The sequence below is a fragment of the Brachionichthys hirsutus genome, chromosome 16, assembly GCF_040956055.1.
Source record: "Brachionichthys hirsutus isolate HB-005 chromosome 16, CSIRO-AGI_Bhir_v1, whole genome shotgun sequence".
Taxonomy (NCBI): Eukaryota; Metazoa; Chordata; class Actinopteri; order Lophiiformes; family Brachionichthyidae; genus Brachionichthys; species Brachionichthys hirsutus.
In genome coordinates, this window is record NC_090912.1 from 6,474,258 (window position 1) to 6,527,520 (window position 53,263).

General features: G+C 43.4%; 6 protein-coding genes across 6 annotated transcripts in view; 4 read left to right on the plus strand and 2 right to left on the minus strand.

The window, feature by feature from the left end:
- Positions 1–8,566, plus strand: part of LOC137905424 (heparan sulfate glucosamine 3-O-sulfotransferase 6-like) — a 9,159-nt gene extending 593 nt beyond the window's left edge. Inside the window, exon 2 of the mRNA XM_068749664.1 lies at positions 7,948–8,566. Coding sequence (XP_068605765.1) covers positions 7,948–8,566 — 619 coding nt within the window. The remainder of the gene's footprint in view (positions 1–7,947) is intronic.
- Positions 8,567–15,300: 6,734 nt separating this feature from the next.
- fahd1 (fumarylacetoacetate hydrolase domain containing 1) lies at positions 15,301–16,056 on the minus strand. Its single transcript, XM_068750348.1, has one exon. It carries the CDS (start codon positions 16,054–16,056, stop codon positions 15,394–15,396), a length of 663 nt encoding a protein of 220 aa, XP_068606449.1. The 3' UTR covers positions 15,301–15,393.
- Positions 16,057–16,433: 377 nt separating this feature from the next.
- hagh (hydroxyacylglutathione hydrolase) lies at positions 16,434–19,785 on the plus strand. Its single transcript, XM_068749643.1, has 9 exons — positions 16,434–16,494; positions 16,744–16,928; positions 17,159–17,223; positions 17,283–17,400; positions 17,485–17,593; positions 17,691–17,794; positions 17,992–18,093; positions 18,180–18,259; positions 18,651–19,785. The coding sequence occupies exons 2-9, from the start codon at positions 16,824–16,826 to the stop codon at positions 18,748–18,750; spliced, it is 783 nt and encodes a 260-aa protein (XP_068605744.1). The 5' UTR covers positions 16,434–16,494; positions 16,744–16,823; the 3' UTR covers positions 18,751–19,785.
- A 146-nt stretch (positions 19,786–19,931) lies between these two features.
- Positions 19,932–23,410, minus strand: narfl (nuclear prelamin A recognition factor-like). Its single transcript, XM_068749642.1, has 11 exons — positions 23,341–23,410; positions 22,723–22,818; positions 22,496–22,639; positions 22,252–22,381; positions 22,025–22,159; positions 21,608–21,726; positions 21,371–21,500; positions 21,218–21,290; positions 20,977–21,114; positions 20,540–20,697; positions 19,932–20,309 (listed from the first exon to the last, which is right to left on the minus strand). The coding sequence occupies exons 1-11, from the start codon at positions 23,404–23,406 to the stop codon at positions 20,068–20,070; spliced, it is 1,431 nt and encodes a 476-aa protein (XP_068605743.1). The 5' UTR covers positions 23,407–23,410; the 3' UTR covers positions 19,932–20,067.
- A 175-nt stretch (positions 23,411–23,585) lies between these two features.
- On the plus strand, positions 23,586–29,119 carry e4f1 (E4F transcription factor 1). Its single transcript, XM_068750121.1, has 14 exons — positions 23,586–23,682; positions 23,937–24,049; positions 24,130–24,211; positions 24,448–24,629; positions 24,749–24,869; positions 24,985–25,137; positions 25,265–25,452; positions 25,569–25,811; positions 26,124–26,235; positions 26,371–26,588; positions 26,676–26,874; positions 26,977–27,140; positions 27,768–27,830; positions 27,930–29,119. Exons 1-14 carry the CDS (start codon positions 23,586–23,588, stop codon positions 28,296–28,298), a joined length of 2,304 nt encoding a protein of 767 aa, XP_068606222.1. The 3' UTR covers positions 28,299–29,119.
- An 865-nt stretch (positions 29,120–29,984) lies between these two features.
- grid2ipa (glutamate receptor, ionotropic, delta 2 (Grid2) interacting protein, a) lies at positions 29,985–51,057 on the plus strand. Its single transcript, XM_068749816.1, has 27 exons — positions 29,985–30,066; positions 31,340–31,593; positions 31,668–32,000; positions 32,090–32,244; positions 40,299–40,574; positions 41,338–41,427; positions 41,601–41,666; positions 41,748–42,047; positions 42,244–42,389; positions 42,569–42,700; positions 43,305–43,411; positions 43,517–43,667; positions 44,583–44,899; positions 45,231–45,416; positions 45,474–46,138; positions 46,200–46,302; positions 46,372–46,776; positions 46,839–47,456; positions 47,582–47,669; positions 47,967–48,044; positions 48,262–48,458; positions 48,550–48,705; positions 49,424–49,510; positions 49,663–49,792; positions 49,886–50,004; positions 50,121–50,285; positions 50,977–51,057. Exons 1-27 carry the CDS (start codon positions 29,985–29,987, stop codon positions 51,055–51,057), a joined length of 5,487 nt encoding a protein of 1,828 aa, XP_068605917.1.
- Positions 51,058–53,263: the final 2,206 nt, after the last annotated feature.

The following is a 53,263-nucleotide window of genomic DNA, read 5'->3' on the forward strand; positions in this document are numbered from 1 at the left end:
GAGGAGCACGTCATCATCCTGACAGCCATCCAAACCTGACATGAACATCCCAGCATCATTCTGAGGGACACTCAGCCGCACATCACAATGATGCGGCTTCATGGCGGCACATATGAGATGTTCAGCCGCTGCTGACTTTAGTGACAGCAGATGATCGGAGGGCGAACCAGGCTGATCAGAGCTGATCACTAAGGAAGAAGCATTTTAGGAGGCGGTGCAGATGAATCCTGATCATCTCCAGATGTTGTACAAGTTCCGGGTGAAGGTCACCTGCAGAGTCGGAGGACTTGTTAGCGTTGACGTTGCCATGAGGTGATTGTTGGTTTTGACAGGACGAAGACGACTGAGACAAAATGCCTTCATGTAATCTGATCTTTTCTTGCCTTTTCATAAACCTTTTCAGCTGTGCTTTAACTTGAGAACACAACACATGGAAACACTTTCAGCGCTTTAACGTGCTGCTAAGCTTCCCCTCTGTTTTTCTCATGAACACACACACACGCACACGCACACACACGCATCACATACTTTACAGCAGATTCATACTACGCTCCCCTATCTTCTCTCCATACTATTCATTTACTCTGCAGGATGTTGACCTGGTAATTCTGCGTGCTTTAACTGGCCTGACTGAGGCTGTGAAGTCGCTTCGCTTTAATGGTGGAGTTCTGCAGCGCTACAAGAGCAGAGATGCTGAAGCTGCCTGCAAATATTAGATCAGCATAGACAAAGCATAAAGTGCTTTATATATACTCAAAATATATTTGTTAACGTGGACATTGTAGCAGTAAACAGAGCTGAAACTGGAGGAACTGTGTGCGTGTGTGGAGGATGGCAGCAAGAAGTCAGCCATGTGGAACAAGCAGGTCCTTCTCACCTGACTGTCAACTCACTGTCACATATGGAAGCAAACACACACACAAACACACACACACACGCACACACACACACACTCTCAAAGCTGCTCTCTTTGACAAACATGAAAACAACCACAAGATTTTATGTCGTTGATGGTTTCTGCTTCAGCTGCAGGTCTCAGGTCATCGAGAGCCACTCTGTGATGTGTGTGCATATAAATATTTCAGTGGGTCATTAATTTAATCTGACTATAGCCACAATTAAGGAATATTGCCTTTTTGTTTTATCGACTCTTCCTCTATGAGATTTACGACTGATGCATTCTTGCATTTCAGCCATAAACAATAAAAATTATATATTTATGTGCCTCTAAATCAGATATCTTTGTCGCAGTGACAACAATGATAAGCAATAAAAAGTGTAGACCTATTTGGTATTAGCATATCTAAGACGTGGGACACTCCACCTGCACGCTGGAATCTCTGCATGGATGAAGCGGCACCGTCTGAGCGATCCTGTCTACCCGGTCGCTCTCTCTGTCTCCCGTCTACCCAGCCTCTCTTCCATGTCCAAACCCTTCTCTCGTTTGCATGCGTGCTTATGAGCCCATTACGGGAATGGAAAAGCCGCAAGTATAGAGAATTCAAAACAAGGCAGCGATTTAATGAATTTCTCTGTTGTTTTACGGCTTAAAAGGGACTTCTTGTACTGATGGGTTTCATATGGGACTTGTGAGGCACTGCAGAAAAAACGGAAAAACCTCAACTTTCCATGACACACTGGGTCTGATTGTCACAACGTGGCCTGGAATGAGTAACTCCAGAGTCTGTTATTTATTGTTATATCTTAAGTTCCTTAATTGGATTAAAATGAGAGCATTTATTGTTCTCTCTCGTAATAGAACACGCGATTGTTGTGCTGAAGGCAACGAACACTGAGTAGAAATACATCATGTAAATTCTTTTGCATTTCTTTTAGAGGAAAAACACTGCGGTTCACAAGTTCCATCGATGACTCTAAAAGCTCGTCAGTGGACGGACCAACAGTCTTGACACCAAAGGCCATGGCTGATTGGATTGCTATTAAAATATAGGACAGATCCTTTAAGAGCGGCAGCGCCAGGCCAAGGACAGATCACCCTGTGCCTTTATAGGTTTACAGTTGATGGGGATATGAAGTGACGACAACAGGGGAATAAATAAATACGTCTCTGGCCTTCATTAAGGGGACATTCTTATGAGCATCTGTCAAGTAACATCAAGGTTGGATTTTTGTTTGATCAGAAAAGTGATATTTTTCCTGTATTCAACTTGAAGAAAATTACAAACATATTGAGTGAATGGATAGAAAATGGTTGAATTATTTTTATTATGTGTTATTTATGAATGGACCACAATCCTCCATTATCCTTTTTATTGTGTCAAATAATGACATAAAAAAGAAGCCATTTTTCTATATGAGCTGCTAGAATTTTCTCCAACATTAGATCTGGTAGACTGTGTACAACATTTATTTCAGGAGCCAGATTAAAATACTTAAATGCCAATCAGGATTTTGACATTTGAAATGGCGACTTCATCTAGGGTGATTTTCCTGACAGCTCATTCTGTGTCCAGCCCTGAAGCCATTAGCGGCGGAGGCTGCACGTAACTGATTGGTGTAACAGACCAGGAAGTGGAGTTGCATTGTGTTTTATTTGTACTGGGGTTTCTCTCATCCAGGTGACCTTTAAAGGTTTGTAAAAAAACAAAAAAAAACCCACACTTTTTTAATAATTTGAGGTGCATTATTGTCCCCGTAAAATGAAGAAGCTTTATTTATTTATGTTGGACTGCAGTTAAGAAGTGAGGAAAATAGTGTGTGAAGAAATCGTTGTTTTAATTAGGTGGTAATGAACAAAATTAATCAATAAATACCCAGAGATCATGCTCAGCTCCGCTGCAAATAGGAGCACGAGTACAGCAATACATATTTCAAATGAACACAGGTGCATCCAGTGGATATGAACCCTTTGATATTTAAAAAGGATTCATATATGTAAATGTACATGTAGTAAATCAGCAAGATAGCTATTGTTGTAATGCCTCGCCTAGCATCAGGCTAAATAAATAGCTCCAGTATACATGGATGGAGGAATTCTGTTCTCAGCTAATATGTTTTTTGTGTTAGCTGAGGTAATATTTTTGACAGCATCTCTAGAGGAAGGGAATGTAATTTATAAAATAAATTAAAATATGTGTCCAAGATGTAGTATAAAAGTACTACATCTGCTGCTACAGGTAGATGTTAGATGTCAGTAACACTTTAAACTAATAATGAAACTCCTGTTATTCCAAGATCTTGGGCTGAGCTTTCATGGTTCAGTCAGTTGTATAACGACAGTCAATCTATCATAGGACTAATGCGTTCAGATGAAATCATATCTAAACGCATTTCTTACTTGACACTTGACACTTTACATGTTTAGAGTTTCTGGCTGTAAAAATATAAATGATAAAATGCTGTAATCTCACCACTATCATCCTGCAGACACTCCAACCGTATTATTCATTAGCACAAAGCCAATCTGATAGACTTGTTTTTAAAACTTGTGGGTGAACGTAGCCTTTCTGCTGGTTTCACAGAGAGCTCTAACCATCCACTTCCTCTCGCTGCCTTTGGAGAGAGACGATGGGTGTCGGTTAAAGGCATCGCCAGGCTAACACGTTCATCAGGTGCTCTGTGTGTGTTTTTACATGTGTGCCAAATAGCATTCGAGCTCTAATGCGTACTGTACTACTGGCGTAAGCCCATCCTCAGGCTTTGTTAGGTTTTCCACCCACTGATTTGTGTTTTTCACATCCTTGCCGGTCGTGACACTTTGAGGTCTTGTCCCTTGCTCGGGTTTCCGCCCTGACAAAGAACAGAGCGCAGGGTGGCAGCGGCCCTTAGAATCCCACAGACAATGACGGATCCCCTTGTACCTGCAGCAGCTGAGTCGTATCGCGTTGGCAGCATCGCCGGCCTGTTGACGCACTCTCACGGTGAACTTCTAATCTTTGTCACCGCTGTAGTGACATTTTAGGAGATACGAAGCAATCAGCATGTCAGTACATCTTTATGTTTTACACATGTGCCTCCCTATGCACTGAAGCGAGGCCTTTAGATATTAAAACTTATTTTTTTCATACAAAAAGTAAACTTCGCCTCGGAGGAGGATATCCATTTTTTTAGGCATTTACACAAATGAAAAAGGTCAGACAGACTCTAAAATAGATCTTTCCCCGCCACTCAGTCTTTATGCTAAGCCTTTCATTTAAATACGATGGTGTTGAACCTTTGACCTTCTTGGCAAAAAGGTTAACTGTATTTCTTTAATTTATCCTCACGCATATCTAGACAGCGGTGTCTCTGTTCTTATCCGACTTCTGCCAAGGAAGTCAACATCTTTTTCTGAAATCTGAAATTATCTCCTTTAATTGCTCCGTTCACTCAAACTAGATTTACTGTGTTGTTTTTCTGCTGTTTTCTGGTCAGAGGAAAATAGTAACATGTGTGTCATCCGGGCACGGAGGAATAAATCGAGTTTCCCACACTCATCTCGACATCCTGATTGGCTGTTTGTGGTCCTGAGGCTTTTGCAGTTACAGTCTGAGCATAGCGGGACTACTTGGAAACGCTTTCTCTTAGTTTGCTCCCCTGCTCATTTTTTACTGCCATGGATTTTCCATGGCTTCATTAATTGAGCTATGAAAGCTCTTGTAGGTACAGATGCCTGCCAGAGCCCTGCAAGTCAGTGTTTAACATAGATTGTTAAATTAATGCAATACCTCATTGAATTTGAAACTGGCATGTAGTTTAGAAAATTCTGATTGGATTTTATGGTCTTTTCTTTTTGTCTCCATTCATTTCTGTATAATCCCTGTTGTTAGGGTCCTGCGGGGGATGTAGCTGCGGCTCATCAGCAGGATAACTCATAATGTTGGGGGGGGCAGGAATTCTCTTGGCCACATCCTTGTTGCCAGTGTTAGTATTTAATCTTCTGATCCAGACTGGCTAGAACGTATCAGTTGTGTAATCAGCGCTGTAGCACTTCGGCAAAGAGAATTGATCTATCCTTTAAGCTGCAGGCTTTCCAGTACTCGGTTCAATAGGAAAAAAATATATATTTGTGATTTTCAGTAAACTGAAGTGACTATTAAATAATGTAGAATTTGTACGTAAATAGTGTCAAATGTAACGCAACATAACAGAATGTAACAGCATGGCGTAACACAACATTGAAGCAGCATACAGAGTGACGTAAAAATAACACAAATGTCTACCTAACAATGCACAACACACTAAGATAAAACAATGTAGATGTGCACGTATGAGAAAATGGATCCATCTGCTCATTTTTTCCCTGACACCTCACACAGGGACATATTAATGAGAGAAAGTGGATGTTATTGATCATCAGATAGATTGCGATGAGGGAGCGGGGGGGGGGGGGGGGGTCATTAAGTATTCATGGTTATGGAAAGACAACTTATGATCAATTACTAAAGTGACACTTCAGGGAGGGAAGGACACATTCAAGAGTGTGGATGAGAGATGAGAGGAAAGGGAGGAAGACGAGCACTCAGTTTCTCATCAGTAAACACTGACACCTCTTGGCTCATGAAACACACACACACACACACACACACACACACAGACAGAACAATCTGTCATATAGAGACAGACGTATTGATTAGACGCAGATAAACAGGGGACAGACAGGCAACGACAGGCCATTTGCAGCTCTTGTGGTTGGACAATAATCAATTGATGGCCTTTTATTATGGGGATCTTTTAATGGGGTGGATTTCAATGGCTGATCTTCAAGTAAAGAGGGAAACTCGGAACTGAAGACGATTCCTTCAAAGTTGCATCTCAAAAGCTTGCTGTTTGTTTTACGTGATGTTTACAAGAACTGAAGTGCAGAGACAACGAGGAGTGCGTTTTTATTAGCAGATGCAGCCAGGAAGTAACTAATTATGTGCAGCAATAATTGGTGCGCTTTAAAGGTTCAGAGGTGTGTTCTGTTGTCTTCGGATGGAGCCAAGCTGGTTAACGACGCAGAGCTTTACCGGCTGCGGTCTCATATTTACTTTCATCATTACCTAATCAACTGAACCAGAATCATTGAGCTGTATATTTAATCTTAAAGCAGTTGTTGTTGTTTTTTTGTCTGTAGATTAAGGCACGTTTCTACGGTAGCCAAGATTGTCCTTTTTGCTTTTCATTGGTCAAAGAAGGGGAGGATGGCATAATGGGTTCAGTGCTGCTAAATTCAAGACACTTTAATAATCATTAAATCAGGATGTGAAAAGACCTAAAAATAAAATAAAAAGCAACCAAACAATCAACAAACAACAAGCTCTGTATTGCTTGCAGGTTTAAATGTGAAACAAAGCACAATGACATCATATAATTAAACGTACGAAACGCATCGCGTTAATGAACTGCAGCCATTTGCGGTTTTTAAACATTACTAATCGTCCATGTTATATGAAACAAATTGCCTTGAAACTCAAATCCACCATAATTTGACATCACATAGTCTGTCAAAATGAAATGCAGACTCATGATCAAACGCCATGTCAGCCTGCCAGTTAGCGCTGAAGTAAAACCAGCCTTCCCAGTTCATTGGGAAGAGATTCTGTGGAATCAAATCATTGGAAAAGCCTTCACCGAGCTTATGGGATAAATGGGGAATAATCTAACTGTGATTATTATTATCTCTCTGTAGGCATTGGTTTATAATATGATACATTATTTACTACAACATAGTGGCCCATAATTCTGCACACGCCTTTTTTTTTTATGTGTAAGCAACCATAGCACGTCCCCTCATTGCAGCCATATGGTAAACACACTAGCTGAGCTCAGCAGCTTGCCATTCTGGCTACACTTCCTGCACACGCTGGTCTGTTTGAGTCCTTGTAGGAAGCCATAGGGGAGATGAAGGTGCTGAATGGGGGGGGGGGGGGGGCTTTGCTCCTGCAGTAAGAAGGTGCTGGTGGTGGTGGAGTTGGAGTTGGGGGTGGGGCTCTATTGAAAATTGCTGTTAAGTGGCTCTTGTGGCGTTGTGGTTTTGAGTCATCGGGCCTACAGTAATTGGAACAGTGAGACTCAGATGGGCTGTCTGGGACTCTGGTGCACAATAAAGTGGAAGGAGCTTTAATCACACAGAGTTTGGAGTCCAAAGCTTATTTAATGGGCTATTATACTGTTTCTTCTTTTCACTGTATATAGATACCTGTGGCGTTGGGCATATGGGGCCAAACGGTCCGACCTTGGCCGACAACGCCACTTTAGGACTTGCAACCTAAAGATCTATTTTTTTGTTCCTTTGGTCCCCAGCTCGTTTTAGCGGGTTTCCCCAACCACAGGTCCGCTCACAGTGACAACCAGCACGGCATTCAACAATTCAAAACATTTATTAACACTCCAAAACTTCCGTTAAAAACACGATAAACACGCAAAAGAAAAGGGGAGACAAGGCAGCGACAGTCTACGGCCAACCTGCCTTTGACGGGGAAAACACAAAGACGGGAACGAGGGAAGGGAAGCACCTATATACGCCCCCCCCCCAATCAGTGGCAAATGGGCCACAGGTGCTCCCTCCCACACCTGCCTGCCTAATTACATCCCATCCGGTTACATACCGATACGACAATCACATACTGATAAGTATTGGAAGACCAACACAGACTTGAGGCTGTTTTTTTTAATTTTTACTATGTACATTGTTGTTGTTGTTGTTTTTACCCTGTCATTGCTTACTGTTGTAGCAAACAGCTGCTTTCAGTGAAAAATCTGTGACCAACTTTAAACCTCCGGCTCAGCACATATCAACAACGTTAATAACAGCTATCTGGAGAACAGAGAGGAGCATTCAGCTAAAGATGAAAAAAAAAAAGAGTCAGTGGAAACATGAAAAAACAGAGATAAAAGAGAGTGATTTCCATGGACACAAAGTGGATGCTAAATGTTAATACGTTGTCAAGAGTATGCTGTTATGCTTAAAGTTTTTTTTTTTTTTTACAGCTTCTGATCCGTTTGTTTTTTTTCTTCCTTCAGGAGCCTGATGCCTCGAACGCTGGATGGCCAGATCACCATGGAGAAGACGCCCAGCTACTTCGTCACGAAGGAGGCTCCTAGTCGTGTTTGCACCATGAACTGTCAAACCAAGCTCATCGTGGTGGTCAGGGATCCCGTGACCCGGGCTGTATCCGACTACACCCAGACACTGTCCAAGAACCCGGGCCTTCCGTCCTTTCAGAGCCTGGCTTTGAGAAACTCCTCCGCAGGTCTGATTGATAGCACATGGAGCGCTGTTCATATCGGCCTCTACGCCAAACATCTGGAGAACTGGCTCCAGCACTTCCCCTTGTCTCAGTTTCTGTTTGTTAGCGGCGAGCGCCTGGTGTCCGATCCAGCCGGGGAGATGGGTCGGGTTCAGGACTTCCTGGGTCTGAAAAGGGTCGTTTCGGACAAACACTTCTACTTCAACCAGACTAAAGGCTTTCCCTGTTTGAAGAAGCCAGAGGGCAGCAGCAGACCTCGCTGCCTCGGAAAATCCAAAGGTAGACCCCATCCCTATATCCCGACTGAGATTCTGCAGAGACTGAAAGAGTTCTACAGGCCCTTTAACCGCCATTTTTACCAAATGAGTGGACAAGACTTTGGCTGGGACTGACAGAGGGGTTTCCTGTCAAGCCAGGTTCTATCTTTCAGTCGAGTTTCACGTTCTCAGGAACAGGGGTAGAGGAATACAGCATTCAAGAACTGATTCTGATTCTGGAATCATCACGACTTGCAGCCCAAGAATCGTCATGTTTTGTGGCGTAATAGAAGCCAAAACATGGACACAGTGCTGCCAACAGGCCATCTGTACATAGATGCGTATCGCTAACGGCTTCCTTGCACCAACGCAAAACAAATGTTGTCTTTCAATATGAGTTTTTATTATAGAAGATATTTATGGTTTCTGCTTGAAATAAAGTTACAGATTCCTTTTGTGAAAAAACATATTTATTTCACAATAAGACAAAAATAAAGGGACATGAAATGATGTCCTTTGCTTTCATTGAGAGGACATGAATGAAGACGCCCCATGCTGTGGTATTGATGAGCAGTGCTACTGTCACAGTGTGTGCATTCAGATTTTCATCCATATGCTCTTTATAATGTTACACATCTTAGTTCTTATGCAGGATATTTCTCAATACATTAGTTGATACCTCGTTTGTATATATTGTAAGGTTTAACAACAGACAGCGCGCATACACACATTCCATTTGTAGATCTTTTCCCTTCACATCTGTATCAGCATTTAAACTGCCTGGAACCTTTTCCAACTCTATTTACTCATTTGAAATAAAGTACAGTTTTGAGATGTGATTATAATGAATACTAATAGTATTGAATATTCAAACTGTATGCATATTTCTGCGTATAAAAGCTTAATTATGACGCTTACTCGTAATTATTTGTGGTAAAGTTATTTTTTTACATTTTATGCATTTCATGTAATAATATAAATAAAATGATTGTGCATACTGAAGACGTTTATATGACGACTGCAACGAAATACCTGTATATATTTTGTCTCTCTGAAGTTTGTAATTTTAACAGCTTGTAATGCAGTTCTGTCATGTTTTGGAGTTTCCCACATGCTGAAGGGTTGATGTAAACCTTAATTAGCCAAATAGCAGTAGGAACGGATGAAACAAAAATCTTGGATTTGTCCCTATCCCGCTATGGGAAAGAATCATTTCTAGGAAATAAATTGTAGAACCAGATCAACACAGAAATCTATTGGATCATGGGTCCTTGGGTCAAACCCTGCCTGACAATTAATCATTTAATCATTAAAAATAAATCCATTCATATCATTTTAAGTAATCTCGCCAAAAGACAGATGAGACTAACAAACCAATGCTGTTGAAAACATAACCTCTTTGGCTTCGATGATAATTAGGTGATTTTCTTTTGGAGGGGTTTAAATTGTATTTTCATGTTTTCCCCCAAACATCATAGAGAACACTTAAGTATGTCAAACACTTCATTTTAGCTCTCGACTCCAAAAGCTTTTCTCTTGTAAGTTAAAAGTAAAAAACATTTATCCGGGTTAATCATCATTGAGGATGCTCACTGTATTCCTTGGAGTTTTTTTTTTTACTGTATTACATCAGCAGCCATCAGGCCAGTTCCTGTTTCCAGTGGAAAACACACACACACACACATATATATATATATATATATATTATAAATTGCACATAATGCAATAAATAACTGCCTATATTGGGCAATAATAGTCTGATCGAGACTAAAGTTGACCAGGTCTAATTTTTTTTAAAACCTTTTTATCTGTTCAAACCTTATTTTCTCACTCTCCTCTGTCTCCTCGGTGCTTGTCCCTCTCACCACTTCCACACAGCGAGACCACATATGCAGTCTGAGGGCTGCGTTCACCGTGGCCTTTAATTATGAGAGATGTTTGCTCGCTCGCTAAGGCCCTCCTCTTCCTCTGTGGGCACAGAATTAGCAGCAGAGCTCTTCTCTTTCATGGGACGCTGTAGTGCAGGGGTGGAGAGAGAGAGAGAAAAAAAACATCTGGTGTGGTAGAGCAACCAGAAAAGGAACCCACTGAAGATCTGAATTCGCACTGCAGATGTTTTCCTGAACAAAGGACGTATGTCTGTTGAGTATTTTCTTTCAGTGATTAAACCAAAAACATGTAATCAAACTGATTGACTTTGAGATTTGTTTATGGAAATGTTTGGGAGTGAGGAGCATTTGCTAGTGCGTCCTAATTTCTGTAAGTGTCACATTGTCCGTCTGTTGTGCAGGTCTGGCGTTAGCCTTTAGCGGGCTTTTGCTAAAGTTTAAATGCCTGGCTCATTCCATCATCGCCAACTCTTATTGCAGCCGCGCTGATAGCCACCTTCTCACTTTGCAAGCCCAGCAGCAGCATTAAAGATGACCAATTTCCCATTTTGCCATCTGGGAAAGCTGTTAGCAGCAGGCCCGTTAAGTTTCATTAAATCAGCATGGACGTTCAGCATAATCTCAGGCTGTCACTAAACACTCAGTAATGATGTGAGAAACTCAATTGAGTTTTTCAGGCGAAGGGAGTGAGAAAAAGAGGGAAACGATTGAGAACACATTCCCTGAGAGTGAGACGCAAAGATGGACTTTGGGTGTTTATGAGAGTGATTTAATGCATATTTAATTAGCCGTAACTCGTGTGTTCTGAGGGACCAGCTCCCACAATACTGCCCCTGGTCTGCGTTTGAAGGCGCTGCTCTCTGAGATCACCAGTTCCCAACCTCCACTTGTGGCTGCCGCAGTAATCTGCAGAGCCCAAGAGCATGTCTTCATGTTTTATGGCTCTGTGATCAGTGCTTGAGGCGTACGGCAATCCACAAAATCAATTATCTGGATTGATTATATATGGAGTACAGTTCCAGGCATGTGTCTGAATATTCTTTTTTCCATTTCCATCACGGGATTCTATTTCATGCACAATAAAACAATAATTCTTTAACACTTTATCCCTTTCCCAGCAGCTTATATAATGTGAAATAAAGACAAAAATGTCGCATCAGTTTAGTTTAGCTTAGTCTCCACTTTTTGTTGACTAAAATGGAGGCAAAAGTAACGAAAGAAAGTCTTCAGGTGCTTCGTCAGAAGTAAAAACAAAGCCCGGATACAACAGCTTGAAATCAAAAAGAGACATCAAACAGAACATTTACACCAAATCCACATGTTGAAAAGAGAACACATTTGTCTTTGGGCTTGTTTGAAATGCAAGATATTGTGGATTAAGACTGCTCAAAGCAGATAAAATGCAAAGACAATAAATGACATGTTCATAAAACTGCAAATCTCCCTTTATACCCTTTCGGAGGACAGTCATTTGTTCGGCTTTAAAACGTTGCGCAGCTTCCATGGATTTAAGCCCACAACTTAAATGCTTGCTATCAATTCCTACCATTGTGGATTTGTTTGGATGAGAGAAAATCACCTTATGTGGGGCCGAGTTCCAGGCCACTGTGACTGTTTGAGATTAGGCGTGATGAGAGTTGAATATTTTTCTGCGAAAACTCATATTTGGGAATAAACTACACAGTAATTGGCACATGGCAGACTAATCGGAAACAGGACGGAGCAGGGATGAACCGCTCTGAAAGGCTTCAGCACAGAAAATGAGGCTTAGTCATGTACAGCAGATAAAAAGTAGGATCAGAGTGTAAAAGTGGTTTCCCTCTGTGGAGCCAGAAATGAAGACGGTTCAGTCAGAGGACTCCACACAATTTCCACCAGTCTCCTTCAATTCGGGGGGCGCCGAGGGATTTTGTCTGTTCTCTGCGGTTCAGGCCTCTTGTTAATTTGGGGCTCCAGCTTTAATTGACGAGAAAGTCGGATATAGCTCAACACGAACAAGACTTTCTTTGGATATGCGAGGAGGAACTTTTACAACGGGACTTTATGACAATGTTTTTCTGGACACATTTTAGGGCATTATTCCTGTTGCCACTTCAGCCTACCAAACACCAGCTTAAATCCATAAGTGGGCTTTAACTGGAAAACAAGCCGCATTTATAGAGAGCTTTATTTGATGAGGCACGAACTGAATGGATGGAAACACGTCAGCCTGAGAAATAAGCCTGTATTCTTCATTCTGTATCCTTAACCCTTCAGAAATGACCACACAGCCATGTGGTGGAAACATGCTTGAATGAAGTTATTAAATGTGCTGGCACGCCACCCTCTCTACCTTCCACCTGCGTCTTCAAATGAAATGTTAACGCACTGCTTTCTGAAGGGGAAAAAGCTCGAACCTGGCCTTCATGCAGGGTTTCTGTCCATCTGCCAAAAAGACCACATACTCTTTATTCTACGAAATGAATAGCAGCCTTTCAATTTGTCCAATAAAGAAAACAAACCCATCACCAAAATGGGCACTCATTCAAGTAGGTAACATAAAACACACACAGCAGCATCAGTTTCCATTCCGTGTGTGTGTCTTTTTCATGTGATGTCATGTGCATGCTGTCTGACGGTCATCCCTGATGTGGCCACACTGCAGCTGTCTGGTGTCATACATGCAAAGCCAGGTAGAGCACACACACACACACACTCTGCAAGGCTGGAAAGCCCTTTCACATGGACCTTAGAATAGATTTCATGTCTACGCCTGGTGCTTTAACCCTTCCCAGAAACAACAAAGTCTTTTTGGACACTCAAGAGAACTTTCAGCCGTCTATGGACGGCTTCTGGTTGTGAGCCAACGTGACTGTAAAAAAAAATCTAAAAACTCCACATGCACATTTTTCAAGGACATGTTTGAGCCCGTATTCATGTCCAGGTCGTATTCATGTCCACCTGAACCTGTGAGATTTGACAATTGAATCTCCAGCAAGATAGATGCGTCCGACGAATAACGGCTACTGCAGACGTTTAAACGTGTCTGTGGTGACATGTTACAGTAAAGTGTAAAAACAAGACCCACATAGAAGATCAGATTTTATATGCTCCAAAAGCAAATGTTGCGATTTTCTTGTATTATAGGGCCATAAAGTAGAGACTTATTTTACAACATTGGAACTAAAACTTGATCTTAACACTAATGTGTTTCTGTCAATTCAACAGGTGCACTACATATTTTTTACTGCACTTTTTCTTTTGTTTAATACAAAATTCCCAAAAATCTTTGTTACCCCATGGCTTTTCTTCATGTCCCCGGTGACACCACTGCTAGTGGGAGTCGGACGGAAAGGCTGTGGTCTCTATGTAATCCGCTCTCCCTTGAAAGCATCTAATGTGCCCTCTCAGACTCCTGCTCCATGACAAAACACTGTTTCATGTGGTAAACGCTAAAGCAGAGCTAAGCTAGTGCTTTGAAGTCATTGTTAAGACCCGTGAGGCTGTAATACCTTCCTTCACATGGGTACCGTGAATAGTATGATTCATATCTCATAAGAGACTACACCTGCGGGCACACGCCATACTATGTGTACCGCTGCTATAACATGGAGCAACAGAAAAACAGGCCACGACTACGTTTCCCAGACCCTGAATCTAATTGAATGTGTCATAACTGCCCTAATGATGGACGTGCATAACCCCCCGGAGTCCCCCAGGGACCAGGGCTTGGGTCCTGTGAGTCTTGGACATAACATGCCCTGCAGGTGTGAGGAGACGATGTACACAGACTCGGGTTACAGCAGACTGGCCTGGGACAGGTTGATGGAGGCCCCGATTGATCCTGGAAACGGAGAAGCCTGTGGGAGAATTGTAATCGAACCTGGAACAGATGTTAAACAGTCCAGTCGGAATGTGGTCACGATGAAGGTACGCAGCCTGAAAGTTGAAATGACACTAGATGAAGAGGAAAAATCTATGTTTTATTAAACGGAGTCGGGGAAAGGAGTCTTTCTGGTCTATCCGACTGTTAGCTAACCAGACGGCGTAGGCCACAGAGGCACCAGAGTTCACTGCGCAGTTGCAAAAATGCCTCCATATGGCGGTTTTTGGCAGAAACTGGTCCACGAAACTTTCTGAAGAAAACATGTCTCTGCTAATCCGGCAAGCAGCAGAATGCTTTCCAAAGACCGCAGGCAGCCAGTGCCAAACCCTGAGCCCTCTAAACTGCCTCGCTGACATGAATGCTTGAACTCGTGTGGATAAACTTTTTCACTTTCGAGCTTCCGAAGGACGCACCGCATAATTTCAGACTACACCGTTTCATGTGACAGTAGGAAATACCCACTGGTGTAAAGATGTCGTTTATCATAAGACCCCGGCTAGGAAAAACACATTAAACAGCACCAAAAATGCAAAATGCCGCACATATTGGTTAATTTAGCATTCATCTTTTTTTATTATTTTGATTTTATGCGCTGCAGCATTTCTGAGGGCAATTTTTTTTTTACTCAATCAAATTGATCTGGGTTAGATTACTGGGCAGAATAAATTATGTGTCGTTATAAAATAGCATACCAAGTAGTTTATAAAAGTTAAGAAGGTATTATATTATATAACTGTTCATTCTGCCTAATGAATTTGTTTGATTCTTTGTTCCTGTTAAACATTTGCTTAAAACAAAGGATTAAATGTTGTATAACTACTTCTGCTTTACATTCAGTCCTTTTTTCTTAAATGTTCAATGTTGTTTTATTTCTTTCTTTCTATCGAGCTGTGAATATGACTTTGAAACCAGGGCCTTCATGTATAATAAAAATGTTTTCTCAACAAATTAATGCACATTTTATTCGTGAATTGACACTCTGAAACAATGCAAATATATTTTCCACGTTTTAGTTAGAGTGGTAGCACAGAAAAAAACAAACATTTAAACTGTTTTGAGAACTCACCCCCCCCCCCCCCCCCCCCCAATCAGGAATGATCTGAAGTAACGTGGTCTTTGTGACGCAACACCGCCACCTGCTGGTCCCTAAATCGCTAATTTAAAATGAGTATTCCAACATTCCACGCCACATAGCTGAGTATTTTTGTCTATTGCTCTCGTCTGTCCACTCTGAAGCTCATGGTGACAACATCCTCGATGCCAGCCCGCAGCTCGTCGTGCTCCTGCACGGCGGAGACTCCTTCAGGCGTCCCGGTCAAAATGAGATCTCCCTCCTCCAGGCTGATGAAGCCGCTGATGTAGCTGATGAGATACGGGACGGAGAAAATCATGTGCGAGGTGCAGCCGCTTTGCCGCAGCTGGTCGTTCACCGTTAGCCACAGCTTGACGTTGCCCGGGTCAGGGACGCGCTCTTTGGGAACGAACTCGCTGACGGGGCAGGAGGTGTCGAACGCTTTCGCCAGCGTCCAGGGAAGACCTTTGGACTTGCAGTCGTCCTGGACGTCCCTCGCCGTCATGTCCAGGCACAGCGCGTATCCCGCAACGTGCTCCATGGCGGCGGACTGAGGGATGGCCGTGCCCGCTTTGCCGATGACCACTCCTAACTCCACTTCGTGGTGCAGCTCGCTGGTGTACGCGGGCACCAGGATGGGCGACCCCTCTCTGACGTAGGCAGAAGGCGGCTTCAGGAACAGCACCGGCTGAGTAGGAATCGCGTTTTTCAGCTCTTTGGCGTGATTTGCGTAGTTTCTCCCAACGCAAATTATCTTCTTTCCCCATTCCCAAAAACGGGAAATGTTACGCGACGCCATTGTGCGCGGGAACGAGGACGCGCAGCCGCTCTGAAGTTGTTTGTTTTGGACCGGACACTGAATGAACTTTGAACTCGTGCGAGGTGACTGAATTGTTTACTCGACGGCAAGTCTGAGAGGACAAACATAATAATTTAGTAATTAAGCCAAACTAAACAAAGCGTTGTATTTTGTGGAGTCATATTTAAAAATTAAACCTGTACTGTAGATCCATGTACTAACTACATGTATAACCAATATGTTAACGTGTTTAATTGTTGTTGTTTTGATATATTTCTTGGAGCGATTGGTCGAGTCTGGGAGGTCAAAGTTGAAGCGGAACTGCCTCTTAGCTGAACTCTTTGGGTGATTAGCATGTAGCTTCTGTTGTTATGCTATCCACGTCACTAGCACGGGGTGCCTGGGCTCTGCTCGGAGCAGCAACAGCTGGGAAGTTCGGTACGTCCGCAGCATAAACAATCATCGATCTAGCGCGGGTAGCTCGTGTACGTGACTTATAACGTAAACTGCGTGTTCGGATATGGATACGGTAAATGTAATTATGCGGGTCTAACGTTGTTTACTAAAGCGGCGTCGTGGTTCCTAACGGGAGCGGGACAGTCACATTTTTAAGCATCGGGTGTTTTTGTTTGTCTGAACAAATTAAAGTATCGCAGGGCAAATAAATATGAATGTGTTCTGATGAAGCGCCCGTGGAAGTCCAGGCCCAAGCAGCCGCTCTCCTTCACGCCGCGGCGAGGAAGTCGTCCCTGGTGGAAGCAGCTAACATGCGGGTCGAGCTGCTGCCGGCTCTGTCTGATAACTACATGTACCTGCTGATCGATGTGGACTCCAGGGAAGCTGCTGTTGTTGACCCCGTGGAGCCACTGAAGGTCTGAGCTTCGTGATCATTTCACTAGTGGCATGCGTTACTTGCTGGGGGAAGTAACGCTGTGTGTTTTACTTTTACTCGTATACTTTTAATGCTTATGCTACATTACTACTACATGTGATCAATGACTGCTTTGAAAGCCTTTTTAAACACGCACGATAATCTGGGGTTTCATTTTCTTTGCATTCTGTTGATCGTTTACTTCAGATTACCCTTCTCGTCTTTCGACAGGTGGTGGAAGCTGTGAGAAAACACGGTGTAAAACTCACAACAGTTCTCACTACTCATCACCACTGGTAAGTTGTACCAACTCTGTGTCGGGAGAATCAATGAATTGATCGTTCTCTCGTTTCAGGGATCATGCTGGTGGAAACGAAAAGATGGTCAAGCTAATGCCGGGACTGAAGGTCTATGGAGGCGACGACAGAGTTGATGCTATTACAAGGAAAGTTTCTTCTTCTCACACCTTCAAAGTAAGACCAGCTTGCTTCCTGCTCTGTAATCCGATATAAACCCTACGCGTGTGATGTTTCCTCACTGCTGCCACGCTTCCCCAGATTGGATCACTAGCCGTCAAATGTCTGCTAACACCGTGCCACACAACCGATCATGTCTGCTACTATGTGACCAAAGAAAACAGCACCGAGCCGCCAGCTGTTTTCACCGGTATGTCTGTCTGACTGCACGAAGCAGCCTCGACGAAAACCCGACGCGGCATCAGCATTGACACGGCCTTGAATGGTGTTTGTCTTTTCTCCTGCAGGGGACACGCTGTTTGTCGCCGGTTGTGGCAAATTCTTCGAGGGCACCGCAGAGCAAATGTACAAAGCCTTGCTCAACATTATAGGACGTCTGCCCCCCGAAACTGTAAATATCCGTTCCCCATCTGAAATTTTAACGTATAACTAAAAGTCCAAATGCAAATGCGAAAGCTGTAAATCATACTCAAAGTGCTTTACACAGATCTATGTGACACGTTCCCATTTTGAGTGTTATAGATGAGCTATTAAGTGAGTATACTGAGTAAAACTAAACTGGCTTCCTTTGATGTGTTTGTGTTACAGCGTGTTTACTGTGGTCACGAGTACACCGTAAACAATCTGAAATTTGCACGACATGTGGAACCGGACAACGAGGTCATTCAGAAGAAGCTGGCCTGGGCAAAGGTTGGTTCACAGCCAATCAGACGATCGACCATTGAAATGGTTGTGAATATAAAAACTTCTCATCCCATTTATTTATATTGTTGCAGGAGAAGTGCAGCAATGGCGAGCCCACCATCTCGTCTACTCTGGCAGATGAATTTACCTTTAATCCCTTTATGAGAGTGAAGTATGTACTGCATCGTTTATAGAGCTTGATTTCTTCCATGGTCACAATTTGTTTGTTTAAAGCTTATTACAGTCAGCTCTGCTAATATTTTTTATTATTCCCACAACATAAAGTGACATTTGTCTGAAGTTATTTATTGTCAAGCGCATGTTCGTCTAACCATCCAAACTTTAATTTTATATTTATAATACCGGTAATAATTGTGCCTTTTTATATTTTGAAAATCTAAAAGCTTCCCCAATTTTGCAGAACAGCATTGTGTAGTTGAGCCGTTTTAGATTTTAAAAATTAAATTGTGTTTTTGTTTCCATCGTGCTTTCTTTAGGACATGTCAATATTTTATGCTATTGATATGCCATCTTGAAAGAATTTTTGTTTCTGTTTCATTTAGAGAGAAGTCCGTACAAGACCACGTCAAACAGACAGACCCGATTGAAACTATGAGGAGTCTGCGGAAAGAGAAAGATGGCTTCCGGGCACCCAAGGAGTGACATCCAGTGCTCTTACGCTGAATGTTTCTGAACAACTGCATAAAACACTGCAATCGGTAATTGAAGTACCGATTGTTGATAAGGTCTAGATTAAGATGTTCGTCTAAATGGCTAAAAACAGATCTGCTATTCTTTCATTTGTTTGTTCTGCTGATGTTGGTGTTTTAAGGAATATACAGCCATTAATATAATCCTTGAAGTGAGAAATATGTTTGTTAATCTGTAAATGAGAGTTTTAATGTCCACACTTTTTTATGTTTTCATGAGTAAATGTTGATTTACAAATTATTATTTAATAAAGCCGTCAAATTCTAAACTTTAGAATTTAGAATTTATGTATATTCATAAAAATTATTTTTGTATCAAATCTTAAAGCAAACTGATTTTGCAGAAAGTTACAGAAGAACACTGCAGTGAGCTTTTTATTGTGGTGATCTTCTTGTAAAAACAGTGTCTTGTCATCCAAGGTTTAGAAAATGCTACAATTCATAGGGGAATAAACCGACCCTGAGAAGCTTCAGCACTCATATCTAACTAATCTCAAAAACAACTTGTTTTGGAGTGGAGTCTGCTTTCTCCCAGAGGCATTCATGCTACTTCCTTAATTACAAAACAATATTTGCACAAAGGGCTGGTCTCCCAGTCTGTCATGCAAAAAATACATTAATAGAATCGTCCTTTTAATGAGCTACTCTGTATTTATTGCTTTTAAGCGCTGACTTTATTTCTTCTTGACCATATGATGACATATAGTTTACTTTATAACTGCTCTTGCTTCCTTTTGGTAGTTGAATGCTGCACAACTGATTCACCACTAAATATTATTTAAGTGCATTTCAGTTAAATTTGCACAATACTTTGCAGCAGGGTCGACATGCAGTGTATGGGATGCAACCAGGCATCTTAAAAGTTATTCATCCTCCAGAGGTTATAACTGTGTGTGAAGATGGTCGATGTTGGCATTTGAAACAAAAGGATACAATTCATTTATATAGAGATTTATTAATACATTTAAATAAACAAGGAATGATCATAGTTTGCTTTGTCATTTGTTCACATTTAACACACTATTTATACACATGAAAAGTGTTATCTTTGCGCACGTCCACCTTGGCAGACAGATAAGCTCAGAAAAGTGGCTTAAAAAGTTAGATGAGACCTGTTTATGTTCCCCTTAACTCAACCACAGGACCTTTTTTTGAAGAGAAACCAAAATATATTTGGACGGTTAAGCTTTCAGTGTCTGTTGAAAAACACTTGTGCAAAAATAAAACTCTGCAAAATCCTGCCGATTACTGATGGCAGCAGATTCACTGTTCACCATTTCATAGTGAGCCCATTGGTCATCTTCTCCACCGTGTGGTACCGAGTGTGCAGCAGCTGTTTGGCTCTCTCCTCCCCAACGCTGTGAAGCCAGGACCGGTACAGCTCGGCAACGCGACAGTCATCCTCTGGTCGGAGGGAGCGCTCAGCCTTGTAGAGCCTCTCCACCTTCTGGAGAAGCTCCTTTGGGTCCTGACCAGGTAAGGGCCTTAACTGCCCACCTCCATTGAGACAGCCTGCAGATTAACAGAGTTCACATTAGCAGTGCTAACACGTCTTTGTGCGAGCGCTCAGTGCATGTGTGCAAGTGGCTGAACACAAGAGTTTACAACTTCCATATTATGAAACTAAATGAACAAATGTGTAGCAAACCTGCGCCGTACAAAAGGAGTAGAAGTCTAAAGACACGCATGAAGGGACATGACTTTGGAATTTTTTTTTTTTTACTTTGTGTATTTCTCAATACCTGATGGACAGGCCATAACTTCGACAAAATGGTAAGAGGACTTTCCCCGCTTGAGCTTCTGCACCAGATTCTGAATGTTGCGGAAGCCATACGTTGATGCAAAGCACAACAGGACGACCCCGTCCCGCTCTAGAGTCACTTCCTGGAAGTCTTTATTCCTGTGGCACAGAGCTTAAGGTAGGAAAATTGGACTCGGTGGAAATTCTGTTATGAATATGACATTAAGGAAAGTTGGCCCTCCATATATATATATATATATATAACACCAGTAATTAGCTCAGCTCAAAATTGACTGATGTTATAACTGAATATGAGCTACAAGGATTTATCCTAAATGGATGGAAGCTGTTCTTCCAGCTCACCTGTTACAGGAGGTATAATAATGAGTCAGAAGCACAAAGCATTCGAGCATCTTAAAGCTGCTGAGACGGACTCACCTCAGAACCTTGTAGGTGAGATCCTTCACTTCCTCTCCAAACAACTGCTTGGCAGCATAGGTGAAGACATGATGGAGGTAACCGCCTGACCCACTTCCATCATGGTTCAGGAATTCATCCTCACTCACACTGCTGAACCTGAGACAAGAATAAGACGCAGCGTGAGCCCGTCTTTTCTTTTGTAAATGTGTTCAATATTAAAGGAGGACAAAAAACAGACAGAAAATGTTCCAGAACTGACATTGTATCCAGGGGTGCAGGTTCGATGTCGTTGAGAGACACATTTTTCTCCTCCAACATTTTCTGCACCTCTCCTGGATGAGATGGTGCAACTGTTAAAGTGAAGTTAAGCACCTTCATAAACAAAAGAGCTCCATAAGCGCAGTTACCGTACCTGAGGTGATGACACAGTCCACTTCTCGAGTTTCAGCTTTGTCCATGTAGAAGTCGGCCCTTGAGGCCTCAAGTTTCTTGTCAAAGCAGGGCATTACAGCCACGTGGTAGATCTGCTGTGGACTGAGCCCCTGGCACAAACAGCCCGGCAGCAACTCGTTATTCTCTCCGTTTTGATAACCACACAGTTACACACATACGATCACCGGGTCTGGTGTGTTCCCAGGCATTTCCACACCTGCTGTTCAGCAAAGTAGCCTTTTACCAACGAGCCCATCACCTGCTGTGGGGAGCGAGTGGTACTGATGTATGGAAGGATGAAGTTCCCGTGGGTCTTCTCCGCATAACAAATCCAGCCTGATTCCAACACAAGCACAACGGTAGGTGTTAATATGTGTAAAGCAGGCGTCTCCCTTAAGATAGCTGCAAACAGATTCAGTGAATAAAGTTTTTCGTATCATATTACTTCATAGAATTTTACTTAAGAAATCCCAAACCGAAACTCAGAAATATAAAATGATCATTACTATACGTATATGACTGGCGAAACAGTTTCCTTATTCTTCTTAAGCTACATTTATTACACAGCGCACACACTTTTAGAATACGGGCTTCTTCCTCCAGTATTATAGATAAAGGGTAATTAGCAGCACACCTGGACAAGCTGACGTCATCATGGGGAGAACATTGCTCTCCTGCTCCTTCCTCTGGAAACGCTCCACAAACTCTCTCTGGCTCTCCAGCAGGCTGAAGGTCCGACTAAAGCTCGTGTCTATCACATGATGAACCCCTGAAAGAATGAAAATGATCTTTAGATTCCAACCCATTTTTCATTTCTTATTTTAATCTGACTTGGAAAAAGCCTTTTTTTCCCCTCCTTACCAAGACTTTTGAAGAAGGCTGTGAGCCTCCTGCCTGCTTCAGTGCTGCTGAGGTCATAGCATGCTGCGAGGGAGGCTCTGGACTGGGGGGACACCGACACCACCACCACCTTCTGCTCCGTCCCACCGAGCTGCAAAGGTGTCCATATGTACACAGGTAAATAAAACGACAGCCACAATTTTAACAATCATATTCAAAAGGCTTAGAAAAGCAATCATGACCAGAAATCTACATTCATCTCTACCATGTTGTCTTTCAGCACTTTGAAGAGCTCCTCGTGACTCTGCTGTGTGATGAGGACGCTTTCAGCAGAGGTGATACAACCACTGCAGGCCAAACAGTCATTCAGTGTGATCTTTGCTTTCTGCAGCTTCTGCTTCTCACCATCCTAAAGCACAAGGCAAATTAATTCATTGTAAAACGCAATCATTTCACTCCACACACAAATTCTGATGAAGTCTTGATACCCACCTGGCTGATTTGGACATAACTGCCATCATCTTCTATTTGGATTTTGGCAACCGATTTGCCTTTTATCTTTTCTACTTTAACAGGTTTGACACATTCCTGAAAAAACAAACAGAAACCCCACATGTAATGTAGTATGGCTAAAATAACAATGAGATTCAACAGATTATTATAACAACTGCCAGAACTGATGTTTTATTTATTTCTGTATTTATCAAATCACCAATTAAATAACATATGAGATAGATTTTTTTTCCACAGAGTATAACGACAACAAAAAGTGGATAGAAATGGAAAGTCAAAAATGAGTTTATGACGCAATATCGACGGTGCCCCCCCCCGTCCACGGTTAGGAGACAAGAATCGGGAAGGTAAACACATATTTAAGTACTAGTATTTTTTTTGCTATGTTAAAGTTGTTTCAGGATGGATTCAATTTGCTTCTGGGTTGGTCGCTCACGTGAATGAAAACACACATAATAGTTGAGCGTACTGTCTATGCAAGAATGACTTCGCATTTCTTTTCTTTTATCGATGAATCGTCACCAATACTTAAACCCCGTGGAATAAAACTGTATTGATTTGTTACGTATAATTCCATATTGTATAAACTTTAAATACCTGAGAGGGGGTGATAAAATCATCGAGATCTGTCAGCTGCAGCACACCGCTGAACTGGGACGCCATCTTTACTGCCGTAAAGCGTTTCTTTGTTTATGTTTGTGTCGTGAATAGCGATCTTTCGGCTGTACGTAGACACGCGCACGCGCCCTTTTGTTGTTATGATTCCGAGGTGGTAAATCCGCCATGTTTTTCCCCTTCTATGAAGCAGCGGTGTTGCGACAGAGACGGAGAATTCGAACGACATGAGTGTAGAAAGGAATCATACGGCAGAAACACAGCGGGAGAAAACGGATGACGGCAGCGAGACGATCACAATTCAGACCACATTAGGAGACGAGGGTCAGTTCTCTGCATAAACTCAAAAAACACAAATATTTATCTAATATAGTCTTTGGGCCTAGCTTACTTCCTCTATCATGGATTGTTGCTAAGAGCTAGCTGTCGTTAGCTTAGCAGCACTTTCGGCTAGTTCACGTGTGTGCCGAAGCTTTGTCCGGATGCTAAATCCTGGCAGACATTAGCATGCATAAGAGATAATATCAGCTAAACTGAGTCGTAGATGCTGAAATGTGTGTTTTTTCCTGTGCTGTCAGATGAAGATGTCCACAAATGCGGACGCTGTCAGACGGAGTTTTCCGCACTCGAGGCTTTCATCCAACACAAACTGCAGCAAAGCTGCAGACGGGCGGAGTCGAGCAGTCCAGAGGTTTGAGCTGTGATATGTGGGATTAAATCCGATATAAATTGCAGGTCCAGAACCTGATTGTTGTATCTGGATTTTACCAGGATACTGCAGCAAATGGAAGTTCTTCCTCTGAGGTAAAAGCTGTTGAAGAATTGAACAATGAAGAATTGAAGACATGTCATGGTAGGCCCACATTCGAACTGTATATAACAATTTATTTTTAAGCATATTATCTTCTTCTTCCTTCGGCTTCTCCGATCAGGGGTCGCTACAGCAAATCAACCGTTGATTGCTTGCTTAATTCTGGCATTTAGTGCATAGTATATATTTAGTTCGCTTACAGAATGTTACAAAGAAAGGAATTTAATCTAAGATCCACATATAGTCTATCAACACGCCTCACCCCCCCACAAACACAGATAAAAACAGTTCTCCGCTGCGTCCGGGCCACCTGAAGAAAGGTGCTTCACTAGAAGTAACCGACGAGCCGGACGGGGCAGAAGGATCATTATCTGTCGATGCTGTTGGTGAAAACCGTGTCTATAAAGTCAACGCAGAGGGACGCTACACATGCCAACTTTGTCCAAAGACGTTTAAGACGGTGAGTCACGCATTTCACCTGAGATTAGTAACAGGGGATTTCCTTTTCATGCCAGCTTGGGTATGTAAAATACTTGCTGTTGCTCTCTTCTAATACATTTATTTTTTTTGACCCGACAGACCAACATTTTGAGAACTCACATGAAAACTCACAGTGATCACAAGAACTTCTCATGTGACCTGTGCGGGATCTCCTTTTGCACAAAAGGCTCGCTGATCCGTCACAATCGCCGACACACTGGTACAAACAGTACTCGGAGACTGTTTTTGTCTCTTGGAATGATGTCCCGTAATAAATGTTAAGTAATAACGTTATCTGCCCCCCCCCCCCCCCCCCCCCCCCCCGTCTCCTGCAGATGAGCGGCCGTATCGCTGTAGTCTATGTGGCCTGTCTTTCAGAGAGTCGGGCGCCCTCACCAGACACCTGAAGTCCCTCACACCCTGCACTGAAAAGATCCGCTTTGTTCAGTACAAGGAGATCTTGGTTAACAAAGATGGAGTACAAAAAGGTTGGCCTTACTGTGTACTGCATACAATGTTTTTTTTTTTTTTCTCTCTCCCAACTGAGACGGTTTTAGAACGGCTGTGGAAGTGACAGTCCAGCTAGTCATTTTGAATCCTTGTCAAATTGTCCAGGAGTTGAAAAGGAGCATGAAGCTGTGGCTGAACAGGAAGAGGTGGTGGTTGAGGAGCAACAGCCGGAGGAGCAGGAAGCCTCAGAGGCTGAGACTGCAGTCGTCAGTGTGGTAGAAGCTGGCTCACAAGAGGTCCTCCATCAGGTCCACTTCACAATGGAGGTGGATGGAACAACGCAGGAACAGCAGGTGAGAGCAGGAACAATAGAGCTTTTTATTTTTTTTTGGCTAATAATGTTTTTAGCACAAAACATGGTCAGAGATATAACCCCAAAATCCGACCTGCTTGCCGTACGTCTGTCCAGATCATAGTAGAACAGTCCCAAGCGGAGGCCCTGGCTGTTGCTGCTGCTGCAGGCGACAGCCTCATCTGCCAGGCCATCATCAACTCCGGCCTCACGCTGGGGACAGAGGAAGCTGTCGTTGAAGAGACGTCACTGGCAGCCGAGGAGATTACTAAAATGAGTTCTGACTGTCCTTGCGAAGATGAAGGTATCATTGAGTTCCAGGTTAAAGAAGAGTTTGTGGAAATGGCAACAGAGGTATGGGTGAGACATTTACTGCATGGCTTTGTGTTTGTAGATGTTTTGCAGTACTTATTTTTTTATTTTCAGTAACTCTCTCAATCATTTAATCTGTTTTTGTTGTTGCTTGCAATTACTATAAAAGTACAAGATCTGTGACCTGATTTCTGATTACAGGTTTATCTTTTGTCTCCGATAGAGTAATTAAATATATTATGCAAATCGGCCTCCCAAACAACTTTTAGGCACAGAATGACTCCTATAAATGTTTGCGTGGTGTTTATGAGTCACCATGTCACAGTATCAGTATCTTGTTTGTTCTTGTTTCTTTTGCAGGACGCTTATGACGGAAATGTCCGCACATCCGCAAAATTGCACACCTGCCCACACTGTAACCGCTCCTTCAAGGGACTGAATTACTTCCGTTTTCATCTCAAGGGCCATTTGGGTAAGTCCATAACGTAGCATCACTGCTGTCCATTGCCCCCCCATTTGATTGTTCTGACCATTTGAAAATGTGAAAGCCAAATAAAGGAGTAATATATATTAACTTTTTTTCTGTGCATTCTTTGTGTTTTTGCAGGTTACAAGCCCTTTAAGTGCACACTGTGCCACAAGGAGTTTCTGACTGGCTACTTGCTCAAAAAACACATGGAAATCCATGTGAGTGAGAGGCGGTACAAGTGTGGGGAGTGTGGAAAACTGTACAAAACCATTGGGCACGTACGTGAGCACATGAGGTCCCACTCGGACGACAGGCCCTACAAATGTTCCCGATGCAACAAGGGGTACAAGACTAAGGTGACTTTTGTAGATACCAATGTTTGTGTGAAATTTGAATGAGAAGGAAATACATTTCAGTAAAATCCGTTCCTTTGTCTTTCTCAGAATGCTTTGCAGGTTCACCAGCGGACCCATGGTGCAGACAAGCCTTATGTGTGTCATCTTTGCACGAGGGGCTTTAGAGAGAAAGGCTCTCTGGTGCGACACATCCGTCATCACACCGGAGAGAAACCCTTCAAGTGTTCCAAGTGCCATCGAGGTTTTGCAGAACACGGGACTCTCAACAGGCATATGCGTGCCAAAGGTCAGTATAGACACACGGCAAAACAACATTTAAAGAGAACAACAACACATTTGAGGCAGTGATTCAAAGGGAACTTGGAACACAGCCTGTGTTTCCCACCAGGAGGATGCCATAGAGAAGATTCCAGCGAGCAGGAGACGGTTCTGACAGAGGAGCAGGCATCGGTGGACGGCCACGCTACAGCAGCCATCATCTCGGAGGATCCTCATGCTGTCCTTGTGGAGTTTTCCTCGGTGGTGGCCGACACCCAGGAGTACATCATCAAGGTGAGGGAGGTTATTCAAAGCCTAAATCGGAGCTGGAAATCTTAGACGCGCTGTTACGTCGCAGATTGAAGAGTAAACCAGCGAGCACTTACGTTTATTGAGTGCATAGACCTCCAGCTTTGAACGCCGCATTTCAGGATTAGTAAAGATGAAGATGTTTAATGGTGGTTTAAAAAAAAAAAGAAAATAATTAAAAGCAACAGCAAACTTACATTAGCAGAAATAAATAAAGTACTATTTGCATTCTATAAGATTTGCAAAAGAGTGACCAAAAGGTGGCAAATGTCAATATAAAAAATAATAATTTGTGAGACAAAAGTGGTTTTATAAGCAAATTGAAATAATAAAAAGTTACTGGAAGTCAGCAGTTAAAATAAATAACTAATAGCTTTTTTTTAAGCATTGGTGGATTTACATGAGACACAGCCTGAAGGTCTTTTTCTGATTAATTTTTCCCTTAAGAACAAGCTAAACGTTTCTCCCCGTAATGCAGGCAGCTCCTTTCATCAAACATATTTTATTCCATGGCTCTTTTTAAGGAGATATTTGCACCGTGCTTCTCGACGTAGCCCATTGTGAGATTGAGTCCTTTATGGCGTTTGCTCTACTTTTCCTCCTGACCTCTAGACTCAAACGGAGAAGGACTCACAGGAACAACGGGTTACACTCATTCAAGACACTCAAAATGAGGTCAGTACAAGAACAAGGGCATCTGTGTGATGATGCTGATCTAAAGGGCTTGCAGTGTAACAGGTCTATTTCCATTATGACACAAAACCTTTCTACCAGATGGAAGACCACATCATAAAAGTGGTCCAACAAATCGTCAGTCAGTCACAAGGTGCTGGAGGGGCCGCCAACCGGCAGATAATTGTGCGCAACGTGGCGGTCAATGAGGAAGGGGCGTCCATCTCTGACTGCGGCGACACCATCACCATCGCCACGCCCGAGAGCCTGACGGAGCAGGTGGCCATGACACTTGCCTCCGCCATCAGCGATGGCACGCTTCTGGCTACGACGGAGACGGAGGATGGGACCGTTACTATGGTTACCACAGAAGAGGCCGTGGTGGAGGGAATACAAATTGTGCAGCAGCAAGAGGAATATGCCATCACCTCTTCACCGGATGAGGTGGAGATTCAGACTGTCATCGTATGATGGAGGAAGGTACCAACTCTGGACTCAGATTTGGCTCAGCTGTAGCTTTATTGGCAATTACTGCAGAATTAGCATCAACGTGTGTGGGATTTGATTACACATCAAAGGCCAAAGTATTGATAAGGTTTAGGATTGCAAAAAGAACAATTATTTAACATTCTCTGGAGTGCTTGACGCAGATGGACGCGGCTCACCAACTTCTGAACCTCGTACAGTTTGCAGCTGTGATGCTTTTTTTTTTTTCTGAGTATTTGTGAGTTTATTATTTTGTGTATAAAGCGTGAAAAATGTTCGTCACAATTTCCCACAGCCCATTTATTCACACGACGTCTTTTTCAAGCATCATTGAGAACATTTCTGAAACTTATGTTAAGTCTGCTTCATTTTCCTTTGAACGGCTGCTTGGCTCGCGTCTGGTCATGGCAGCCATGTGACTAGCATCACGAACTGGCCTGAGTTTGTGGGGACATCCATCTAGAAACAAAAAGGATTTCTTTTCAGATGGCCGAGGCTGAATTTGTTTTTCTCCAGTCAATTGTTGTCTCATCTTTCCTTCTTTGCTTGGGTCAGAATTTGACTTTCTTTTCTTGTTTGCTACCTAAAATGCCATAGCCCGATGAAAGTTTTGCCATTTGAGTTTTGAATCGGGATGCTCTTTAAAGACAGACTGGATCAGATGTGTACCTGCTTCTTTTTTAAAGGCCTTACAGGGTGGTAATTTGTTTTCTCCTGAGCTGGTCAATAATGCATTTGGAATCACGATGGATACACCAGACCTAAAAAAAGTTTTTTTGTTCAGTTTTAAATAAAGGCTATTTTTTTTATACAGCTTGTTTGGGAGTTCTGTCCTATTCTCTCCTCGGTTCCTTGACAATCTGAGTTCTCCCTTGTCTTATTTGTTGCTTCATAATGTACCACACATTTTAAATGTGGATACGTCTGGGCTACAAAACCCCAGTCAAGCTGAATTAAACTTCAGAGCCACCCTGGATGTGGCTTTATCTTGCTGAAATAACCTGCGATGTCTGTGAAAAGGACATTGTCTGGATGGAAGCATTTTGCACGCCACTATTTGGTGCATCCTTGAGCGTGTCTGCAGGATACTTCTCTTTACTTGGTGTTCCATTACAGAGGTGAGCGCAGTCGCTATAATCAGAAGTGTCCCTGGTACATCGGTCTGTTTCTGGGTCAGTCCTTACCCCTCAGAGAGGGCCCCATCCCTACGAGCAACCGAGGAAGACAGAGCGCGAGTGTGGGAGAGTGAGAGAGAACGGCAAAGGTATTTATAGAGAAATGGGGCTTGGCAGTACCTTTTCTTGCAAAGAACCACTTCAGTACCGAGAGAGTGTGTCCCAGTTTCCTCCTCGTCACTCAGCCACAGGGTTTGGACTGAGGCTGAGGCTGGACCGCCTCACCCAGGATGGACTCCTCCAGCCCTCATCCCCTCAGCTTCACGCCACTGTTTCCCTGGTTGAAATCGAGGAGGGGCGCTGCCCCGGATAGCCTGCAGATGTGACCTGATAGGTGCACTCGAGTCTCGGATCTGGCTTAGAGGCCGGTGGAGGCGTTTTGCTCAGGTGAGTGGCAGCTCAAAGGTGTCAAAGGACACTCTTTGGCTGCATCGGCCTCCGACCTGGAGGTGCAGGGACGCTGGCTGGAACGTGCCCTGCCGCAAGCCGGGCGAGGATGAGGCGTTTCCTGAGCAGAAAGGGCCGCTTCTCCCTGCGCCAGAGCAAGTCTGGGACCCGGAGCGCCTCAAGAGATTTCTGTAAGTCGGCTTCTCTGTCGTAGTTTTTACTGGTGTTTTAAGAACTCTTTGTTCCGCAAGGGGTGAGATGATGACAGCGAAAATCTGGGGCGCGAACGGAAGCCTCAACAATCCTCCAGCGGTACTTGTGTTCTTGAGGGGGGGCAAAGATTGTGATCTGAAGAGCCACATCAGTGATTTCCCAATCTATTTTAGATCAATATGCAGCCGCAGCTTGGTGTGTTAGCTGGCACCAGGCTCCAGGGCTCGCTTTGCCTTTGACGAGTTTTGTTCACTCAACCTGAATATGTGGCGCTCTACGCCAGTAAGATCAGATTTTTTCTTTGAAGTAGATTTGACATTTCGTATCAAAAAGTCATACTCAGAATTATTTTCTCACTTCTCAGGCACTTTTTGTTGTTGTTACTTTTCCCAGTTCTAATTTGGTCTTTCTTTCTCTCTCCGTCTTGACGTTTTCTTTTTTTTTTTGGTCTCCATCTTTCAGTATCTCTGATTAGTTACAAAAAAGGGTTGGTGATTTGATGAAAGACTGCATGCAGCTATTTTATAACGTATCTGAGTTTTCTCATTTGTATTTATATTTTCCCCTCCTGATAAATTGTTGATAACAGGCCAAATGATATGTAAATTCAGGTATTTTCAGATTTTGACAGGTAAATGTGACATAAATATGAACAGAACACAGTGAATTCTCTATTTATGTCACAGTTCTAAGGATCCTGGTACCACAGACATGAAAAGGATAAAACAACAGCGGGCAGCACTTAAAGATTTCAAAAGGATAATGAAATGTATCATTTGATTAAATCAACCAGTCTGTGATCCAGAATTTCCCTTTGGGTTATTAAGCGATCATAATATCCCCCTGCTGTCCTACATATGCACGTGAGGCGGCTTTAAATAAAAGTAGAATGAGAAAAGTGACTAGAGGAAATCCAGCAGCTCGACGTGTGGGCTACACGCCATAAATAAGAACCTTTTCGTCACCACAGATCACTTTTTTTTTGCTGTCTTCAACCAACAACAAACAAATCTCTGAGTCTGAAAATACTTCCTGATCAAGGCTCCATTAAATAGACCAGTGCACCTGCTGCTACCTGAGATCAGCTGACCTACTTAGACCAACGGATCACATGACCTCCATTTCACAGCTCGCATCCTGCTCGTCTGTCCGAACGTCTTGGACCAGATTCACACTGTTCCTTTCACCTACATGCTGCAAAAAACATCTTATATGTTCCAAACCCCAAAAACACGTCTGTCTGCCCTCCAGACCTCGGCCTGCCAACCACCAATCAGAACTGGCCAGAGGCATTTGGTTTCCGCCTGGGTGGAATTGGGCCCAGCTACATTCTGTCTGTGGTGGAGGGCAGCAGCGCCTACCTAGCTGGCCTGCAGCCCGGAGACCAGGTGGTGGACATCGAGGGCCAAGACGTGACCAATCTCAGCACGCCGGCGCTGGTCGCTCTGGCTCAGACCCTCAAGACGGTGCCGCCCAGTATCGGAGTGGTGTCACGGATCGAGCAGGTCGGTTGACACGCAATAGTCCATGCTTTGCTGAAAACACTGAAGTGGCGACCGTGAGCTTTTCCGTTCCTCAGATCGACATCACGCCTGGCCCAGATGGCCGCTTTGGCTTTACTATCATAGGAGACGGCCCTCTGATGGTGGAGGACTGCGTGCCAAACGGTCCGGCCGGACGCAGCGGCCTCAAGGCCAGAGACTACGTTTTGGAGGTCAACGGATTCCCAGTGAAGCACCACGAAACGGCAGCGGCCATGATCAAGGCGGCTCAGGGGCGGCCTCTTCGTCTGGGCGTGCTCAGCGTGGCCCGGCGGCCCAAAAGGCTCAGCAGCAGCATGAGGGTGCTGTCGCAGAGCGGGGACAGCATCCGGGAGAGTCGCACCCACAAGGCCATGGCATTCAACAAGAAAGTGGGTGTGGCGTGAATGGGCGTCTCAACCCTGAACTGACGCTTTGAACGAATTGATCATACCTTTCTGTCCTCTGGTTGGTCCACCAGGTGGATGAAGTTCTGGGGGAGGAGCCAGATGTGAAGGAACAGCTGTTTGACGCGCTTAAGCAATATGCTGCTGAGAGAGACGTGGAGAATCTGGCCGGGGCGCTGCCTGACATTCTGATCACAGAGGAGCATCAGCAGTTGATTGACAGCGTCAGGTAGCCAATCAGTTCCTCAACTATGTGTTTAGGATTTTAAGCTTTTCTTACATATGGATTAAATAAGCCTGGCCTGAGAAAAGCACTCTAAAAACAGATTTGCTCTGCTTCAGACACCGCAAGTGGTGAAACCAGGATTGTATCAGCCTGCAGAGACGTTTGCATCAAAGGGGTGCAAAGATTGGGTTGGGCTAGTGAAGAGTTGCGTTTAGAAAGTGGCATTAGAATCATCTGAAATGTTCTATTGTAGGAAACTAAGAGCTCTTCTTAAATTAGTTTTATTTGGATTGGTTGTCTTAGGTGTTGGTAAAAAAAAAAAAAAGTACAGCAGGATCAATTTAGTTTGTTTTTTGATTCACTCCAGTTTCATTTAAAGTGTTGCTGTGCCACAAATTCAACCTTCCCACAGAGACCAATCAATCAGCAGCAAAACAGAACCTCCTTTCAGGCCGTTTTGACTCCATTTGAGCGCTGTTGCAACTTATAAATCATTAACAAAACATATGAACAGTTATTTACTGCCAAGCAACACGCTCCAACTGATCCAGATTCTCAATGAATAATGAACATTTCCGACAAAGCAGAAAACGCATCTAGAAACTAACGAACTGAGAATCCATCTGGGTCCAATTTATCTGAGAGAAGGCGTTAATATTCAACGAGGCTAAAGGTGATGCGGAGGAGACCCTGGACGTACTTTACGCTTCAAACACATTCCTCGTATTATTATTATTATTTTGTTAGAATGCTTGCAGGAGGACGTCAGGGAGACTTATTGTCCATCGCGTGTAACAGACAGTCGTCCCTTGCACATCATCGGCGCCTCACACAGTGCCCTCTTCAGCGTTTTACAGTGAACTAATGCAGAAACGTAAGACTTCTGTCGAGCTTGCTCTTCCTCTCCTCCCTAAGGCGCAATATGGTGAGAAATATTTACAGACCAATATTGCATTTCTTCCTCCTCAGCACTGATCAGGAAATCAAAAGCCCAATAGCGCCGCACACACTTGCAAACTGTCTTGTCAGCTCCCTCCCTCCCTCCCTCCCATCCTCCTCCCGTCTTTTCTTCTCACTTTGACTTTCTCTCTGTTGGTCTATGTTTCTCATTTCTCCCTGCCGGCTGCCGTGATGCTCTCTTTGATACCAACAGCAGTCTGGCTGGATACTGTTTATTCCCTCCTCTGCGCACGGCTCCTATAGCTGCTACAACCGGTTTGCTGCCGGTGGTGGTTGAGAAGTGCACACATATGGTGGGGAAAATAGAACAACATGCACAGACTGCACGCACACAGCACTGTCACTTGCATGCTCGGGGTCCTTGCTGGGAGACAACATGAATTGCTGCCTCCGGTGAGTACTGCTAAACTATTTACCCTTGTGCATCACGTATGGCATCAGAGACTTGTCCGTGCTGTTCTAACGTGGTCTGTTTTCATTGGAGATGAAGCAAGGTGTAGTGCATGTAAATAATTGCATGGTGAAAGTCTCACGACAGTCAGGGTTGAGATTTCCCAGTGAATCCGTTGCAGCAATAACGCCATCGTCCAGTCATCTCGGTTTCCTTCGACGCAGCTCTCTGCATCACAGCTTTGATGGTATATTTCTTCACTGTAGAGAAGTTCCTTTAAAATGCTTTGTGATGTTGTGTTTTTTTTTTTTGCACTGAGCCCCATTAATTATGCATCGGCTGGATCCACAGAGGACTGGGACCTGCTTTCCTGACCTGCAGGCTGTGTGAAAAGTGCAATCACCAATTGAAGATCAATCCCCTTGAGATGGCTGAGTTGAGCCTTACTTCCTCCCCAGTGTGTTGAGATATAGCCTAACCTTGGCAGGCCTTCGTCTGAGAAGTTCTCCTCTTTTCTTTTTGTTCGTACCTGCTGTGTCAGTGGTTGTGCTGTAATGCTGCTTCTTTTTCCCGATTAAGCTGAAAGCATTACAGTAAAACACAAATGATGGCTTTGCATTTCCCCCCCAAAAAAGCTAGAAACTCCTTTTTCTATTCCAGATTTTGGATGTTTCCTTCATGATTGCGGCGCACGCTCAGGGATGTCCATGAGCCATGCCCCAGGGTGGCGCTGGTGTTAGTGGTTGCTGTGGGTAAAATGCAATGTGGGAGTTTTCTGTTCTTGGGAAAAGGTTTAATTGGGTTTAAAGGCTACTTGTCTATTTTTAGCTTTGCCTGACGGGGATGGGAAAGTTTGTGCTTCACTTTGGTTCAGACTGAAACGTCTCAACGACTGACAATTATTATTAAATTATTTTTGCTTTATGTGCATTTTCCTCTGAAATTGGGTTGAGATTTGTGGCACTCGTATGAAATGTCTTAAATTATGGGTGAGATTTCCCTGAAATTTTATCACCATCTTCATGTCCCCCATAAAGGCGAGCTGGTTTTGGTGACTGCTTGACTCTTTGGTTCATTTTCAGTTTCTCCAACACTTTGATTGTAGCACATGTGTTAGCACAATATGCTAGCATTCACGATGAGTAAGTAGAGCCTCGCAAAGCTGCAACTAAACGACTTTCAAAATGATCCATCCCTGTCTGTTTAATGATTGTTGTTGCACAGCTGTTATTCCCTGCAGGAATACCATCAGATATTATGAGAGATGTGTATGAAAGCTTGTCAGTGATCTCATCTGAGATGTGGAGAATTGTCACGTCTCTCCTTCATTCTCTTGCTGTCCCCGACTCTATTCCAGTCCGTCTCCCCCCCCCCCTCCCATTTGCCTCAGTCACTGTCACTTCCAGTGACATTCACCCATGCACACACAAAACACCCTCCTTGTAGAGGTTGCATATTAGAGTGTGTAAAGTTATCTCATCCTCATGCAAAACTTGCATGAGGATGGGCCACTCTCTGATCAATCTGCCTCTGCGCCCCCCCCCCCCCATCTGATATGGCCCTCCCTCCCACAGGATGTGTTCTATTTTTAAGCAGCCTATTTCTTTGTAATCATTTATCTCTAAGGTTCCTGACACACTTGCCAGTGTGAAACCCCAGGGGTTAGCGGAAGCTTTTTTTTTGTGTCATTAGAGATCATCTATAACACGTGTCAAACTCAAGGCCAGGGGCCCAAATGTGGCCCTCCAAGTCATTTTTTGTGGCCCGTGAGAGCTGTGTGCAGACGTTTGTTTTTGTAAAATGCTGCATCCGTCACACATGTTCTTAACAGCCCACATTTGTTGGTTGTTCTGCAGTTCTGTCCCTCTCAAGTGTGACAAAAGAGTTTTGATCAAAGTTAATGCCATAACTTGTGTTGGATGATATTTTTATTTATTTATTATTTCATATTATTTACTTGAACAAGTTTGATTATTGATCGATGGAGTAGTGTGGTTTTCTTAACCTGATCAATTGAAAGGATTTATGTTATAATAACAGAAATAATATATCTATATATTTTTACAACTATACAATTGAATATGCAATGTTTGTAACTTAAGTAGTGAACTGATCAAACAGAAAAGATCAGGAACATGGCAACAACAATAGCAACACGCTGCAGTCAGGAGATTAATGATCTGCTGGCGGTGACTATTGAAAGTTATTTGATATGGAGCTGTCCAGTGCTGATCCTGAAAGTGACGTCTTTTCCGTGGCATTGACTCGGGGAATGTTCTTTATCTTGCCCACTTCGGTTGGTTTTGTTGGTTTGCGCATGTCCATGACAAGACAAGGTGGTGGCTTTTTGGTTTTGCTTTGATTTTGTATGGATTATCTTTGTTCCTGCGTGATGATTGCATTTGAATGGAACTTTTCCACATTATTAGATGTGTTACCGGTAATTTATTCCCATCACAAACTTTGGTTTATACTTATGATTTTTCTCATTTACAGTATGGCTTTATCGCTAACAATTTTTAAGTTACAACCTTTTAAAAAAGTGATATCAAAACGGACTAAATAATTAGTAAATAAAAAAATGAATAGTTATTTAACAGCATGTTAAGGAGTAGTTACATTTATTTTACATTAAATGACATTACATTTAGTTACATTTTTTTTTACTGTATTACGGTTTACATTTGGCCTTTGGAGGGCAAACATAATGCTAATGTGGCCCTTGGAGAAAATGAGTTTGACACCCCTGATCTAGAACGACCTTTTAGGGCCTTTTGTTCAAGGGCTTCTTTAGTGTTGCAGTAATTACTGATAATTATTGTAAAGTGAAAGATCTTCATTTGATGCAGAATCTGTATTACGGCTCCAAAGATTTTTAAATGGAACGATGCGCTCTCAACTTATGATTAATGATACTTTGCATTATCATTTTTCTCTCTACAACTATTTTACCCAACATTCAAGTCATTAAGGCCAGAGTAGAACACGTTTGGATAGTGGTCGACTTGCATGCAGACTTAAGGATGAAAGAAGCTGCAGAAGCACAGGGGTCACACAGATAAGACTGTCGAGGCGTCTCTACATTCACTTTGCAGTTTTGGTTCTTGCACACTCACAGTCATTGTGCTGACCTGCCAATGAAATTCCTCTGGGGCTCTCCGCACTTCTCCAATTCTTTCCTCTCTCCCACCTCACTTGTTCATATCAGTCTTTCCTTCCTCTTCAGCCGAGGGAAGACGAGAGTCATCATCACGCTCGTACTGATGAATGCTGAGCTTACGCTTGGGCTTATCCTTTCAGACTACGCTGCCGCTTTGGGCACAATAGGTGGGAGCGACGGAGGAGGACGCCTTACTTTCTACACGTGAAGTGGGACAGGTGATGATGCTGCCTGAGGATGTTTTGGTGGCATAGAGGGATGTGAACTGCAGTCTCTTCAGTAGTTTGCTTCATTCCTGCATCGCATTCTCCCTATTTCTTTATCTGGATACTTTCAGAGCCAACAGCAAGCGCTTTTGCGATCCAACCGCCATCATTTTGCTCACGTTTTTCCATCTTTGTCCTGGAGAGTTTGTTTGTTCCAACTGAGATGTGGGCGGGGCTCACCTAGAGAAAGAGGAGATGTGTGCATCGTTTAGGTGAGCTCAGACACTTCCTCAAAGCATCATGGAAAAGCAGCGGAGCCTCAGGAGACACTTTCGGTACGGATATTTCTTTTCACTGTGCTTTGTGTCGTTTGTGGCGACTCATCCGTGATAATAATCAAGATTTGTTTTAATTCTTTCATTTTTATATACTTTCAAATTTTGCCATCATGCAAAAGTATTTCTCCTGACATGTGACTCTAGAACTGAAAGTTTTATTGGCCAATTTCTGTATAGCAAAATGCAACTCTGTTACCGCTGACCCTTTAATGTAACGTCTTGTTTGTGAGGATTTATGGTTCCGTTCAGCGTCTGACGCCGTGTTTTCATCTCTACGATGCCTAATGATCACAAGTGGATCTGGCAGGAATGTTTTTGCAGCCGATTGCTTTTGTCTTTCATTCGCACGTGAGTGGTGCTCTTCATCCACCCCACCTTCACGCCTAATTATAGATGCCTCTCAACCTCCTTATAATTTAGGGTGTCCTAAAGCATCCATCGACAGTGGAGGAATGTGTTTCGCCTAGGTTACAAGATGTGACGAGCGCAGCATTCTTTGAAGAGACTGAGGCGTTGCCGTTGATGGAGTTCACGTATAGCTCAGGCGATGCATTCAGGCCCGTAGACTCGCTACGTTAAAGACATTCATTCCATGCATAATCAGGCCCATCTCTGGAGACTCAATCGCTACAGACGAGTAAATGTTGTAAATGCTATGTACACAGTTACATTTGGTCTGATGACATTTTTGATGCTGCCCTCCTGCAGCTGTATCGATATCGACGTGAAGGATGTATGAAGTATGGGTAAAATGCATACGAACGTAGCGGTTGCATGAACGGGCCGGGCCGGGCCTTGCGACTCAATAAATGGCCCAATTCTTCTTCGCCCTCCCTGGCCATGGTTCGCCTGCATGAGCTACGAGTTGTGCTTGGGACACTTCTGTGGCCTACATAGCCCCAAAGTGTCGACTCCATTCCCAATAGTTCCATGACCCTGGCCTAGAAAGAGTTCTAGTTCTCCATGTGCTCCCTTTTCCTGTCTCTGGTTCTGTCATATTTTACTCCTCGTATCTTCATATTTCTCTCTGGAATCCTTTCTGCCGTTCTTCACATCAGTTCTTTGACTCTGACGGCTTGTCAGTCGTGCCTTTCACCGTTTTCTCTTTCTTTCTCATTGCTCTAAATAAATTTATCCAGGCTAAATTTAGGGAGGATACATTTTGTTCTGTTTAATGATGTCATGCTGCTCTGTGTTGTCATAGTTCTCATATTGCTGTTTGTTTAGTTTGAGAATTGCTCTGGATAGACTAATCATTAGGATTAGAAATGAGACAATAAGAGGGACAGTGAAGGTTAGACGTTTTGGAGATAAGGTCAGAGAGGCCAGACTTCGATGGTTTGGACATGTCCAGAGGAGAGACAGGGACTATATCTGATGCTGAGGATGGAACTGCCAGGGGACAGGGCTAGAGGTCGACCCAGGAGAAGATACATGGACGTAGTTTTTATATTTAACAATCACAACACATGGGTACGGATTATATATACACATATATATGTCACTGCATAAGTGCTCTGTAGCTGGATGTTGGCAGGCTGAGGGTTTCAACTCATTTGATGAGTCTCTGTGAAAGAATAGATTTAGCAAGTCAGAATTATATCAAGTGATAAATCTCCAGAAAATCTCTCAACTTTGGATGCAAGCTCTTGATATGGTGTCAGCTCAGCTCATGCGTCACTCATTCAAATAAGATGGCAGCTGCACATTTTTAGAAAACTACCAAACAGAGAAAAGTCCAATCTCCACCTCTAAAAGCTGTTCTCAAATATGCCTTACTCAAACAGCAGTGTTTGACTAAGGCGTAATTCTGTTTACGCAGACGCACATTAGATTTGGTGCATTCTGCTAAGGCGAGGAGAATCTCATTGTAGACAGAGGGCCCTATATTTAAAAGAAAAATACTTTTCCAAACAATTAGCAATGAGAGAGTTCCCTATCTGGGTCATTTCTGTTGTTTTGTTGTGTAATTTTCCCTGCAGATAATTGGCTAAATATAAACCATATTCAGGCACAGAGAGCTTAATTAAAGTACAGATTTCCAGCTGTCTAAAACATGAGTGGTAAATGTCTAAGCCCTCTGGAAACAGACAGTTAACACTGTACTGTTACTAAGCCGTGCCACAGGGAGACGTGGTTTACAGCTGTAAACAGAAATGCCGTCGACTCTGGTGCAGAATTTGATCATGCAGCACAGCTCGTTCAGAAGGAAATGATGATGATGATGAATATATTTATTAGATAGAATGTTAGAGTACAAGTACAGTCACACAGTAGCATGTATTACAGTACAAATAACGTCAAACATCCTGTCTAAGAGGAGCATTTCAAAAAAGCCCTTGCGGGCTTGTTTCCGTTGAAATGGGTTCAACGTGGCAACAAAACCACCCCTGGAACACGTGCTGATCTCTGAAGGGTATCTGAGGGAGGGTTTTCACTTTAGGAAGTCGATTATGGGAGGGGTGGAATAGCACTAGCAGTGGGAGTGGGCTGTTTTCTCCCAGCCGCAGCTCTGAGCCTCTTTCTGTTCGTACTTTATATTAGCAGTGAGCTGTCACCGATACTGAGCACTATGCCTGCAGCTGCTAATGAGACATTCAGACACACACAACGTGCTGGACCGATCCCTCCTAACCGCCTGACTCTCATGAGACAAAGTGGATCAGACTGTTCTTAAACCCTTTTAAGCGGATCCCACAGTGGGGAAAATGCATGTTAAAATCAAGGATACCTTTATTTCCTTTTTGCTTTTATTTTGTTTTGAAAATGTGTAGTTTGAGAGCTCAGGATTAATAAAATGTAGGATGTTTGGATGAAGTACCGTTCGGATGGGATTCATTTTTTTTTCTGTAAGCCCTTTTGGAGTTTGTGGTACTGCCTTGCAGATAAGCAAAACTATAGTGAAAAGCTGATCCGGATGCCTCACCCGCCTCTCCATCTCTGCTTCACTTGAGCTTTTCTTCCCACACTGAGGTTAAGTCTGATCCCACAATGTTTGCCAGAATCTTCATTCCCAAGAAGCACCGGGAGCGTTTTGATGAGGTGGTTTCCCAGAGCCTGATGAGCCGGATCAAAGGACGGAGCTTCAGCGACCCTAGCCGTAGCCACCTTCGCCGCAGTCGGAGTGAGGATCACCCCGAACGCCTCTTAGTCTCCACACGTGCCAGTTCTGTGCCACGCACCCAAGCAGAGGAAGGCGGGATACCCCCAGCCCATGGGATGCGCAAGACCACCTCGCTCATAGCTGGGCACTCCAGCGGCACCGGCGCCAACTGCAGGTCTGTGTTGTCATGCAGGAATCAGTTTAATAGGTTTTCAGTGGCAGGACTCTCTTTGCTCATCCTGTATTTTTGAGTAGGAATAATTTTGACTTGCATCAGAAGGAGCTTTTGCTTCTCATCAGCTACGCAAGGTCATTTATTTTTGTTCTATTCTGTTTTAGTTTGTTGTAATTCAGCTACAGCTAATAAAACTGATTTAAAAAATAAAAATAGACCCTTCATTCATCAAGCCTACGGGGATCCTAAACCTCTTTAGACTGTCATGTCTTCATGTGCTTTAAAATCGGAGGGAGAAGCTGAGCCCAAGACGCCGCTGATCTCTTCTGTGCCTCCAGCTCATGAGGACGCTGCCTGGCTCCCTTGGAATATCCGATCCATAGGTGTTCATACAGGATGTGAATTTAAAGTAGTTATGCTGAATATGGTAACCATGAATTCATTAAATGTCTTCGTTTTATGAAACTAATGGATGCTGGAGTGCCAGTGTGTATATTCATTATGTGCTTTCAGCGTGGTTGGCATGTGATAAATTAAGTGTGACACAATCAAGCTTTTTATATTGAACATTTATCAAGGACGTGTCTTTTATTAGTTCAAATCACTACTGTTCTATTCAGGCCAAGGCTTTTGGCAAGTGCAAGATGTTATCACACTGACTTAAGGAGAGTCTGTATCCACGATGTCATCGTCACTGACAGAATTCCTCTGGCAGCTGACGTTATTTCTTTGCCATTAACCAAAGCTCCATGTGTCTCTTTAGGACAGTGAGAGTGTGTAAGGGCAACATGAGTTTTGGTTTCACTCTTAGAGGCCACGCGCCAGTGTGGATTGACTCTGTTATTCCTGGTAAGTTAAACATAGTTGTTCCCATTTGTGATTGTTGTGATAGTAAATTACAAAGCTGTCGTCAGCAAAAGGTTGTGGCTGTGTAGTAACGCTGTTATTACATTCAACAAAGTCACAATACAGTTGCACAATCCTTTAATGAGGACATGATCAAATCAGATCTCATTCTGCAGCAAGTCCAGCAGACAAGGCGGGTCTCAAGCCAGGGGATCGCATCCTGTTCCTCAATGGGCTGGATATGAGGTTGAGCTCTTACCTGGATAAACAAAATGCAACTGAATAAACTTTAAGTACTTGTCAGTGATATGATGCGTCTGCCTGTAGGACTTCCTCACATGAGAAGGTGGTGTCCATGCTCCAGGGCAGTGGCGCCATGCCCGCTATGGTAGTAGAAGAGGGTCCCGCCACTTTCAGCTTGTCAGAGCAGGACCTCGCCAGCGGCAGCGGCGCTCCAACAGAGCGGGCCCGCTCGCCTGTGCTCAACTCCCTGCAGTGGGTGGCAGAGATTCTGCCCCCCAGCATCCGGGTTCATGGTCGTACCTTTGGTCAGCAGCTCGAGCACCTCCTCACCATCCAGGAGAGGTACACCATTTGCAAGGCTCTGGAGAACTTCTTCCAACACAGGTGAGGAAATAAGTAAGGGGGGAAAAAACTGGGAGAAGGGACGGGGGGGTCTTCAGTCTTCAGTCTTCCCCTTTGATAAATATTGGTGACCTTTCTGTTTTATTTCCTACCTTTTGGTGAACAAAAGGACTACATTTTGACCAATAGTTAGATTTCCAGGTAAGCTGTCTCCTTGCCTGTGTTTCCATGGAAACAGGACTGTTGACACTCTGATCGTGGATGTATTCCCAGTGCTGGATACTCCGGCCAAACAGGTGATCTGGCAGTTTGTTTACCAGCTGCTGACCTATGAGGAGCAGGAACACTGCCAGAGCAAGATTTCACGCTTCCTTGGATACAAAGCCCCAGGTTCGTGCCAACGGTATTGTTTTTTCTGACGCGTGAAAGATGGACACTGTCCACGTTTCAGATGCAGCTGAGGCTCTGCAGTCCTCCGTACATCTTTGCCTCTTCCACTGCATTCCCAAAATATGTGTGTTTTCCAGTTCCACCTCCTCCACCACCTCCACCTCCCCCCCCTCCCCCCGAGCCTGAGGTTGTCCCTGAGCCTCATCGACGCAGCAGCTCCATGAGGGTGACGGGGACCACATACAGGCGCAGTGTGAGGGGACGTAGCTCTGATGACCTGGTCATCGGCACACACTTGGGCATGGGTACAAAACTCCGTTGTTATTCTTCATTCATTTTCTGCAGCCACTTGTTGCTAAGGGTTACAGAGGGCAGGAGCACATCTCAGCTGATTTTGGGAGGGAGCTGCTGCATGTTTATGGTGGTGGGAGGAAGCCTGAGAATACGGAAGGAGCCCATTCAGTCAGGAAGAGAACATAGAAACTTAGGTTCCAGGTCCTCAGGTGGATTTGAACCCAGGACCTTCTCATCTTGAGGCAACAGCGGTACTAATAACACCGTCACCATTGCTATTTTCAGCCTTTCCATTATTCTCATTGTGATAATTTTCTAGGGCCCATCGACTTTTTCTTGTAGCACTTTTGGCTTTAATTTCATAATAATTTCATCATCCATTACATTGTGCATTTCATTGCATATGTTTTGTACCATATTTAAAATACAGATTCATAACTTAACATGTTCCCATATAGCCAGAGCCCCTAATGCGGCTCCTTCACTGCTGGCACAGTGATAGCTGCATAAATTGAGGAACAGTCCACTCCAGGACAGTTAGCTTTGTAGCCTCAGCTAAAGGCGAGCTACCTCAACAACCTGATTTCACTGCTGTGAATGGGTATATTCTCCTAGGTCTCCGTGCAGACCCAATGCTGGAGACAGGGATGAGGTTGGCTCCTGGAGAGAGACAGTCAGGAGATGGAACCTCCCTTCCCGAGACTCCCAACAACCTCACCAATGTACGTACCAAGGCCTGAGCTCATGGGATAAATCGCATCTTCAGGCTCTTCGTCATGAGGGAAAGAGGTCTGTCTCTGATTCTTTGTGTATTTCCATCACACAAGCTGTCATCAGTGTACACCGAGCTGGAGAACATGTATTCAGCCAAGAGGGCCAAGTCCCTGAAGAGCCGCCCTCCTCCTGCCCCCGAGAGCTTGCTGGATCTGGATCCTCCCTCCTGCACAGGCTCCCCTACAATGCATGCTAGCCCAGGTAGTAACGCCTAAATCTATACCCAGAGCTGATGTGATGAGACGATAACAACTTTACTCTCACTATTGTGTGTGTGTATGAGAAAGGGAGAGAGGATAAGAAAATGTTTGAACTACAGCAGTGCAAAAATGTTAAATCCCAAGGTATCCAACCTATTTTTGACTCAGAACTGAATATCCTTGATTTTTACATTGACACATTTTTTGTGCGTTCATGTTGTACAATCCAAAAACAAACCACTACTCACTCTTAAGCTGTTTATTTATAAGTATATATATAAAACATACAGTATGCATACAATACTATTCATATTACTGAATAGAATATGTAAAAAAAAATAATAATAAAAAGAGCAACATATGCATATTTTATTTGTTTCTAGCATTAACAAATATGTTAATATGGTCATCATGTTCACACTGAAAGTCCAACATCACAAAGCATTACTGGCTAAATACGATCTACATCCCCGGTGAGGAGGAAAGTGTGTAATTAAATATAGAATTAAACATAGTCCAGGGGCACCGAACCTCATTAGGAGTATATAGTGATGGTAGAAGTGGAACTCGAAAACACAAAGTTAAAGAACAGCTGTAAAAAAAAAAGTGTTTTCTATCATGGGTCTCTTGGGAGATCTCTTTCGTGTATGACAAACACATTTCCATTATAGAGAGACAGCCTCTTCTAAAATACATTCAACCATTAAACACTGAACTGTCTAGTTTACGACAGGGATCTGTACAAAAGCAGCTTGAGAAGACCGGAACCACACTTGACTAACTTTTTATTGATAGTGTCAAATGTATTTGTTCTATTTAAACCCTGTAAATCACTAGAAATACATTTATTTCACAAGCTGCACCCAATAATGCTGCAATGATATAACTGGATTTAGTATGTATCTTACATCAGGTGAAGGTCCCGCACCAGCATCCTCGCCAGAGCCCCTTCCCAGCCCCCCAGCAACACAGTTCTATTCATCCGGGCTGACAAGCCAAACCAGCGGGGAGTCCAACCCCTACATCAGCCTGGATAGTCCCCTTCCATCCCCTCCGGAGCCCCCTGACTATCCATCCAGCCCCCCAGCCCACGGCAATAACAAACGGCGTTACACCTTCTCTAAGCCTCCACGCTCAGAAGACACAGATCGCTTTCTGGATGCGCTGAGCGAGCAGCTGGGACAGAGGGTGGCCATTATTGACGACTTCCTGACTCCTGAGAATGACTATGAAGAGGTAGAGTCACAGGATAAATCTATAAAATCTAATTCCAAAATAGTCACCTGTTTAATGGCTGCGACTTTTTTGTATTCAGTTACCATTGGATGTTTGATGAATGTGAAAAAGCTTAATAATTAACTCTTTATTCACCGAGTAAGACTATCCTGTAATGGCTGCTCAGTTTTAAAAGACACCAGCAGTCTAATATATTTGATCAAGTTAACCCGAGGAATTTCACAAGTTCCCCTTTGATATTAAGTGGCTAATGAAGTGTAACTCGTCTTAATGTCAGGATATTGTGCAGATGGGCTACCCAGAGGAGGAGGAGGAGGATAATGAAGAGGAGATGGGGGTGGAGGAAGAGGAAAATGGAGGATTTATGGCCCCAGAGCTCAGCAGCCCAAGTGATGTTCAAAGCAGCAGTGGAGAAGAGAATGCCTCCTCCCTCACATATTCTTCCTCCTCTGACCACATCCCTCCACCCCCAATGACTCCTCCACCACCCCCACCTGTTCAGTTCAATGACCTGCCTGCTCCCCCTCCATCACCTGCACAGACTCCAACTCAGCACCAACAACAGCAGCAGCAGCAGCCACTTAACTTCACCCCTGAACACTCCCCAAGAGTGTATGTGCCTGTCCGCCGGAAATCTGGCCCTCCTCCCCCGCCTCCACCTCGCAGTAATCCACCACATAAACGTCTCTCCTTGCATAAAGTCCTGCCTGCAAAAGAGGATCTGCAGGTCCGTGCTACCATACAAGAGCTAAAAGCCTTACAAGAACAACAAATCTACAAAGATAGACAGACCTATCAGGAGCAACAAGCATACAAGGAGAGGCAGGCGTTTGAGGAGCAGAAAGCCTATGAAGAGCAACAACTGTTCCAGGAACAACAGGCCTACCAGGAGAAACTGTTCAAAGAGAGAAAGGCGTATGAAGAGCAGAAGGTGTATGAGGAGCAAAAAGCTTTCGAAGAGCAACAAATGTACAAGGAGCGACAAGCATACGAACAGCGACAGGCCTACCAAGAACAAAAAGCCTATGAACAGCGTCAAGCTTACAGCGAGCAAAAAGCATTTGAGGAACTTCAAGCCTACCAGGAGCAAAGAGCTTATGAGGATCGTCAATCATATCAAGAGCAACAGATGCAACAAATCTATCAGAGCCATCATTCGATGCCCAACCAGCCAACACAGCAGAAAGCCCACCCGGCAATTCCTCTCCAACAACTTCACCAGTCATTACCCCCACTCCCGTCCGCAGACTCCACCCATCCCCACAGTAACCACCCTTTGTATATGATGTGCCATGCGCAGCAGCCTCAGGCCCACCAGAGCTTTCACCACAGACGACTATCCCGTTCAGCCCCAACTCCGCATCAGCCATTACCCCAACCAACGGTTCACCCTGGCCAACAAGGTCAGTACTCTGAAGGCATCTACCAAAGCCACCAGAGCATGAGACCCCAGCTGCACCATTCCTCTGCAGAAATGCTGCACCAGATGCATCAAGCCCCAGCCCACCACTCCTCCACCGAGATGCTACATCAGTTGCAGCAATCCCAGGCCCATCATTCATCTGCAGAGGTGCTCCAGCAAGTGCAACAAGCCCATAGCCACTATGCATCATCAGAGGTTCTTCAACAAGCTCACAAGATGCAACCAATGCAGCCTCACCACTCTTCAATGGAGCTTCTCCATCAAGCTCACCAGATGCAGCGGGAACAAGTGCGCCATTCATCCACCGAGCTACTCTATCAAATGCAAAATCCACAGGCGCAGTACTCCTCCACAGAACTACTCCATCAAGGTCATCAGATGCACCAAACCAAGCCCCATCATTCATCCACTGAGCTTCTGCATCAAGCCCAGCAAGAGCCCTCTCCCCCAACAGGTCAGCTAAAGCGGGACAGCCACTCCCATCAGAGTCGAAAAAGTCTCAAAGGTCATCATCAGAGCCAAGTGGCATCGCAAGGGAGACACCAAGAGCAGCAGATCCACCCGATTCATAGCCCCCAACCCACCAAATCCTCTCCACAAAGACCTCACTCTAACCAGAAGACCCACCACCCCTCCAGTGCACCTCAGATCCACCACATCCATCATATGACCCCACAGCCACCTCTACAGGACTACCAGCACCAGATTCATGTCATTCATCCTCCACAGCAGCCCCACCGGCCTCAGCCTCTCCTCTCAACCTTTCAGCCCCTCCAGCCGCACCAACCCAACCTTTCTCCCTTCCAACCGCTACACCAGCAGCACCAATCCCAGACCTCTACCCAAAATACCCGTCCACAGTCCCAGCCCTCACATCACCTTTTGCAGTCATCACAACAGCCTCAAACTCAGTCCCACCATAAGCAATCCCATGGCCAGCCCCAGTCCCTCCCCCACTCTCTATCTGACCCTACAGAGCATTTGGAGCCACCTCCACCTCCACCTCTACCCCCACCCTGCTCCCCTCCACCCTTGCCAAGGCCTTCACTGTGCAGGATGGACTCCAACCACATGAGTGTCAAGAGATTGCGTTGGGAGCAAGTGGAAAACTCAGAAGGGACTATCTGGGGACAGGTGAGCCTTTTTTGGATTCAGACATCAGACCCTAAGACCTCTTAAAATATGATGGAATTTAGAATAAAAATTGAAATTTCTTTGGAATGACAAATCAGTAATACCTCATTCCATGTCTTCGGTAGCTGGGAGCAGACTCTGAATACGATAAACTGCATGACATGGTGAAGTATCTGGATCTGGAACTACATTTTGGGACACAGAAGAGCTCCAGTGGGTATAAGTGAATATCTGCAGTGATGCAAATAGGCTAATATGTAAATAATTCTTCATTAACCTGTATGTGCACAATATATGACATATTGTAATCAAATGCACATTATTATTTTGTAGCACATAATTATCTAGGTTCATGGATTGTTGTGAATTATGAATTATGTGTCCAACAATTATGTTATTTCTGCAGTTGGACTCCTAATTTGAAAGTTTTGTCCACTTTTATTTCTTGATGGTCTATTATATTCTTCCATGACATCTGAGTATTGTGCCATTTTTCATTGTCAGTTCTAGAGCTCCCTCCACAACCAGAAAGCTTCAAAAAGAAAGATGTTATTGAAATTCTATCCCACAAGAAGGCCTACAATGCATGTGAGTATAAAATGATTTTTATTCTATGAGACAGTTCTTTGACTCTTTTTTCCAATCCCAGTCCTCGGACACACACACACACACACACACCCACACACCTACCCACACACACACCCTGTGAGGCGACACCACCGCTAACCACTACGCCAACGTGCCCCCCTCATTTGTGGTCCTTGAATAGTAAATTATTCTGTTTATCTTTCCTTTTGCCCTCCAGCCATCCTAATTGCCCACCTGAAGCTGTCTCCTGGGGAGCTGCGTAAGGTGCTGATGAACATGACCACTGATAGGCTGGAGCCGGCCCATATCAAACAGCTGCTGCTGTACGCCCCCGATGCAGAGGAGATGAAAAAGTATGAAGAGTACAGACAAGACCCCAGCAAACTCAGTGAGCCAGACCAGTTTGTGCTGCAGGTACAGGACTTTTGCATGCGGGAACCGCCTGAGTCTCACTGTCCATGCGTTGTATTCTCTTATCGCCACTCTCTTGCGTGTCTTCCATCAGATGTTATCAGTACCAGAGTTCAAGACACGCTTGCAGAGCCTCCTTTTCAAGTGCTCTTTGCAGGAGAAGACAGAGGAGTTGAGGGGAGCTTATGACTGCCTTTACAGAGCGTCCCTGGAGCTGAAGACGAGCAAGAAGCTGGCTAAGATACTAGAGGTAGCTGCTGTTATCACGATGAAATGAAAATGTCGCCTCCATAGCTGTTTGTGTGTGTGTGTGTGTGTGTGTGTGTGTGTGTGTGTGTGTGACACAGGGCCGTAGCCATCATTTCAGAGGTGAGGGGGACAGATTGTTCAGGAGTAAGACAATCACCTGTCTCCCCTGTTAAGAGTTACCTGTTCAAGATTCTTGATTATACGCAGCCCTCCCTTTTCAAAATGTTCTGAAATTTAATATTCGCTACATCCTGAAAATTCTATTTTCAAATAGCCAACTGGAGGTACATGGGCCGCAGCTTGGCCATCCCGGCCCTTCAGAGGATTATGGACATAAATGCAAATTTATAATAGAATTAAGAGGGGTAATTCTGTAATAGCTGTGGACATTAATCTGAAATTCACTTTTATCCAGCAGGTATTTCTTTAGCCAGCTATAATCTCTCTTTGCATGCGAAGCCTCACCATGTTCTGCCTTCTCCTTCAGAGCTTTTCCTCCCTACTCTTTCTGTTAAAATACAGATTTAAAACTCTAAGCATAGGGCTAGCCACCTAACCTATCCAACCCTACTTAGTAGGGGTTGATACCATTAGCTAAATTCATTCTCATTAACTTGACATCATAAACTAATGTTATTGAAGTCATTGTAACTCAACTCAGCTTTACACGATTTGTTTTAAAGAATGAACATAAGCTTTGCCTCTTTGCCTTCCTTTAGTTTGTGTTGGCGATGGGAAACTATTTGAATAACAGCCAGCCTAAAACCAGTAAGACAACAGGCTTCAAGATCAACTTCCTGACTGAGGTAACTCATAGAACCAGTCACCAAATGTTTGCATCTTTCACAGCAGTCTCAGCTTTCTCTCATCTCATCTCTCTCTAACATTCTATCTAATAAATATTTCATCATCATCATCATATTAGGCATTTACAGACAATGACTTGTGTCCTCTGCAGTTGAGCACAACCAAAACAGTGGATGGGAAGTCGACGTTCCTCCACATTTTGGTGAAGTCGTTATGTCAACACTTTCCTGACGTGTTGGATTTCTCCAAAGACTTAACCATGGTTCCTCTCGCAGCCAAAGGTGGATCCTCTTAGAGCGTTGTAAAATACACCGAGCCAATACTCGTGATTCATTTCTCTGCCTTTCCTGCTGCATCTATTGTCCTGCCTGTAGTAAACCAGAGAGCGGTCGCATCAGACCTGAACGACCTCCACGCGACCATCCAGGACATTCGATCTGCCTGTCAGAAGATGCCTGTGACCACTGAGGATCGTTTCGCCGTCGTCATGAGTGTATCTTTTTCAAAAAAAATAGTCACTGAGAGAGACGCAGACTTATACAAAGAAAAGCCTAATGTTCTAGACGAGATGATGAGACTTTTGTGCCCCTTGACGTCCGGTGGGTGCAGAACCTCCTGGAAAACAGCCATCCAGCAATCCAGTCTCTGGAGTCCCTGCAGCAGAGAGCAATGGAAGAATTCAGCAAAACAGCCTCTTACTTTGGAGAGGACGTCAAATCCACCGACACCGAGGCCTTCTTTGGTATCTTTTCCGAATTCACTGCAAAGTTTGAGGTGAGCAAGAAAGAATCCTTTACGGAAAAGTAAAAGTTATTTTATTAAATTGTGTTTGTCATCGTCTTTTGTTCTTGCTCAGTCTTACATAAATTATTAAACAGAATACTCTGAGATGCACAACTTTAATGGTTGCAGGTAAACACTTTGCACTGTCTGATGGATCATTATCTTATTTCTTCTTCTTGTGTTTCTTATAAACGGCCATGCAGGAGTAATAAGGACTGCCTGCAATAGATCAAAATGTCATGCTTTCATGCTAATAATGAGCCGTGAACAGCAGCGTTTCAGTTCAGCTTGTTCAGCAGGTGGAAGGAATGAGTTTTTCAGTTCTCGTTTATTCTTATCTGAATAAATAAAGTTGTATTTTCAAAAATCTAAGTTGAGCCATGTCATTAAAACCGTCAACTTGAAATATTACGAGCTCAGATCGTTTTTATGCAACCTTAAATAGGAACTAACATTAAAATGGAGGTATGCTGTAATTATTAGGCATTTAATAATTTATTTTTTGAGTTTTAATTTTCATCCAACTATTTATGTATATGTATTTCAGGGAAGAAATACGAATCATAAATACATAAACACACAAAAGAAATAATCATGAAGTATAAATACAGCATGTATAGTTCTAAATTATAGCATCCATAATTAGAATGTTTGGTTACAGTCCTCGTTCTTTTTGTTGCAGAGAGCTCTCGGTGAGTGTCAGGCTGCAGAAAACCTGAAAAGCCCCAGAAGTCCTCGAATGGCCTCGCCTCTTGCTTGGTAACACAAACACACACATAAAGTAAAACTACATGTATACAGACATGCATGCATATTCTGTACACACATGAACTCTCATATGAAAAGCAATGCACACAGTTTTTAATGTGTAAACATGGTTTTTTTTTTATAAATAAAGGGGAAGCCTTTCAATGAATGATGGACATGCTAAGTTTGTGCCAGTGGTTTAGTATATATTTAATGTCCTAACACAGCAATACTAGATTGAATGGTTAAGTTTACTGCATAAAATAAATCTTGTATTGTCATCAAGGTATCTCCTGTATTAATAGTTGATTTGTAACAGCCAATAGTTTAAGATTTCAGGTGAACTCTGTCAGTGTTTTATTACAGTCAGATCTTTCTTATATCCAGGTAAATAACAGACTTAAAATAAATTTTATCCTGAGGTGTGTATTTCTTTGAAATTAATAGTTTCAAAACAGAGATGCTAAATCAGCTTTTCTCATCATTTATATGTTCTTTATTTTTTTTAAGATGCCCACCACACTGAATGTAACACAAGTTCTTTATTAATCCTCACTTAAATAAGATGCATTGCACCTTTGCCTCATTTTCAGCACCCCCCCCCCCCCCCCCCCCAATGCCCTAAATTACGACTTCTAAAATCTCATTACTCTTGTGTAACGTTTAACCTCCACTGTACATATAGATGACGACAGACTTCATTTATAAGAGAACATTATTCATTCTGTGGATCATTTTTAACTCGTTCAAAGTAGGCTAACTAAAGAAAGCGTATGTGGGATGAGGCGATGACGGGCCGCGTGCAATATGTGAACGTTTACCTGTTTTCCACTGCTCTATATTCTGTTCTTTAAACTATATTGTTATTTTCATTTCTGGCTGATTTTGTCATGTGGACCAACAATACATTTCTGCCACTAAGAAGACAGTAATTTCATTTAGTGCAGCATTTTAGATCATTTTCAAACTATTGATAATATCACGTACCTTCTTGTCAGACGTGCCTGCAATCTGTGAAAATTAAGATTTATCTTCAAGTGCTGTTTTTAAATTGTAAAGCTAATTATTATGATAATCCTAATTTAAGAAGCTAAGTTAAACTTTTGAATGTAAGCCTTTGAAAGCATTGCTGCACCTTTTACTCCTAGAAAATATCAAGTATGTGTTTTGTCTGCTATCCGAACAATGTTGACCAATATAAACAGTTAAATGTATGAAATTTACCGTTGCCTGGATGTCTTTATTTTTTTTATGTCATCTGACTGAATATAAATGTAAAAATACATTCAATGGTTTGATATTTTATATACAAGCGGAGGCCTGTCGTGTCTTATATTCTTCTGCTGCTGACATGCTCGCTGTTGCAGCCGAAGTGAAGTCTTCTAATGACTTAAGGGAAAGTGGATTTTGACCTTTCGGTGAGTGGAGGAAGTCGTCCTCATGTAGTTTGTGAAGTGTTGAAATGTCTTGGCTGCCCGAAACGTTACTTGGAAAGGCGACTCACTGAAAGGTAAGTCGATGACCAGGACATACAATCCTGTGTACACAAACTAAAAATAAAGAGAATTCAACTTTTATTGACAGGCATTTGTTGAAAAAACAGATTTGTTTTTACAATTTAGACGCGTCTCCATTTTAGACTTTGTGATACTTCTACTCCAGTGGTTGCTAAATTAAGCTTCTTAATTCTCAAACACATTTAAGTAACTACAAAAGCAATGTTTTTAGAGACTAATTTGTTAAATTAATCCCATGGGTTGGGGATCGCATGGATAATTGTTTTTAAAATGTACTTCACCGCATGCCACAGCAATAAAATCCTGTCTATAGATAATATAATTATAATACAAGGTAAAGAAACGCAACTCTATTAGAACACTGTTTTGTGTGCAGTTGTTTATCTGCCGGTGATAAAAGATGCTGGGTAGGTTATTTTATTCCAGTGCATAATAAACTCGTCATGTGATGTGTCATATATGAGTATTAAATGTAAGCTACATTTGGACATAGAAAGAAGCATAAGGGAAATAAAAGTGCCTCTGAATGTTAATGGTACCATAAACCTCCATTTATATTATGACTTTGGGCGTATCTAAATCACTGATGACTATCTGGACGATTACAGAAAGGATCAAAATGCACCATCGAGTCCAGCACGGGACCAGCACCCCCCCTTCTCCCACGTCCCCTCCAGGGGGCAGAGCGACTCTGGCTGTTGTGGA

Excerpts from the sequence above, each read along its gene's own strand:
- e4f1 (XM_068750121.1), top strand. The coding sequence starts at position 23,586 with ATGAGTGTAGAAAGGAATCATACGGCAGAAACACAGCGGGAGAAAACG. Across the intron at positions 24,050-24,129 it reads CGGAGTCGAGCAGTCCAGAG|GATACTGCAGCAAATGGAAG; the intron begins GTTTGAGCTGTG and ends GGATTTTACCAG. Across the intron at positions 27,141-27,767 it reads CCCAGGAGTACATCATCAAG|ACTCAAACGGAGAAGGACTC; the intron begins GTGAGGGAGGTT and ends CCTGACCTCTAG.
- grid2ipa (XM_068749816.1), top strand. The coding sequence starts at position 29,985 with ATGAGGCGTTTCCTGAGCAGAAAGGGCCGCTTCTCCCTGCGCCAGAGC. Across the intron at positions 32,245-40,298 it reads CAGTTGATTGACAGCGTCAG|AATCTTCATTCCCAAGAAGC; the intron begins GTAGCCAATCAG and ends AATGTTTGCCAG. Across the intron at positions 50,286-50,976 it reads AATTCACTGCAAAGTTTGAG|AGAGCTCTCGGTGAGTGTCA; the intron begins GTGAGCAAGAAA and ends TTTTTGTTGCAG.
- hagh (XM_068749643.1), top strand. The coding sequence starts at position 16,824 with ATGCGGGTCGAGCTGCTGCCGGCTCTGTCTGATAACTACATGTACCTG. Across the intron at positions 17,594-17,690 it reads GCCGCCAGCTGTTTTCACCG|GGGACACGCTGTTTGTCGCC; the intron begins GTATGTCTGTCT and ends TTTCTCCTGCAG. Across the intron at positions 17,795-17,991 it reads GACGTCTGCCCCCCGAAACT|CGTGTTTACTGTGGTCACGA; the intron begins GTAAATATCCGT and ends TTTGTGTTACAG.
- fahd1 (XM_068750348.1), bottom strand. The coding sequence starts at position 16,056 with ATGGCGTCGCGTAACATTTCCCGTTTTTGGGAATGGGGAAAGAAGATA.
- narfl (XM_068749642.1), bottom strand. The coding sequence starts at position 23,406 with ATGGCGTCCCAGTTCAGCGGTGTGCTGCAGCTGACAGATCTCGATGAT. Across the intron at positions 22,640-22,722 it reads GTTATGTCCAAATCAGCCAG|GATGGTGAGAAGCAGAAGCT; the intron begins GTGGGTATCAAG and ends CTTGTGCTTTAG. Across the intron at positions 22,160-22,251 it reads AGCCTTCTTCAAAAGTCTTG|GGGTTCATCATGTGATAGAC; the intron begins GTAAGGAGGGGA and ends TCATTCTTTCAG.